We start from the raw sequence: 63771 nt of genomic DNA on the forward strand, positions 1-63771 counted from the left end.
CAATAATCGACAAGATGTGTCGAAACCTTCGGTTGTTACATGTTGTACGAAAAATAGTTCTTAGACTACGACTGAAAATATTAAAATTTAAAATTGTTAAGTATGTTACTTAATGATGTATTTAATAAAGATTTAATACTCTCTCATCATCTTCCATAATCTAAGTTTCTTATTCAAAGAAAGTACTACTAAATAAAACGTTATAATTGTCATTCTAGTAAAATACCTTCTTCCATTCATTGCACTTTCGTTGGTACTACATTCGTATTTTAAATTTCCTTATAGGAATTTTGATGTTCTATATATATCATATATCTACATATATAACTAGCTGTCACCAGTTTCACAACACGTGTAACAAAACCTAATGAATGATTTCCTCCTTCAAAGACAAACTTTATACGTATTACGATTTCTTGACAATGTTGTCGTTGCTTCTATAATCCCGAAATACAACTAGCTAAAAGTTTTTGGTTTAATAGTTGAAAATTGAAACTGTAAATCTTATAATGATAGTTCAGTTTCTCTGTTTTTTGTTTGTTTTGTGTTTTCTTTATAATGTCGTTTTGAAACTGAGTGTGCTTTTGAACAATAGAATAAGTTCAAACCTGAGCCGATCTACGTCATTCAGTGAAACTGATTTCACTTTTAAGTACTATATTGTCTTCATGTTCCATTTATTAAACATGTTCAAAGCCAAAACAAAATTTAATATAATAAATACGTTTTAATTAAATAAATTAAACATTATTCTTTCTTGGATTTAAAGAAGTAAATATATCACTGATATAAAGTTTCATAAGTGACACAAACTAAAACGTGAAAAAAGTTGAACTAGTAAACGTCTAAAAGTCAGCTACCGATTTTGTCATTTCTAACTCTATATTTGTTCATAAACATTAAGGTCGACTGACTTGTGGACTGCTGCACGATTGAATTAACGAAAAGTGTCTTATACACGTCAAGAATTATGTGACACCTTTACCAACGGCGTCTATATTCCTTAAATACAATAATTACTTAATCCTTCAAAGTTGTAGTCGCGAAATTACAACAACATGTGAATACCATTATAGATAATGTTTAAAACTTTGTCACTAGAGGTCGATGCAATAATTTTAATGCCACTTTATTTTTGTAAAAACGGCTCGTTTGGGTTGAGAAAATTTTTTACTTAAAATAATTTTTAATATCATGTATTATACTAAGTTACACTGCACATTAAAAAAAACTTGCATGAGTGAATTGCTGGTGTTAAGTTAACCATTTAATAAAATAACAAATATTAATCCAGAATGATTAATGTTATAAGCTACAAAACTACTGCGTCTTCCCTCTGGTACTCTAAGTCTATGGAATTACAACGCTAAAATCAGTGGTTTGATTCCCCTTGGTGGACTCAGTAGATAGCCCCGTGAGTCTTTGCTATAAGAAAATACACACACACAATACAAGTATTTCTGAATAATACAGAATTTTTATTGAAATTTTTTGTTTCACACGACGTGTGACATAAACGAATCAAAAAGTTTCTCACTTGAAATGAGTAATTGTGACTGTTATAATCACTGAATTAATTCAGAAATTCAAGCATTCAGTACATGAAGATTTACTTTCAAACAATTAGAACAACTTATTAGAATCCTTCTGGCCAGTAATACTTAAAAAATTAGATCATTTTAATACATTTAAGTGTAAACTGATCAACATCATTCGTCTTTAAACGTTATGTTGTGTTCGTATTTCATTCAACAAAAGAAATTTAAAGCTGAAAATAGATACAACGATAAATGTTTTATGAAGGCAGTTGTTCGTTAAAGTTTACTTTTGCAAAAATGACATATTTGAAAGTATTTTACATATAAGATATAAGATTTCACATATGGAATTAATTTAACCATGTAAAAGTTGAATTTGATAAAAATTATCAATAGAATTTAAAAGCTGATATCTCTTAAATTAATTTATTATTGTATGCTCTGAACGACTCACATGAAATGAAATACATTATTTTTCAAATTCATGGTTGGTTGATTTATTAAAATTGTTCCATGTATGATCAGGAATTTTGTATTTTTCTTGATGTTAAAACTAAAATGTTTATAAAATATTATTATTATGTAATACATCAAATGCTTTACTTTTAACATATACAGGGTGGACCGTAAATTCCTACCCATCCATATATCTTATGTATAGAGTGTATCTGCGCGCTGTCCCTCATTCTCGCTGCATAATATTATGCACAATACGCTCTTCAAGTGTAAATAGACTTACATCGGTCATATGTCTCTGAAATAAAGAACCAAATTTATATTACATGCGTAATTGAGTATAACATATTAACATATGGATTGGTAGGGACTTACGAGCCACTTTGTGCAACAATATTTTAGCTTTCATAATTAAACATGTTAGATCATTTGACACTAGATGTCGCGCCAATAGTTCAGCATTTGTTGCAAAATGCTTTCGCACAAATACAATAGAGTTAAGTGGTTTAGAATGTTACTGAAAAAAAAAAAAAGACAACTAGTCTAAAAGCACGAATTGCCAATTTGTGGAGTATTTTTATTTGATAAGTAGCTGGAATTTGGCAATCACTCTTTTTGCTTACCCAACACCCCAAAGAACAAAGTTCGTTTCTGTGGTAACTAAATATAAACCATAAATTCTCAGGTTCAAGGAATGGAAATACCACAGTTATTTTCAAATGGGAGTTATCTAAAATTAACTATTTACTCGGTAGACAAACCAATATGACATCGCCTGCAGTTATCACTCTCCGTATCTGTGTGCATATTTCAACATTATTCTTCGCAATTTTTAAATTTAATTACGATCAATATTGATACAACGGTTTAGTGCCACTCAAGAATCAATTGCTTAACTGTTAGTCAAGGAAGATCAAAGTTCGAGGTCATATTGTATGTCAACAATTTAATTGGAAATGTTTCTCATGCGCTTTTGATCGAATTTGATTCAAATTTTGAGTATCCCGCAAAACTAATTGGTTAACTATTGTGAATGTAGCTCAAAGGTCACAGAGAATAATTGAAAAAAAAATGTACATTTAACCATAATTTGAGTTAAACAGCAAAGAGAAACAGTTTATGTCGACAATCCGTATAGAGTTGTTACTAAGTTGTTGAATTATAATGTAAGGGATTGAGAGAAAGTTTTTTAAAAAAAGAATAAAGTTTAAATTCCCAAAAAAATACATCTGAGTTCGTGATTAATTCATTCTTTGCTAATACAACTTAATGTTTCATGAGTGGTAAAACCATCAATTGTAAAAGAAACTCGCATCAATAGCATTGGCCTCTTAAGGTAAAAGGAACAAAGATGCCTTGTAAGAATTAAATCTAGATCTAAGTAAGGATAACAGTGTTTAAATCTTAGATTAAGGAAACTAGCTGCATTTCTTCTAATTTTAAACTGCTAAATTCGTAACGGCTAGCACAAATAGCCTTAGTGTGGCTTAGTGCAAAAATTCTAAACAAACAAGCACATGTCTTATAAATATTTCAATTAAATCACAAAGCAGTTGCATATTAGCAGAGAATATGATGTGAGTGAATATTTGTTTAGATGCAAGAGCATGAATAATGGTTATTAAATATGATATTACGTGTCACAAATAAAAACCTAATTAATTTATTAACATTTATTTTTACTCTCTATGTGATGTGTGATTTTGACTTTTTGTTAATATAGTTTCAATTTGTTTTGTTTTTTGCGACATAGTTGTAAGAAAATCATTTTCAGTGAAGTTCTAAGAAAGTTGTTTCTAAAGGCAATTACTCTCTATCGCCCAGCAATTTTCAACAAAATATATCTATGGTATAAATATCTCTTGACGGCTCGTATGGGTATTATAATTTTTAATAATAAAGCAGAGAAGAACGTTCCGACCTTCTCAGGTCATCTTCAGGTTAACTGTCTTTATTAATGCATAAAGGAAATTCAGAATACAGTTTGTTCAGATATAAATAACTTTATGATTCATTATATCAGCGACACTCAAAATAATAAATAAATTCGTTATCATAGTGTAATTTGTAAAGCACTTTGATTCTTTTTCTTCACTGGTTAAAGGCTGTGGGGTAAATGAAGTATCTTGACTATTACTTTCAGTTATTTTGTTGAAGAATGTGCTGTCTTTATTTATAACACTTGCTCGATTGCTAAGTTTTATCGTATTTTAACTGGCGAGGAAAGTAGTGTTCGAAAATGATATTCTTTCTGAAGTTGTTTCTTAAAAAATAGTTTTTTACATACACGCATAAAACATATAAAGTTGAGTAGCTTTTAGCGTATTTTAATTTGCCAGTAAAGTAGTTTTAGAACGAAGATATTTAGTTAGTCCAATATAACAATCTTCTATCACTATTTCTAATTATTTCTTTTGTGTCTTTCCACATTTTAAATGTTTTGGAACATATGTTACTTAAAACAGATTCTTAAATACTTTGATAAACCTCTCTTGAAAACTTTTGAGATTATTAAATGCTTGATGAAAAGAATATTTTCTGTATTATCTCTTTTCCTGAAAGTACGTTAGTCTAATGTATTTTGAAATATATCTGAAATTCATCAGTTCCTTTCAAGTCATTGTCATTTGTTTAAAACAGTCCTTTACTCTACCACCCAGCATGGCCAAGCGTGTTAAGGCGTGCGACTCGTAAACATGCTCGCCATTTCAGCTGTGAGGGCGTTATAGTCATTTGTTTAAAATAGTCCTATCTCCCAAACATCATGTTTCAATATTATGACGATAGTGTTGGCCATATACTTTAAGACGGTGAAACAAAATTACATGATTTATTTCAGAATGAATAATATACGAATGATTATATGTAATTTCAATATGTAAAACAAATTTAGAAACATTTCATTGTGTTCTTCCAAACCTGTTATCCATTGTATTGTTATACTTTTAAATATGTATGCACATAAACGTCCCAGCATTCAAAGCAAATGTTCTTTGGAACTTTGTGTCTTTTTTAAATGTATAATAACATCTAATAAAGCCTCCACTGGCCAATGAAGTGAGAATATTTATACCGTGGCCCTTTATTAACAAATTCAACGCAATGTTTACAACGTACTACATTTTTTAATGTAAAATTTTGATAAAATTAAAATTAACAGGTACAACATAAGTACATCCCAGGATTGTATTTCTAAAGCAGATGTTTTAACATTTCTATGGGAGGCACATTATTCACTTTAAGAGTTTGATTATCAGCCTTTTAAATATAAATAGATACAAACGTTTGATTTGTAAGTTAATATTTAAGTATTAAAATAACCTTAATATCATACTTGTATTTTTTTCAATTTGTTCATAGTTTCAACTTTTAACACTTCATAACACTCCTCATTTCTAATTAACCCGAATCATTTGCAATACCATGCACTAGTGCGTTATCAGTCAGTAGACTCTAAAATGACATTAATAGGGAAAGCTAAAAGTTATAGGTTGATGCTGTTGCGACGTCAGATAAAAGTACATATGCCATGAAATACGAAAATACTTACAAACTTTGTAAGTTACTAGTGTGAGATGAGAATTTCAAAAACTAGATATATATATTTGTTACTATTCATTTTGGTCTAATTTATTTTAAAACAGACTGATTCAGATGTCGCTGCAAATGTACATTTATTTTTTAAAATATATCTTAATCTTTCACTGACGTTTTTATAACATTAAAATAAACAAAAAAGCAAAATAACAAAGTTCCTAACAAATGCTCTGGGGTAACAGATGACATGTAATAAACTTCAAAAGGTTCTCAGTTGTATTAACATATTGCTAAATTAATGTCAACACTACGCAAATGTAAAAGTATCTAGATTCGTAAAGTTAACTAATACACGTTGTTGATTTTCAAAATATTTAGAAAATATTGTTATATGAGATAACGTTTGGTTTTTTTCAAACTTACCTTTGCTGATTTTCAAATAGAGTAACTAGAAAAATATTTAGTTTCTTGTAAAATATAAATAATCAAACAAATTGCGATAAAAACAGTTGAGGTAGCAGGTATCTTTATTTTGCAAACTAATCTTATCACATCTTACGAAAGCTATAAACAGAATAATAAACACTGTAATCCGTATTGTATATCATTAAACGCCACGCTCAGAACCTGAAAGCATCAAAAACTAACAATTAACTCCTAAATTTGTAAAGGTAAAACTATCAAAAAAAATTAATCAATGCGCAGTCATTATCCAAAATTTCCAGAAAAAATTACTTAAAGCGTTGTTGAACACGCAATTCAAAGAACTAAATAACTTAGAGAAACAAAAATTGAACTTAGCCCATCAACTGACATGCTGCATTAAACCAGAGATTTAAACAAGCAAAAAAATTAAAACCAGATTCAAATAACACAAAAAGTCACCATCATACGCCCTCGAACACTGCAACTCAAATAAACACAACATAACTATAGAAAACACCCACACTAAATAAAGAAACAAACGTAAAATTAAAGTAGCCTTACTTGTACAACAACTCAAGCCCAAAATAAACCAATACAAAAAAACGCCTTTGTACCAATATTTATAAATATAATCCAACATCTAAGCACGCCCTCTACATTCCTACCCTCAGTTACAAAACTTAAAACATGTGGTCAGCTATCAGTCAGTTACCTCTTCCTTTCTTTGTGAATCTGATGATGACCGAAGAAAGTCGAAACGTTTTTCGCTCTTCTACATTGCAGTTCTCTATCCATACCAACTGTTTTTACATATATATTTTTCTGTACAAGTGAGTTTTCTCGTCTTCACAAACAAACAAATTATTTGTAGTCTTGTTCATAATATTTAGATGTACTACTACGCATTCATTCTTTTAAACTTGCAAAACCTGTTTTTCATGTTCTTGAATCAACGTTCTTTACAGAGTTGATCTTTTGTACATTTTTGATTTCATCGAAATACAGGCGTAGTTTTCAGATGAATTGGTAAGATAATTTTAAGCGAGATTTGAAAGTATAATAATTATATCAAGGGTATTTGTGTAAATAATCCATGAAGATTTTTTTTCGTATATTTCAATTAAAATTAAACATCCAATAATACTTAACATGATTCACGTGATGTTCGTAAAATGCTATTCTAATCATTTTAAATTACGAAAACAAAGTTAGAAATAAACATTCAAATTATCTATAAAATCTTATTGGTTCATGCCAGGAATATACACCGAATAAAATTATGCACATAAGTCTTAGTAATGTTGATAAAACCCACTTGTAGAGAAAAATATATATGTAAAAACGGCTCGTTTGGGTTGAGAAAATATTTTACGTACAGGAGCGAACAACGTTTCGACCTTCATCGGTCATCGTCAGGTTCACAAAGAAAGGAAGAGGAAACTGACCGGAAGCTGACCACATGTTTGAAAGGGGTTGTGTAACCGAGTACCGGAATGTAGATGGCGGTGTTAGATATTTGAATGTATCAGGTCGAAACGTTGTTCGCTCCTCCACAAAATAATTTTCTCAACCCAAACGAGCCGTTTTTACATATATACGTAAGTCTCGTTTTTTAACAGCCTTGCAATGTTGTATAACACACATAGTGTTATGGTTTAATATTAAAAATAAATGTGTTTGTTTGTATAAATAAATAAAACTTTATAGACATACCTTCAATTCAAAAGCCGGATTATCATGTTCCATGCTTTGGAAATATTTTCTGAACGATTTCAGAAGTAATAAATATAGATACTGACAGGATACGTTGACAACAGCTGTCGAACTGTGTACAAAAGTTTTAACCAATCTTCGCGCTGTTCTTCACTGAACCAGGTGTAATGTGTGTGTTTCTATTACTACGTTCGTGAATCGCTACGAGGTAGGAGGAGCTAAAAAAACGTAACATCATAAGATGTGACAAAACTCACAAAATTTAAATTTTGTTTAACTTATAAACAATTGTACGTTGTGGTGATAATTAGAGATTGTATTTTTTATTGATTTATTTTTATATATTTATTTTAATATCGATGTTTATTTCAGTTGAACATAGATTTAAAAATGTATTTTACTTGTATTGTTAAATGTGTAATGGAAATTTTAACTTTCTCTCTAAGTTTTTAAAAGATTCTCGACTGTAAGAATAAATAATGTACTGTAAATACTAGTGACTGCCAGTTTTGTTGCCAACTTAAATAAACTTCTCTGAACATTTAACGTCACGTGAATCTTGTTAAGTAATATGGGTTGTTTAGCATTAATTAAACATTGAAATAGAGGGTAATAATCTTCAAAGATTATTTACACAAATATTACCCTTGATATAATTATTATACTTTCAAATATGTTTTGAATTTCGCGCAAAGTTGCACGAGAGTGATCTGTGCTAGCCATCCCTAATTTATTAGTGTAACACGAGAGAAAGGCAGTTCGTCATCACCGTCTACCGCCAACTCTTGGGCAACTCTTTTATCAACGAACAAAAAAAATAACATAATCAAATTATGCAAATAGTAGTAGATGAAGATACGTAATATCATCAGATGTGACGAAACTCTTTCTCTCAGAATGGAAATTTATAAACTTAAAATAGATTTAGTTTTTACTGAGCATTAAAAATTGTATTTTTTAGTATTTACTGTTATATATTTATTTTCAAATTTACATTTGCTTTAGTTAAACATATACCTGAAAATGTTGTAAATTATATTATAAAATGTGTATTTCGAAATGTCCGCCTTTTCTCTAAATCTGTAAAAGATTCTCGAGTGTAAGAATCATCGATGTACTGTGTACCAGTATCGTTGGCAAATGTGCCTTTGAGAATATCTCCCGTAGTTTACAAATCCACACGTAAAAAACAGTTGGAAATTGTTGGTTTAATAAAGCTAGTGTACTATGAACCTCAAAAGGTATGAGTGTGATAAACGCTCATCATTTAGAACCCTGCAGATATTTGAGCATGAACATTTATAAAATTCGGACATCGCAAACAGTCTAACTTTATTGAATTAACTTTGAACGTTAGTATTTTACGAGAACATTGTATAACATTGATTGTTAATAAATCACGTGAAAGCAGGCAAGAACAGAGAGCTAGCTTCTACCCGTTTATTTAGTGTACTGATATGACTCGAAATTAATTCGTTCATCATAAACCATCGATAAAATATTTAGTTTCAGACTAGAGCGGAGAGTCTTTATTCTTTGCAACTTGGTAAAAATATTATATATAAATTATCATTTCTAATTAATATTTGTAATAACTGATATTATGAATTGTGTTATTGTTTTTATATTGAAGTATTATGTGTTGAGAAAGAAATATGTGTCGGTTACACTTCCTGTAATATATCATAAATTTGACATATATCTACATTTAATTAATACCTAAAATTTAATTACAATTTGACACGGGTTCTACATGTATGCTCCCCAGTGGTTCAGCGGCATGTCTGCGGACTTACAACACTAAAAAACGCGTTTCTATACTTGTGGTGGGCAGAGCACAAAGGGACCAACAACAACTGTATATATGAAATTGTAATACTTAAAATAATAAATTAGATACTCATTCGACATAAATGATAATGCATAACTCAAAATATTTCCTTTACACGCAATCAATTCGAAATCTCTAACAGACAAAGTAAGAAACATTACAGAAAAATTGTTTCTTTTAAAATTGTAGATTTAAAATTTAATATTGCCTTTAAAAGTAGGATTTTGAACACTTTTTTTCTGCTTACCACATTGTCATTCTCTGAATTAAGTTATTCAAGGTATATATGTAGTAGTTACAAAAACCCATTTCACACTGTGGGATCTTGGGTATGATAGTACAGCGATTATCAAAGCGTACTATTTTAGTAATGGAAAATACCTCAAGAGTTGGTCGTGAGTTCTGCTCTCTGCTTATATGTTAGTTAAAAAGTAGTGACGGCTAGCAGAGATAGTAATTCTGTAGAAATACAAAAAATTTGTAAAATAAATTACATGGCCCGGTATGGCCAAGCGCGTAATCTGAGGGTCCCGGGTTTGCATCCCCGTCGCGCCAAACATGCTCGCCCTTTCGGCTGTGGGGCGTTATAATGTGACGGTGAATCCCACTATTCGTTGGTAAAGAGTAGCCCAAGAGTTGGCGGTGGGTGGTGATGACTAGCTACCTTCCCTCTAGTCTTACACTGCTAAATTAGGGCGAGCACAGATAGCCCTCGAGTAGCTTTGTGCGAAATTCAAAAACAAACAAACAATAAATTGCAGCGACATCTAGTGATTAATAATCGAGTATATCATTAAGTATTGACAATTTGCTGTTTTATTTCAGAACTTTTGATGTATTAAATAATGATTACACTTTGTGAATTCTCCTTCCTTTACTTTATTAACAATAACATAATATTTATTTTCATACATAAAACACTTACTTTCAGAAATAACAAGTTTGAAACTTTTTTTTATAATTTCTATTAATACGGCAGAGATAGTTGAAGCCTGAAAATGTCTCAAACACGAAGTCTTCTATCAACCACATAGCCCTCCATTGAAAGTAAATTATCTAAAATATTTTATGTTTCCAAAAGCTTAGATTATTGAGTGAATTACATTTAAAATTGTTTATCTTGGTATATTTCTTAAGTTACTCTTTTACCAACGCAATGTGGAATTGAAGATTATTGAGCGAATTACATTTAAAATTGTTTATCTTGGTATATTTCTTAAGTTACTCTTTTACCAACGCAATGTCGGATTGACCGTAACATTACAACGCCCCTACGGCTGAAAGGAGCAAGTATGTTTGGCGTGACGGAGAGTCTAACCTCCGACCCTCAGATCACGAGTCGAGTGCCTTAACCGGTTGTGCCATTTTGTAAAAGAAATAAATTCTAAGTACAACTTCTGCTAAGTGATAAATTTATTTGCTGAGATCATGCGTTTATGTTGTTTCTTTCTTTGTCTTGCATATGTTATTATGTTTTCGCATTAACTATCTCAAACATGTAGTTTATTCATGAATGTTTATTCCCTCTAATATTGTCAATTTTTTAACTTAGGTATTACGTTGCCAACTCAAAAAGTTTCTACAAAATAATCGTAATATTAATTAGACGCAGAGTTCAAATTATGGTTTTCTAGGAGTAAACATGATTAGTTTATAAAATAAACATCTGTTTTGTCGCATTTTGTTCGAGTGATTTATATTTTCCGAGAAACTAAATACCCTTTTGTAAATTATGAGGAAACTGAAAGGTATTGTGTACACTAATAGTTTATATTTAGTTTAAAAATAGCACAGAACAGTTAACTTTGCGAATGTTCATACTTTTTTTTGGCATAGCGTTGGAATGATTATATTCAGCAGCGTTTTCGAATGGTGAACCTTCTTTCTTCATTGGCAAATTGAAGAAGAAAGGTCAACCTTTCAAAATCTATTGGACTTAAGGGTTTCTTTCCATTGTTAGCAAAACTTCTTGAACATCATATGATCATATGTTACTCCAGGGCATTTGTTTGGTAGTTTGTTATTTTCTTTCTCTTTGTTTTTATATCAGAAAACCTTCAACAAAAGTTCAAGGTGTATTTTAAAAATTAGATGTAATTTTGGAGCATCCTCGGAATTGATCTGTTTTAAGATAAAATTATTTTTATTTCATGCTCTGGAAGTTCACACCAAATGCTGTATAGTAACTTAAGAGTTTAAAATTAAAAGAAAGACTGGAAGTTCACACCAACTGCTGTGTAGTAACTTAAGAGTTTAAAATTAAAAAGAAAGACTGGAAGTTCACACCAAATGCTGTGTAGTAACTTAAGAGTTTAAAACTAAAAGAAAGGCTGGAAGTTCACACCAAATGCTGTATAGTAACTTAAGAGTTTAAAACTAAAAAAAAAGACTGGAAGTTCACACCAACTGCTATGTAGTAACTTAAGAGTTTAAAACTAAAAAGAAAGACTGGAAGTTCACACTAACTGCTGTGTAGTAACTTAAGAGTTTAAAACTAAAAAGAAAGACTGGAAGTTCACACCAACTGCTGTGTAGTAACTTAAGAGTTTAAAACTAAAAAGAAAGACTGGAAGTTCACACCAAATGCTGTGTAGTAACTTAAGAGTTTAAAACTAAAAAGAAAGATAGAGACTTTCTTCGATTCTATATCAGGGGTCAATAAAACCATGATATAATACATGAAAAATAGAAATATGAAAGAAAATTAGTTTCTTATATGAAGAGGTTATTTAAACTTTTAATTTTATTTATTGTTATGTACAACGTTATACAATGAACTATCAACACTGTGTCTACTAAACATATTGAAACTTGATTTTATCTCTGTAAATTATCAGACTTGGCGTTGAGTCTCTGGGACTTTTAAGTTCCACTTTATTGTAACATAAAATGAATACCATGTAAGGCCCGGCTTGGCCAAGCGTGCGACTCGTAATCTGAGGGTGTTTGGTTCGCATCCCCGTCGCGCCAAACATGCTCGCCCTTTCAGCCGTGGTGGCGTTATGATGTTACGGTCAATCTCACTATTCGTTGGTAAAAGAGTAGTCCAAGAGTTGGCGGTAGGTGGTGATAACTAGTTGCCTTCTTACACTTCTAAATTAGGGACGGCTAGCACAGGTAGCCCTCGAGTAGCTTTGTGCAAAATTCAAAAAACAAACATACAAACAAACAAACAATATTATGTGAAACAAAGGTGAGGAGGATTCGAAAAGATTTTATAACCATACTTTTGTTGATGTTTTCAAAATATATATGTTTAATGAAAAAATATAAGAAGCAAAATTATTGTTAGTGAAGAACTACTAATACACAACAATATATTAAACAATACAAAACAGCAACTAGAACACCGAGAATTCCATTGTACAAACTTTTATAAAACAAATGTTTCTAAATTATATTATGTCAAATTAAAGAAGAAATCAGTTATAGCTTATCGTTTTATTTTCGTATTATTCTTGTGATGTTAACATTTGTATTCTACCAGTAAATACTTCATTCTTATTCTGGGCCATTAATACAGGATACAGTAGAACCGTCATTCAATACTGACATGTATTTTATTTCCAAGTATTTGTGTCAATTGATCTGACTAACAATAATTTTTTTGATATTTTTGCTTGTGCCTTCTCAATTTAGTCACGAGTGTTGGAGTTTGTTCGATGTTATTTCCCGAGTAAACATCTTATTATATAGCCACCTAGTGGCTTACACATAAACGCCAAAAATCTTGATTTGAGACCCATAACGACAGTGCTAATCTTTTTCAAATTACGAAAAGTTGGATATAAACATTTAAATTATTTGTAACGATCTTATTTGTTCATCTAGGAATACAGATCGAATAAAACTTTATAGAACAGACTCGTTCGTTGACGCTCTTAAAACGTTGTATAACATTCATAGTGTAATGGTTTAATAGAAATGTGTTTTGGTATAAATAAATTAAACTTACCTTACGTTCAAAAGCTGTATTGTCCTTCTTCAAGATGAAGAAATATTTTATCAATAATTTTAAAAGTAAAAGATACAGCTACTGATGGGATATGTTAACAACAGCAATGGAACAGTTTACAAATGGTCCTACGAAACTTAACGCAATTGTTGACGGAACTGATTGTACTGCGTGTTTTTCTCAAACTGTGTGCGTTTTTTGAGCAGTAAGGAGAAAACAAGAAGTAAAAAAATTGAATATCAACATGTGTGACAAAACTATATCTCATAAAATTTAAATTTTGTTTCCCTTAAAAACATATTTATGTCTTGGTGATGATTGAAGATTGTATTTTTTTTTCACTGATTAATTCTTATATATTTACTTTATTGTCGATGGTTGCTTTAGCTAAACATATATTTAAATATGTATGTAACTTGTATTGTTAAATGTGTATTTCTAATTTCCGCCTCTTCTTTAAGTCGTCAAAATATTCTCGAGTGTTAGAATAAACAACGTACTGTGTATGTATGTAAATACTAGAGACTGCCAGTATTGTTGTTAACTTAACTATACATCTCTGAAGTTTCAATTTCACGTGAATTTTGTTAAGAAAAAAGAGTTTTTAAGCATTAATTAAACATCAAAATAGAGGTAAACACATTCAAGAATTATTTATACATATTGCATCCTTGATATAATTACTTTCAAATTTGATACTTTCAAATCTCGCTTAATATTATATCAGTAATAAAACTGAAAACTACGCATAAATGTCGATTATATCAAAAATGAGCAAAAAATACAAGGTAGTTCTGTAAATCAGGTTTGGTTTTGAATTTCCCACAAAGTTACATAAGGGCTATCTGCGTTAGCCGTTCCTAATTTAGTAGTGTAAGACTAGAGGGAAGGCAGCTAATCACACCACCCAAACCAGCTCTTGGTTTAATCTTTTATCAATGAATAATAGTATTGACCGTCACATAACCGCCCACACAGCTGTAAGGGCGAGCATGTTTGGTGTGACAGATTACGCAGATTACGAGCCGAGTTCCATAACCACCTGGCCATGCCGGGCAGGTAGTTCTGGAAAGAACGTCAATTAAAGAACCTGAGAAAAAGGCTTAAATCAATTAATACATCGTAGTACATCTAAATATTAGAAGCAAGACTGCAAAGAATTTCTTTGTTTGTTGTTACTGGTGATTTAGTTGTTTTCAAATGTAAAATTAATGGATTTATTCGTGTCAGAAATAGATTTCAAAGAACATTTTAAGACTACTTTTGATTAAATTTTTTGAGACATCTACGAGCCGCCAGAACATACGAAAACTCGTTTCACTTGAAAGTTTTTTATCATATTTGTGATCAGATCTGTATTCAAGATGTCACAAATGATTTCGTAGCAGACTCACCACTTTGATTTATCTGAAGGTATTAAATGTTTACTTTGGTGTTTTCAGGTCCTGGGCGTGGCGTTTTATAAAATACAATACGATTCGCATTGTTTATATATATTTATAAGTAAAACACAATTAAAAAAGTTTTCACAGAGTATTAAAAGATAAAACAATGAACAAATTCAGAAAAATGCAAGTATTATATTAAGCGTATTTTAATATTTAAATATGAACTTATAAATTTAAAGTTTGTATAGATATGGGCTTAAAGGGCTGAAAACCAAAGCACTTGTACTGAATAATATGCCTCTAAAATAAATGTTAAAAAAACACTTCCTTACAAATATAAGCCTGCAATGTACCTGTGCTGTAAACTTTTAATTTTAATTTAATGAAACATTTTAATTAAAGAAATGGAATACATACTAAACATAGAGTAGCATCTGAGTAGCAGTCAGAACATTTATATCGGGACAATAGATATTTGTTGAATGCTATTATGCATTTTAAAAACCATAACATTTGAAGAACATTTGCTTTGAATGTTGGAATGTTTACGTGTATATATATTTAAAAGCACAACAACACAAGTGGATACGAGGTTTAGCAGAAGACAATGAAAATTTTCTAACTTTGTTCTACGTATTGAAATGTATATATATTTAAACTTAGGACGAAACAAACAGTGCAGAAAAGGAATTTCAAACAACAGTCGATGAACGAAAGGTAAGAAACAATCTTATATTAACATATCGCAAACACATCAGTTAGATGTTGTTACTTTATTTAATGAAAATTTTATGCGTAGGAAGCAAAAAACTGATAAAAATTACAAAATCAAAAGTGTATGGAGTAGTAAAAATATGACATAAGATTAAAATATTGCAAAAATATTTTCAGAAATGGTATTGTTTTTCATACAATTAGTTTATATATCTTTGCTATAACGGATATCATCAACTATAATAACTCCAGGGTAATGTTTGTTTTAATTTTTCTGACAGTTTAACTATTCTTTTAGAAATTAATGTAAAAAAAATAACTAAATTAGCTTTTAGCCAATGTATGTTTTATTCGTACCGAAACGAAATGACACGCATGTTCATATTTTCCTCATTGTAACGGTAGTTATTAGTTAATGTATGCTTTACATGTAAAAAACAAAAAAGAAAGAAAGAAAAAATTATATTAGAAAACATATTCGTAGATAGACACTTTCATTTATAATATTATAGAATACTTACATATATTCAATTTGTGAGATAAAATTTTTAAACAAACTTTGAAAACTAAGAAAAGAGTTACATATGCTCATAAACATTATTTTGTTTCCAAAATGTACAACAAAAGTTTTTTAGTAATAAATCCTGCCAACTTGTCATAAATTATTCAACAAGAAGTACACATCTTGCAACTTACAACGTGACTTTAAGGAGATTCCATTATATTGTAGAACTTATTCTGGCATTATTTTTTCAAGGATCTTATCGAAAAACCTTGAACATTGCAAGTTGAAATAGCCTAAAGCAAGTTAAAAGATTATTTAAAATTATAACAATACATTTAAAGTAATTGCTATTACAAATAATGATTTATGAACATTAACCTTGTCCTTATTTACACACAGAGTTTGAAACCAACTTTATTTTCAAAAGCCACTTTCTCCGTGTATTCTTACAACTATTCTCCATATCTTAGTTTTCTGTTTCATAGCTTTACCATCAAATTAGAGACTTTAGTGAGAAGTTCAGTGATTATTTTTTATGATAAAGAAGTCAAACATCATACCTTCTACTGTTTCCCAACACTAGAGAGCTTATTTTGATCTTTGGTTTATTCCTTTTCACGATTACTAGATTTCACACCAATAATTGTTCAATATGAAACGTTTTACTTTGTGTTTTAATATGAGTCATGGACTGAAACATCTATTCTTAATTGAAGACATAATAATATTTTGATTTGATCGTGTATCTGACGGTATCTGGTTGAATAATTGTCCTTTGTCAGATTGAAGGATATCATTAATTCTTTCATTTATCGAAATAAAGACTCGCGTAGATGTGATTATTATGAACAATACTTGTTACAAAACATTATCTCAGTATGGGTCTTATTCTTCATTGTTCTGAGTTTCTTTGTTTCAACTCGTAAAAGCGTGTCATACACTGAGCTCTCTCAAGTATTACATATTATGTGCACTATTATAAGTACAATTACTATACTTTATTTATTTGTAATGTATTTTTATTAAACGAAGTTTTATCTACACGAATTTGTTTGTTTGCTCGCGCAAATATTTAAAATAGTGCAGGATTTGTCTATCTAACATATAAAGTCTGTAAGAAAACTTAATTTAAACGCTAAGTTTCAAATGAGAAAAAAAGGTAAAATTCAAGAAAAGTGTACAGAATGTACTGCAAATGTTTTATTGGTTGTGGCTATTGTATAAAAATAGAATTTCAACTTAGCTATTTTCGTCATATCTGTTCAAGACGACTCATTTTGTTCAATCAAATCATCGTTCGCTATGGATACTGGATTAAAATAATATTCTTATACAGTCACCTAGTTTGAAAAATCCCTAAGGGACTATATTAAGAACGCAGCTTAGAAAAAAATATAATAGGCCGAACGTAATATATTATATCAAGTATAACTGATTATTATCTTGCTTCTCGAGCTGATTAAAGGTGTTTAAGTTGTAGCAGTTAATATTATAATATACATACCTACGAAAACAGTACCATTTTAATGTATAAGGTTTTAAGTGAAAACTGCATTTATATCAGGTTACATTAACAAAAGTTAAAACGTAATGAATACAAATAACACTTTTAAATATTTAGATCTTAATTGTTTTGTGTAAATCTACAAAACTTAAAACATATACTTTTATTTTAAACAATAAATTTACGCGCACAGCTGCTTGTCTATAGACTTACAACGCTAGAATCCGAATATGAATACGGTGGTGATCAGAGCACAGACAGATCATTGTCTTTCTATGTGCTTAATTTCTAACAGCTAAAACCATATATAAAGACAAATCAACGTTTTCCGTTTTTTGAACAGTGCCAATAAGTCATGAAACATAATAATTTTGAAAACCTATATCACATTTGAACACATCTTTCTGACCCCTGTGTATGTATATCCTGCGTTACGTACATTTCTTAAACAAATAAACTTTTAGTTCCATCACACTACCTACGATATGACAAGCAACATAAATATGTAGTTCATAAAAGGAGTATTTTACCGCTCCTTTGTATGAACTGTAGTTGTCTTGTTACTTCGTGATTTTTATATTTAATATTGTTATAGTATAACGTACTATATTTTTATTATACATCAAGTAAATTGATTTTAAATATTTGGTTTTCTTGGATTTTTATCACCAGATATCAATTAAAAAATAGATAGATATATTTCTTAACTTACGTTCAAATATCTAAATAAGAGCAACACGGACAATAGTTTATATAGAAATACAGTTATTTTAGATAACTGAAAGTGTTAGGCTAAAATTTGGTTTTGTTAAATTTGTTTTAACCCTGTGGCACATCTGCTGAAAACGTCCCTGATTTATTACAGCCAGTTTTGTTTGGTTTGTTTCTAATTTCGCGCAAAGCTACACGATGGCTATCTGCGCTAGCCGTCCCTAGTTTAGTGGGCACAAAACAGACTTATTATGTATAATTTCCTTGTAAGTTGTTTATAATACAGCTCCTTATAGCTTTCACTGGATATTAGGCGCTATCATTGTGACATCCATCTTTGAAATGGTTGTTGGATTTTCAGGCGTTATAGGAATAATACTCTAATCGCCATACATAAAAAAGACAAAAAAAAACGTTGTTTCCAAAACCAACAAATGTTACTTTCCACACTCACACGAATCACGAAAAATTATGATGCATATTGGATAAACAGTAACATTTTTCCATTTTAATAATTTCATGTAATGTTGAGGTGTTTCCTTCCCGATGTGTGAAAAATCAATGTGTTATAAAATAAGATTGAATATTATATTCGAAACCTGCGTAGCTTAATCCTTTTTCAAAAGCAAGACATTTTTCATCAAGCTTAAATTCCGAGGCCTGTGTAATAACTTTATTCCGGAAAATTGATATTAAAAAGTCGTTGTGGAATTTATTATTTTTAAGTTATCAGTGAATTCCGCAGATGGCCCAATATAGATTTGTTACAAGAAACACCCACACGCTTACATTCCTTTGTTATAAAAAATAATTATAAATTTCTTTTAAAAAATGAAAACCATAAAAAGTCATCGTTTTCGGAAAGTAATTTTTGGTCACTTATTTTAAATAAATAATCCATGACTTTAATTCTGGGAGATAAGTGAAAAACGTTTTTTTATTGAATTTTATCTGCTTAAGTTGCTGAATGAAGTGTCTAATACACTTTTTTAAGGTTTTAAAATATCTACAACAATTATTTGATCCAAGCGATTATATTCATTATTTTCTTGAAATCACTTACAAAATGGTTTACGCGATATTTGTAGCCTGTTGCTATCAGTTACGTAATTTATTTGTCTTATTAATTCTGGAAACTTATTTGGATAAATTTCAGGTTTCTTCAACATTCAATGATTTGATTTGTTTGTATCAACAGAAACCTTATTAATATGGTTCATCCTGTTTTAATTTTGATGTTTAATAGAACAGACATTAATACACAACTGATGATGTAGAGTACATAAGATAAGTACCAAGATATGCAGTAGTTACACGACTTTCTTATACTATCTAAGGAATATCGTTGTTCTATCATCACTAGAAAACTACAAAATTTTCTCTGAAAGCAATTTATGTACAATCAAGTAAAATACTATTTTGAGGTAATACGGAGGAAGAAATGTACTGCCTAATATTATAAATAATCATATGGTAGCCCTTCACGTAACACTGTAAACAGGTTAACCTTGAGAATATTACATGCTAAAATAAAATTTCTGTCAATTATCACCCTTTAACAATCACATAAAATCCTTGTAATAAGTAGTTTTTTTTCAGTTTAGTATTCAGTGTTCTAACAACACAGCATTAAGATAGCTGTTTCTTGTTGTTTGTTTTTCACAACAATTTTCCTTCTTGTGCTCTTCTCCCAATACCTTGCAAATTATTGTTGGCTGTAGCTACAGTGGAGAAAGATGATGAAAGATAATAAAACTTTCGTTTTTTCAAGCTTTATCCAGTGAGTATCCATTTAAAACACAGTTCAAATACATTTCACTTTTTAATAAACACACACAAAAGTTTAGTGCTAAAAATATTGTCCAAATAATTGAGTGTTAGCGAGAAATATTATGCTAGAAGATTAGAAAAGAACCCCTCAGAAATGAAATTAAATAGAGCCAACTATTACTGTGGTAACTAATGAGATAAAACAAAGTTTTATCTTCAACAAAGATGTATTATGAAACAAGTACTACCAAGGAATGATATACATATTTGTGTTTAATATACGAAGTAAATATTACACTATATGTCAAAATAATAAACTTTAAATTTGTTTTATTTTTATGTATCCCGTATTTGTAATAATACAAAGCTAATGTTTAATTTATTTTTTACTAATTAACTAAAGAGTTAATATCTACCTCAAACTAACTGTTAACTTTTATGGTTTGTAACATTCTCAGTAAGCACCATTACATCAATAATAAAAGTGAAAAATAACAAATGTATAATAATTAGAAAATTGGTTTTAATGTTGCATAACAAAAAAACTCCAAGGCTACTTACAGTTGTTACTTACCACAGTTACTGTGTGGGTTACTTGCTTCATACTAACTGCTGCGGGTTCTTTGAGATAAATCAACTCAGAACTGATCTTCCTGTACAGACGAAGTACTCCAGTCCCTGGCTTAGGTTTCCTTATCCACCGAAGTAGTTATAAAAATATACAATAAAGTTTAGATTTTTTTGTGAGGAATTTTGAAATTATCTGTTGATCAGTTCTTTTAATATACAACCTAGTTATCCGTTCAGTTATAATGGAACTAATTAGTTTAAATCACTTTTAAACATATATTACGTTGATATAAAAAATATACTAAAACTATTCTATAGCTTTATGTTCTATTTTACATGTGTTTTGTTAAATCTGTCGATGCGTATTTTAAAAATGTCAAGTTTGAAAATAACGCTAGACAATTACATCTTGATTTTGGTCTTTTAGGACAGTGTTGTTTTCCAACAGTCAGTAGTGTTGCTGTTTTAGAATGTTTACAGGTATATTAGGATCGGTATTGGAATCAGTAGGAGTTTACCATTTATGCGCACGACGAGCTAGAGCAGCTACCTAGCGCTATAAATCGTGCAATATTTGCAGAAGGAATTTCCTGTATCGTCTCTAGATGTGAAATGACTTCTTACAGTCAAAACATTGGAGAATGGGAATCACAGGGTATACTCATGTGCTGCCATTCTAAAATAGATAAGGAACATTTCTTTTTCAATTTTGAATATTATTGTAAATTCCTTTAATTTATTATGTTATTTACGTAACTGCTGATACTTTAGAATGTTAAATTTATGTAAATATGGTGACCGCTGATATTGCAGAAACGTAAAACTCAATTCACTTTTTCATTTGCTTGATTTACATACCAATGGGTGACTAGTTGGCAAGTTTTTCAGTATGGTGCTGTTACCATGATGATTTTTGCAGTTCTGGAGAAGTTTGGAGCCTTTTCAAACATTATTCCTGAACCAATTGTTGAAAGGAATAATACATGTACTGTTTGCAGTTGTAACGGGAGTTGGACTGTCCAATGTCCAATTTATCGACCTTCTCTCATCGAAAAATATTTTTATCTTTGGATTATCTTTATTTTTGGGAATTACCATTCCACAGTGGTTTAATGGCCACCAAGGTACTATTGATGTAGGTACGTACATTTCTTAGGGTGATTGAAGGGTGAGAAAGGAAATTTGTTGAAGGTTTCGAAACAGTTTCTGAAAGTACCTGTTAGATAAAAAGGACGTTTCAATGCTACACAATTTTCAAAACATACAGAGTACTTAATGTGGAAAAATATATGGTAGATGTTAACCTCACACAAAATAAAAGATTCTTATAACATTATAAAATCGTTGAGACTTATCTATTTACCAGAGAACGAGATCTTCAAATTGTAAAATGTTTTTATGTTACAATGGGCTGGTAAACCTTAATGTATCTTATTATTAAAGTATTTATTTTGTGTTATTTTGGGAATGACGTAGCAAAACAACTCCTTACAGTTGTTTTGAACACCAGTGTATTTGTTGGTGGACTCATTGTGTTTGTGTTCCATACCAGGTCATGAAACATTCTTTCGAGAAATCGTAAATAAACCGAATACCTTGCAATGTGATATGCAACTTCGTTGAAGTATTGTTATTGGTGTTTTAATAACTTTTTAGCCTCAAAATATTAAGTTACTTTTATACTTTATTGTAGGCGTACAAAACATTGCAATTTATTTCTACATAACTTCTTCCCCCAATAATCACTAGAATTACGATTAAGCCCGAAATAAAGCGTACACTCGAAGCATTTAAATGAAAAATTTTCGTTAATTAAGGTGTATGTTTATATCTCCTTTAAAAGATTCTTTTGGCAGAATATTTGTGATGTGTACATTGGAATTGGCAGTAACTGCCTGTTGAAGAAGACATCGTATTCTAAAATTATGTTCTTTTTTTCTACTTCAGGCAGTTGGTGCCCATTCCACTGTACTCATCAATGTGATTTTACCCAAAATACAAGATATAAAAAGTATATTGAATTTTTACCAATTATTTTGACTCAATGGCTGAGAGTTTTATTTGTTTGTTTTGAATTTTCCACAAAGCTACACAAGGGTCATTTGAGCTACCCGTCCCTAATTTTATAACCCGGCATGGCCACATGGTTAAGGCACTCAAGTCGTAATCTGGGGTCACGGGCTTGAATCATCGTCATACCAAACATCCTCGCCCTATCAACCGTGGGGGCGTTATAATATGACGACCAATCTTATTATTTGTGAGTAAAATAGTAGCCCAACAGTTAGTGTTGGTGATGATTAATTGTCTTCCCTCTAGTTTTACATTGCTTAATGTAACGGTTAACGCAAATAGCTCTCGTGTAGCTTTGCTTGAAATTCAAAACAAACCAAAATTAAAACCTAATTTACCAGTGTAAGAGCTGGCAGTTAGTTATCATTATCCACTCACTGTCATCTCTTGGGATACTCCTTTACCACAAAATAGTGGGAATGACCGTCACTTTAAAACGAACCTCACGAAAAAAATGCACTTATATTAGTTCGTTAAAATACTTTACAAATGTTTATTTTTAAGATTATTCGACAATATTCTAAAGACTTAAAATTAGGGTAACCTCTATGTCCAAACTGAAAACTATTATAACCTCTATGTACAGAATGAAAATTACTATAACCTCTACCATTTTGCTTGTTTTGAATAAGTGAATTATAGGAAAAGATAATAGTAATATTATCCATTTCCTACCCTTGTATGATACGTGTCTCAGTAAAAAAAGGAGTTTGATTGTTACTCCTTTAATGCATAGATTGTCACAAATTTAGTTGCGCGTTTTTACGAAAGCGAGACGTGAACCATGGATCATTGTTGCACACTCTGGGAACACTAGCGAGATCGAGTAAGAAACGGAAATTTGTTTCACATCAGAATGATTAATTTTTATCGACACAAAGGTTTATATGTTCAGTGATATGCTTTTGTAAATTAAAAATAACATTATATAAGAAAAACATTTCTTTCAAAATACGCATATACGAGACTTAGAAACAAATGGTTTGCTTTGAATGTATGTGTTTTCTTATAGCAAAGTCACATCGGACTATCTTCTGAGTCCATTGAGGAGAATCGAACCCCTGGTTTTAGCGTTGTAAATCCCTAGATATGCTGCTGTGCTAGAAGGGTTTGCTTGAATTTCCTAATGTGGCAATGATAGGCTAGAGGAAAGGCAGATAGTCAAAACCACTCACCGCCAACTCTCGGGCTACTCTTTTTAGTTCCGGATAGTGTTTGTTTGTTTAGATTAAAGCACAAAGTTACACAATGGGTTATCTGTGCTCTGCCCACCACGATTATCGAAAATTGGTTTTTTGCAGTGTGAGTTCTTAGACATTCCATTGTTCCACTTGGGTGTAAATAGAGTGTGTTTGTGTTTTTATATCAAAACCACATTGGGCTGTTTGTTGTGTCCCCTGCAGTGGAATCGAGCCTTTGATTGCAGCGTTGTAAATCCGTGGACTTATCGTTGTATTATTGGGGCCCCCGGATAGTGAGATTGACCGTGACGTTCTAACGCCTCTCCCACTGAAATGGCGAGCATATTTGATAAAAGGTAATTGAACCAATAATCGTTAGATTGTAAGTTAAACTAGGCGAATCGGTAAAGTTACCAAAACATGTGTTAAAGTGCAATTCAAATCATATTATTCCTGTGAAAGGAGCCGAAGACCACTTGGATGGATCCCCTGTTTTATCACTCGTATTACTCCACTGTATTGTATTGTTTGTCAATAAGTCAATAGACACTGAAATTACTTTAAGTAAGGGGCATTTAAAGTTTTAATTTGTTATTTCTTGGCGTGAGTAAGATGTGCGCATGCCACGAATCATGAAAAGAATTATACACTCTGTAGGTTACAACAGAGCATGATGTATGAATTTGAAAATTGATAAATGAACATATTTGTTACTCTTAATTTTTGTTTTAGTTACACTTTAAACAGAAGAGTTTCAGTGACCCTGCGCAGGTTCATGGCACCACATCAAAACTTAGTATGTATAATGTTAAACTTTGTTTCTGTGAAGGTTTATATGTAGACTGGTGTTACATTGATTTCTTCTAAAATATATTGGTACCCTATGCTAGCTACTTCTCAGCTTCTTTCTATATACTTAAGACAGTTATTTCAGACCTGAACTGAACAGCATGTTAATTCAAACAGAAACTTTATGACATGCCCTTGGTACAAGTGTATGGGAATTCTAAATAATGATAAGTTCTCTCAACCTGGAACATTCAAATATCAACAGCAACCTGTGAAACTTTATCATCATGTTGAAATTTAGATTCTCTAATGGTATGAAAGAATTGGCCTTATAAAACGGAAGGAAGGAGAAAATATTGTTTTATCTTAATATTTTTGCACATTACTGTATTTTTTATTAATGTGGATTGTTTATTTTTAATTATATTTTAGCGTTTTAATTATATATTATTATTTCTTTACCTTATATATTTATTATACACATATGTAATATTTTATATTATTGTATTATATTATTATTATTACTTAACAAGATTTACGTGACGTTGGAAGAATGTTGGTGTGCTCTTGTCAAATTACGAAAAACAAAAGTTGAAATAAGCATTCATATTATTTTAATGATTTCATTTATTCATGGGAGTAATAGTGAAATTGTTTAATAGGAAAGTATTTTCGTATAAATAAATACAACTTTCTAAAGTAACCTAAATTTTGAACTCCATGATGACGAAATATTTTATGAACAATTTCAAAAGTAACAGACATAGCTCTGGATGGTACATGTAGAAAACAGCTACAGAACTGTATACTTTCTATACCAATATAATACTATTATACTTTCTACCAGTATTAGCAGCTCTTACCAGACGTCACTGAACTACTTATACTGAGAGCTCGATGTGTATGTTTCATGCATTACATTTTAAAACTAAAACTAAAACGGAGAAACTAGAAAAATGTAATATCATCGGTAGTGACGAAACTATCTCAAAGTTTTGAATATTACGCAAAGCAACACGAGGTCAATCTTTGCTAGTCGTCCCTAATTTAGCAGTGTAAGACTAGGGGAAATGCAGACAGTCATGACCACCCACCGCCAATTCATGGGCTGCTCTTTCACCAACGAATAGTGAGACTGACCGCCACATTATATCACCCTTCATGGGTGAAAGAACGAGCATGTGTGGTGTGAGTGGGATTCGAACTCTCGACCCTCAGATTGTGTGTCGAGCACATGGCCAATCTAGCCTGATTGTAACACCTACATCTCGTCTTCTTCAACCTTTCAATAGTAAGTATAAACAATAGAAGACTGCTGGTGTTTTATTGTTTGGTAAAAAATTGGTACAAAATTAACGTGTATATTTAACCGTTTTATAATTTTTGTTGTTTAAATGGTAAGATGTTTGAATATTGCATCACGTTTTAAAATCTAATCTCATTCTTCGACCGACAATTTTGTTGTTATTAACTAAAGTATCAGTGACGTGTCAGGTACCTTTAGTTTTTCAGTGTAATTAATTCTATTCTCAATGTCTACAGTAAGAATCGGACACGTTACAATAACAAAAGCTTTGCATTTAATGAATAACGCATTGATGATGATCTTCCTATAGAGAAATAAAAAGTTTTGGAACGTTTAGTAATTTTTATTTATTAGATTTATATATTTCTTAGTGATCAAATTACTTTCATTGAATTACAGATCAGTTTATATTTAAAATTATTCAAATATTCATTGTACGCTACATTTAAAACAATTTTATAAAGCAAATATTCTTTAATTATAATTTTTTAAAAGTATTGTTCCAATTTTCAAGTATTAAGCCAATGACTTTTAGCGAGTTATTAGTTCAAAAGCTTGCTGTAATTCGGGATTATACTAACAACGATCACAAAGTCAAGGAATCATAATAGGTATAAAGTTTGTCTTTGAAGTAGGAAATCATTCATTACATTTCGTTACAGATGTAGTGAAACTGGTAACAGTTAATTAAACCTTCTAAAGGTTTTATAGAAGACAGTATTAGGTATATATGGAATGCTGTGAATTATGTGTTTTCTCTTTGCTTTTGGTATAATTTTATAACATAGTATAACTGTTTAAATATTATAAAAATAATTGTTAATCAAACTAATGCATGTAAAATGAAAGTCGTGTCTATTCAGTAGAAGTTACCAAGTAATTATTGCGTTTTCTTTGAGTCTTGTCTTCGAACAACATATCAAATTATGGAAGATTTTCAAACTAATATACACTTATAGTGACATTTCCTCAAATTTTGTAAGTGAAGAGACGATCACAGCATGTTTTTACTTTCAACTGCTCATGTTATAAAGGATAATAACTTTTTTGTACTTTCGACAATCAGTCGATGTTACGATTATTATCCTTTTGAGGTTTAATTTTTTAAGTAATGATCTTACATTACCATAGAAAATATTCTGATCATATGTTGGACTGATAGGAATGTACTTAAAAATTTTATATCTTTTAATTACATTCATGCCAAACGAAAGGTCATAGGTTGAAGGTGACGACAGTGTCCACTGATCGCCTTCAGACCCATTATGTTCAAGGCCTTGCTCTCTCCATTTCATAAGTCCTCTTTCTTCGTCTATTTCTGAAATTCATAAATTCTTATTATACATCTTTAGCTTTGAGAGTAATTTAAAAGTGTTATTGTTTTAATTGATCGACTTGATAACTTGTTTACTGATTTATATCTAATATCACATTTATTGTTAAAATACATAATATTTTCTCCTGTGTAGGTTGTGAATGTTATACACAGGATAGATAGATAGTTGTATAGATTTGGCATTTGGTAACAAAAAATAAACGAATCAGACTTTTTTATTCTACACCTGTGTATAATATGTAAATGATAAAATATATGAAAAACAGAAATATGAAGGAAAATAAGTTTCTTATGTGAAAGATGTTAAGTTTTAATTTTGTTTGTTGTCATGTACAAGGTTGTACGCTATATTTACTACACATAATGAAACCTGTTTTTATCACTATAGACCATCAGACTGATAATTGAGTCTCTGGGACTTTTAGGTTTTACTTTATGTAAAATAAAATGAATATTTGGTAGACCGAGGATGAATAGAAGTGGTAAAGTAAAACACATAGTATCACATGTGAAGGGATCAGTTATAACTTATCCTTTTATTTTCGTGATCGTCTTGTGATGTTCAGATTTGTGTTCTACTAGTAAGGATTTCATTGCTATTCTGGACCATTAACACAGGATACAATAGAACCTTCATTCAGTTTTGGTATGTATTTTACTTCAAATTATTCCTATCATGAGGTCTGACTAAGAATCAACATTTTTGTTGATGTCTTCTCAAGGTCTTTACGAATGTAAGAAGTTGTTTCATGTTTTTCGCCATGTAAACATATATTTATATAAAGTCCCTCAGGTGCTTGTACATAAATCTGAGACACTAAATATGGTGGTATGATACCCATAAAAATTATAGCATAAATGACCCATTGCGTACCTTAGTGATTAGCAATAGCTGCAGAAAGAAACGACCAGACAAATGTTTATGTATATTTTATCGTTGTGGATTCGTAGCTGTTGTTTATTCTTTATATTTTATTGAAATATTTCCGAGACATTTTATGTTTATGGCCATTTTGGTCGTTGTTATTGTAATATTAAAAGTCATTCAAATACTCCTAAGTTTATCTAGTTTGTCTACTTTTTTCCTATAGAATTAAGCACCAAGCTATACCACGATTACCGAAACCAGGTTAAAATAGTGTGAATCCGCAGACATACCACATTGTCACCAGGGGTCTTTTGAAAGAGTAATTATAATTTGAAATATTATGATAATTAAATTTTTGTTTTAAAAGCACATTTTAATTGAGGTATAAAAAATTACCACTTTGTAAATTATCATAATAAATACAACACCATTACATCATAACTTGATTTAAACAGCCCAAAGACAGTAATCTGAAATTACTAGGTTAAAATAGAAATAGGTAAATGAATTATCCTAAATGTCATGTAAGTAGTGCAAGTTTTTTTTTGTTTTGAATATTATGTAGAAAAAAAATTGTAATGTTTTGTACAGCTACAATAGTGTATAAAAGTAACTCGATATTTTTAGGTTGAGAAGCAAAAAAACACAAAACATAACAATATACTTTGAAGGAGTTACGTATCACATCGCAATGTATTTGGTTTATTCACGATGTCTCGAAAGAATTATCTCTTACCTGGTATGGAATTGTCCAACACAAGCGAAATGAGTCGACCAACAAATACACTGGTGCTCAAAATAACTGTTATGAGTTGGTTTGCTACGTCATTCCCTAAATAGAACAAAATAAATAATTTAATAACAAGATACATTAAGGTTTACTAACCCATTGTAATATAAAGAACGTTTTAAAAACTGATGATCTGGTTCATTATTAACTAGATAAGTCTCAACCATCTTTTAATGTTATAAGAATCTTCCATTTTGTGTGAGACAAACCGCTGTGAAATATTGTAACACTTTTGGAACTTTGCATGTTTTCTAACTTGTGGAGCATTGAACCGTCTGTATTATTTGACAGGTGATTCAGAAACTGTTTTGAAACTTTCAGAAAATTACCTTCCTCAAACTTCAATCATTCTGATAAGTGTACGTACCTATATCAATAGTACCTGGGTGGCCATTAAACCACTTTGGAATGGTGATCCCCATAGATTAAGATAATCCAAGGATAAAAATATTTCTTGATGAATGAAGGTCGATAAATTGGACATTCCATAATCCAGCTCCTGTTACCATTGCAAGCATAACGCATATGATTTCTCCAATAATGGACTCAGGAATAGTGTTTAAAAAAGGCTCCAAACTTCCCCAGAACTGCAAAATTCATCATGGTAACAGCGCTATACTGAATAACTCGTCGACTAGCCACCTATTGGTGTAGAAACCAAGCAAATGAAAAAGTGAAGTAAGTTTCAAGTTTCTGCAATATCAGCGGTTACAATATTTACACAACTTTAAATTTCTAAAATATCAGTAGTTATGTATCATAAGATAATAAATTTAAGTAGTTCATAATATTATGAAAAACGAAATACAAATGGTATTTAGCTATTTTATAAGGGAACCCTTGATTATACTTTTGTTATTCCGATTCCTCCAATGTTTTGACTGTAAGAAGTCATTCCACATCCAGATCCCCACATTTCAGAGATGATATAGAAAATTCCTTCTGCAAATATTCCACGATTTATTGCGCTAGGTAGAGGAGTAGGTGCACAAGCTAGTCGTGCGCATGCGTAGTAATCTCCTACTGATTCCAATACCGATGCTAATGTCCCTACAAACATACCCAAAACAGCACCGATTCTGACCGTTGGTAAACCCACTGTCCTGAAAAACCAAAATCAAAATGTAATTGTCTTTTTTTTTTTTTCAAACGCAACGTTTTTAAAATACGTATCGACAGATTTAACAAAACAATGTATAGTAGATCTTAAAACTCTTCTATATCTTTCACACTATTACTTTTTATCACTATAATTTTTATTTCAACATAATATATATTTATAAAAGATATAAACAAATTAGTTTTACTATAACTGAACGGATAACAAAGTTGTATAAAAAATAACTGATCAAAAGATAAATTCATAAATTCATAACGTAAATAAAAAAATCTAGATTTTAATGTATATTTTTATAACTCCTTTTCTGGATAAGGAAACCTAAACCAGGAACTGGAGTACATCGTCTGTACATGAAGATCAGTTCTGGCTGGGTTGGTTGATCTCAAAGCTCCTGCAGCAGTTAGTATGAAGCAAATAACCCACGCAGTAACTATGCTGAATAACACCTGGAAGTAGGCTTACAGTTATTTGTTATTCAATATTCAAATGAATTTTCTAATTATTATATATTTGTTCTTTTTCACTTTTGTTATTAATGTTGCAGATAAACCTAAAAGCATTTGTATATTTGCTGTGAGTGTGATGTAGCTGAATTTGGTTTAGTCCTTCGCGCAGTAATAATGCTTACTGAATATATTACAAAGCAAAAAGTTAACAGTTAGTGTGAGGTGGACATTACCTCTTCGGTTAACTAGTAAAAATAATTTAAACATTACAGTTGTAATAATACAAATGCGTGATACCTAAAAATAAAACAAAATTAAAGTTATTCATTTTGAATTGTTGCTGTGATATTTATTTCGTACATTAAACAGAAATATTTATATCATTACTTGGTAGTACTTGTTTCATAATAATTTCGTTGAAGTTTCACTTTGTTTTATCTCATTACTACTAAAGTAACAGTTGGTCATATTTAAATTCATTTTAAGGTTTTTTTTTCTTATCCTACAGCAAAATTTCTCACTAACACTCAATTATTTCGATAATGTTTTTTAACATTAATCTTTGGTGTGTATTTATTTAAACGCGAAATGTACTTGAACTGTGGTTTAAGTCTTTACTCACTGGAAAAAGCTTGAAAAACGGAATTTGTTTGAACTTCTATCCGCTTTCTCTACTGTAGCTACAACCAGGAATATTAATATTTCCAAGGTATTGGGAAAATAGCACAAGAAGGAAAATTGTTCTGAAAAACAAACAAAAAGATACAGCTATCTTAATACTGTGTTGTAAGAACACTAAATACTGAACTGAGAAAAATCTTTTTACAAGGATTTTACATGTGTTTTAAAGGGTGATAATTAACAGAAATTTGATTTTAGCATTTAGTATTCTCAAGGTTAACCTGTTTACAGTGTTACGTGAAGGGCGACTGTATGATTATTTATAACATTGGGCAGTAAATTTCTTTCGCTGTATTTCCTCAAAATCGTATTTTACTTGATTGTACATAAGTCGCTTTCAGAGAAAATTTAGAAGTTTTCTAGTGATGACAGAACTACGATATTTCTTAGGTAATATAAGAAAGTCGTGTAACTACTGCATATCTTGGTACTTCTCTGACGTACTCTACATCATCAGTTTTGTATTAATGTTGGTTCTATTAAACATCAAAACTAAAACAGGATGAACCATATTAATACTTTTCTCAAACGTTTCTGTTTATACAAACAAATCAAATCATTGAATGTCGAAGAAGTATGAAATTTATTCCAAATAAGTTTCCACAATTAATAAGATAAATAAATTACATTATTGACAGCAACAATCTCATAAATATCACGTAAACCATTTTGTAAGTGATTTGAAGGGTTTGTTTGTTTTTGGAATTTCGCACAAAGCTACTCGAGGGCTATCTGTGCTAACCGTCCCTAATTTAGCAGTGTAAGACTAGAGGGAAGGCAGCTAGTCATCACCACCCACCGCCAACTCTTGGGCTACTCTTTTACCAACGAATAGTGGGATTGACCGTCACATTATACGTCCCCACGGCTGGGAGGGCGAGCATGTTTAGCGCGACGCGGGCGCGAACCCGCGACCGTCGGATTACGAGTCGCACGCCTTACGCGCTTGGCCATGCCAGGCCGATTTGAAGGGAATAATGAATGTGATCGCATGGATCAAATAATTATTGTAGATATTTTTTAAAAAACCTTAATAGAAATGTATCAGACACTTCATTCAGCAACGTAAACAGATTAAGTTCGAGAAAAACGTTTTCTACTTATCTTCCAAAATAAATTAACCTCCAAAAAAGACCCTTTTTTACTTATTTCCAGAATAATCTCATGATTTATTTATTTAATTTTAGTTTTAGAACACTTCATGTTTCATTTGTTTGCTAAGTCTTAAATAAACAATACAGATCAAATAAAATAAAAAAACACGTAAACTATCAATAAGAAAAAAAAAGACTATTATACAACAAGACTTACATAATTGCTATTCCTCAGTTCTTACTAGCTGTAGAAGCTGCTTCTTCAAAGAGTGAAAGTCCTATCAACGCGATGGTAGGGACGATAACTAAAGGTGTTAACCACGGAAGCATTATTCCAATAACACCTGTGAGTTCAATAACCATTTCAGACATGAAATTTTTAGGTTAATTTTTAAGTATGAAAATATCCTTAACCATATACGTGTATTTTCTCCAGTTTATTTATTGTAGGACTAACCTATTTTAAACAATTGCACCATTGTACAGTTATCTGTTGTCTGCTTACCCTCGTTCCTACTTATCTCTTTGTCTTTTAAAGATTTGTTCAAATATAAATATCTCTCTATTCAAAGTAAGACACATCCAAAATATCTGATTAGACTTAGCTCATCCGATTTCGTAAGTGAACGAATTTCTGGGTAAAATGATGGGGTGATTATTATATCCTCAAATTTCACTCCGGCCAATTAAAGTGCATTGAACAGTTTAAAAGACTCACACTAGGCATTAAAGTCGCACAAGAAATTACCATAAGGAGAGTAGCTGGATACTGTTTCGCCTATTAAGAAACGGAATTCAACGTAATTGTTTAATAAGAAATATATATTTAAATAGTTTGTATTTGAATTTTGCGCAAAGATACACGAGGGCTATATGTAAGACCAGAGGGAAGTTAGCTAGTCATCACCACTCATCGACAACCTTTGGGCTACTCTTTTACCAACGAATTGTTAAATTAACCGTCACATTATAACGCTCCCCATAGCTAAAATGGCGAGCATGATTGGTGTGACGAGAATTTCAACATTACGAGACGAGTATCTTAATCAAGTGGTCATTCCGGGCCTGGATATTTAATTAAGGAAGCACCAATTTTCGGTAAAATTTGTGATGAAGTTGAAATGAAATATCACAACAGAAAAATATTGTACGCTTGTATTTCTAAACCGTTAAACTCTTAAGTTACAATACAACATTTCATAACAACTTCCAGAGCAAGAAATAAAAATAATTTTCTTTTCACAGAGATCAATTCCGAGGATGCTACGAAATTACATCAAATTTTTAAAATACACCTTTTACTTTTCTTGAATGTTTTCTGATATTAAAACAAAGAAAAAGAATATAACAAACTACCAAACAAATGCCCTGGAGTGACATATGATCACATTATGTTCAAGAACTTTTGATAACAGTGAAATAGAAACTCTTTAACACAAGAGATTTTAAAAGGTGGACCTTTCTTCTTCAATTCGCCCATGAAGAAAGAAGGTCCACCATTCTAAAACGTTCGGGTTATAGGGTTTTCGTTTCATCAATATTAATAGACTTCTGAATACAATAATTCTAACGTTATGGCAAAAAAAAGTATGTAAATTCTCAAAGTTAACTGTTCTGTGTTATTTTTAATACAAGTATAAACTATTGATATACAAAATACTTTTCAGTTTCCTAATAATTTACATTCGCTATTTTCTTTTTTTAATAATATATATCCCAAAGGGTATTTAGTTTCTTGGAAAATATAAATCACTCAAACGAAACAAGACAAAACAAATGAGGTAGTTGACACGTTTATTTTATAAACTGGCCCGACATGGCCAGGTGGGTTAAGGCATGCGAGTCGTAATCTGATGGTCGCGGGTTCGCATCCCCGTCGCGCCAAACATGCTCAACCCTTTCAGCCGTGGGGGCGATAAATTGTTATGGTCAATCCCACTATTTTTTTGCTAAAAGAGTATCTCAAGAGTTGGCGGTGGGTAGTAATGACTAGCTGCCTTCCCTCTAGTTTCACACTACAAATTTAGGGACGGCTAGCGCAAATAGCCCTCGAGTAGCCCGCAAAATTGAAAAAAATAATTTTATAATCTAACCATGTTTACTCCCAGAAAAACTTTAATTTGAACTTTGTGATTAATTACTAAATATGATGATTCCTTTGTAGAAACTCTTTAGAAAGCTACATGAGTTGGCAACGTTATCCCTAAGTTAAGAAATTAACAATATTAGAGGGAATAAACATTCATATATAAACTGTATCTTTGAGATACCTAATTAATGCGAAAACATGATATCATATGTAAGACAAAGAAAGAAACAACATAAACGCATGATCTCAGCAAATAAATTTATCACTAAGAAGAAGTTGTACTTAGAATTTATTTATTTTTCAAAACAGCACGACATGACCAGCTGGTTAAGGGTCTCGACACGTGATCTGAGGGTCCCGGGTTAGACTCTCCGTCACACCAAACAGGCTCGCTCTTTTAGCCGTAGGGGCGTTATAATTTGTAATCAATCCCACTATGCGTTGGTAAAGGAGCAGCTTAAGAAATATACCAAGATAAACAATTTTAAATGTAATTCATTGAATAATCTGAAGTTTTGGAAACATAAAATATTTTAGACTGTTTATCTTCGGTAGAAGGTCATGTCGTTGATGGAAGATTTAGTGTTTGAAACACTTTCAGGCTTCAACCATCTTTACCGTATTAATAGAAATTATAAAAAGTTTGAAACTTGTTATTTCTGAAATTAAGTGTTTTCTGTTTAAATATAAATATCATGTTATTGTTAATAACGTAAAGGAAGGAGAATTCACAAACTGTAATCATAATTTAATACATCAAATGTTCTACAAAAAAATAGCAACAGGAAATAGTCAATACTTAATGCAATGATCGATTATTAATCACTAGATGTCGCTGCAATTTATTTTTCAAGTTTCTTGTATTTCTACAGAATTACCATCTATGCTAGCCACATCACTACTTTTTAACTAACATATAAGTAGATGGCAGAACTCACAACCAACTTTTGAGGTATTTTCCATTAATCAAATAGTACACTTTAATAATCGCTGTTCTATCACACCAAAGATCCCATTGTGTGGAATGCGTTTCTGTAACTACCACATACATACCTTGAATAACTTCAGAGAAGGACAATGTTATATATTAACATTTCTATTGGGAATTACAAGGTAGTAAAATCAGCACATGGAATCATCTTTGGTATAGTACAACTCTGTAGTTATTTTCGTTATTTTGTTTACGTGTGTGTGTGTGTTTCTGACCTTATTTTCTAAGCTGCTCTACACTGATTCCAGTTCTGCTACACTACCTAAAGTGTTTGTTATCGTCTAGGTAAGGTAATGTTAAGCAGAAAAAAAAGTATTCAAAATCCTACTTTTATAGGCAATATTAAATTTTAAATCTACAATTTTAACAGTAACAACAAAACTAATAAAACTAATTATGATGATAAAAAACACAGTAGACTGCACATTTGTCTGTCATGTTTCTTACTTTGTTTAATTAGATATTTCGAATTGAGCGCGTGTAAATGGAATATTTTGAGTTATGCATTATCATTTATCTCGAATGAGTATCTGATTTATTATTTTAAGTATTACGATTTCATATATACAGTTGTTGTTGGTCTCTTTGTGCTCTGTCTACCACGGGTATTGAAACACGGTTTTTTAGCGTTGTAAGTCCGCAAACATGCCGCTGAACCACGAGGGAGCATACATGTAGAACCCATGTCAAATTGTAATTAAATTTTAAGTATTAATTAAATGTAGATATATGTCAAATTTATGATATTTTACAGGAAGAGTAAACGACACATACATACTTCAATATACAAACAATAACACAATTCATAATATCAGTTATTACAAATATTAATTAGAAATGATAATTTATATATAATATTTTTACCAAGTTGCAAAGAATAAAGACTCTCCGCTCTAGTCTGAAACTAAATATTTTATCGATGGTTTATGATGAACGAATTAATTTCGAGTCATATCAGTACACTAAATAAACGGGTAGAAGCTAGCTCTCTGTTCTTGGCTGCTTTCACGTGATTTATTAACAGCCGAAGTTATAAAATGTCCTCGTAGAAATACTAACGTCCAAAGTTAATTCAATAAAGTTAGACTGTTTGCGATGTCCGAATTTTATAAATGTTCATGCTCAAATATCTGCAAGGCCCTATTGATAAGCGTTTATCACACTCATACCTTTTGAGGTTCATAGTATACTAGCTTTATTAAACCAACAATTTCCAATTGTTTTAAACGTGAGGATTTATAAACTACGGAAGATATTCTCAAAGGAACATTTGCCAACGATACTGGTAGTGACGAGAACATTAAATTCGCACACAGTACATCGATGATTCTTACACTCAAGAATCTTTTACAGATTTGGAGAAAAGGCGGACATTTCGAAATACACATTTTATGGTATAAGTTACGTGCATTTTCAAAAATATGTTTAACTACAACAAAGGTAAATTTGAAAATAAATATATAACAGTAAATAAGTAAAAATACAATTTTTTACGCTCATCAAAACTAAATCTATTTTAGGTTTAAAATTTCCATTCTGAGAGAAAGAGTTTCGTCACTTCTAATGATATAACGTTTATCCATCTACTACTATTTACATAATTTGATTATGTTAATTTCATTATTTGTTGGTAAAGAGTTGCCAAGAGTTGGCGGTGGGCGGTGATGATGACAAACTGCCTTTCTCTCGTGTTACACTACTAAATTAGGGATGGCTAGCACAGATCGCTCTCGTGCAACTTTGCGCGAAATTCAAAAATATTTGAAAGTATAATAATTATATCAAAGGAAATACTTGTGTAAATAATCGTTGAAGATTTTTATCCTTTATTTGAATGTTTAATTAATGCTAAACAATTCATATTACTAAACAAGATTCACATGACGTTAAATGTTCAGAGATATTTATTCCAGTTGGCAACGATACTGGCAGTCACTAGTATTTACAATGCATTGTTTATTCTTACAGTCGAGAATCTTTTCAAGACTTAGAAAAGAGACGTAATTTAACAATACAAGTTAAATACATTTTCAAATATATTTAACTAAAACAACCATCGTTATTAAAATAAATATATAAAAATAAATCAATAAAAAATACACTCTTTAATTATCACCACAAGATACATTTGTTTCTAGGTTAAACGAAATTTAAATTTTGTCACATCTGATGATATTACGTTTTTATAGCTCCTCCTACCTCGTAGCGATACACGAACGTAGCATATGAAACACACGTAGTACACTTCATTCAGTAAACAACTGCGTGAAGATTGGTGGAAACTTTTGTACACAGTTCGACAGTTGTTGTCAACGTATCCTGAGAGTATCTGTATTTATTACTTCAGAAATCCTTCATAAAATATTTAGTAAGCATGGAACAGGATAATCCGGCTTCCGAATTGAAGGTACGTTGATAAAGTTTTATTTATTTATACAAACAAACATATTTATTTCGAATATTAAACCATTACACTATGTGTGTATACAACGTTATAAGGCTGTTAAAAAACGAGTCTTACGTATATAATTTTATTCGGTGTATATTCTTGGCAAGAACTAATAAGATGTTATAGATAACTTGAATGTTTATTTCAAACTTTGTTTTCGTTATTTTAAAATGAATAGCATTTTACGAACATCATGTGAATCTTGTTAAGTATTATTGGATGTTTAGTTTTAATTGAAAATTGAAATATACGAAAAACATATTCATGGATTATTTACACAAATGTTACCCTTGACATAATTATTATACTTTCAAATCTCGCTTAAAATTATTTTAGCAATTCAACTAATCTATTAAGGCACACTTAAATGAACTTAAAAATCCAAACGTGAACAAGCCACAAACAAACAAAATCCAAGAACAATCAAAATCAACTACTATTCAAACACCACAAAACACAAACACACAAACAAACTTATATGCTGCAGTAGTCAAGAAAACATCATTCATGCAGGAATAACCATCAACAAGTGATGAAGACATACCTGAAACAACTGAAAACATGCACAAAACCACACCTATGAATATCGAAAACACACTAACCAATGCCATTACTTCGACGTTTTCTGAAATATTGACAAAATACACAAATCCAAATAATGAAAACAACCTAACAGACATAATCATTAAAATAGTTATGAAAAACATCGAGAAATACCTACCACAAATGTTAACATACATCATGAACTCTGTTAATCATGGATAAATTCATAATAATACACATCAACATCCAGGGTGATATTGCTTTCAACACCTCTTCCTGTTAAATTTGTACATCTGATCTTTGGATAAAATCAAATTTAAATAATAATAATTAATAAAATAGTGCTAAATTAAAACAGCCACCTACGTACTAGACTTAAAAAAATAATAGAAAAATATAAATGGACATGGCCATTAAAAACACCAATGTAAAGTTAATATTACTACATATTCATCAGTCAATTCCAACAATGTAAGGGTAGGAGAAAAAGGTCTGGTGTACTTGACCCTCCTGAGTATAAACATATACCCAAACACCAGAGAGAGAGAGCAAGTCAACTGAAAACTACGCCTGTATTTCGATGAAATCAAAAAAGTACAAAAATGACGAGCTATAACTCTGTAAAGAACGTTGATTCAAGAACCGGAAAAAAACAGGTTTTGAAAATTTAAAAGTATGAATGCGTAGTAGTACATCTAAATATTATGAACAAGACTATAAATAATTTGTTTGTTTGTTTGTGAAGACGAGAAAAACTTACTTGTACAGAAAAACATATATGTAAAAACGGTTGGTATGGATAGAGAAAGCACTAGAGAGCGAACAACGTTTCGACCTTCTTCGGTCATCACCAGGTTCACAAAAAAAGAAAGAGCTGACCACATGTTTTAAGGCGATTGTGTAACTGAGGGTAGGAATGTAGAGGGCGTGCTTAGATGTTGGATTGTATTTATAAATATTGGTATAAAGGCGTTCCTTTGCATTGGTTTATTTTGGGCTTGAGTTGTTGTACAAGTAAGGCTTCTTTAATTTTATGTTTGTTCATGTTCGTTTCTTTATTAAATGTGTGAGTGTTTTCTGTGGTTATGTTGTGTTTATTTGAGTTGCAGTGTTCGAGGACGTGTGATGGTGACTTTTTGTGTTATTTGAATCTGGTTTCCATTTTCTACTTTTTAAATCTCTTGTTTAATACAGATATTAAGAATGCAATTTTATAAAATATTATAGGCTTAACATAATATCTTATACCAGTGTAACTGATTATTATTATATTTCATGAGCTAGTGAAAGATGGTTAAATTGTATCAGTTAACATTATAAAACAAACAACCAACGCAACAGTTGCTATTTTAATTATAATGTATATAAATTAATATGTTTATTGTTGCATGATGTTGAAACACCAACGTAAAAATAGTTTAGTTCCCTTTATTAGAGTTTAATTAAAGTACCTTACACTTTTTTATTGCTAAGAACGGTTATGAAGTAGTATTTGATTGAAATATGAATAAGAAACGGTGTTTATTGGTTTGTAATAATAGCAATATCTGATGATGTTCGGGTCGACTGTGGCATATTCTTACTTAGTCACACCAAAGCTCTGCATCCAAGAATCTGACCCCGCTAGAGGCTACATAACATCAACATTATTTTTTGTGTCAGGTTTAGGTCCCTAATCCAGTCAACATTCGGTACAAGGTAAGAGCCTAAGTCATATGTCTAACTTTATAGGCATGGGGTGTGAGACATTTGAAATATCATAAAACTGTAGTTTTCGGAATGATGTCCTTGTTTTGTACTTACACTGACGTATTGAATCGCGAAATTATACAACAACTCTATTTATTAACTTATGTTCAAATATGAAAATGAGAGAAATCCGGCCAATACTTTCTAAAGAAATATAGTTATTTTATGCTACAGAATGTGTTATGTTACAATAAAGTTTTATTAAATTTACTTTAACATTTATGCGCAGTCCTCTGGCAAAGTCCGTTGTTTATCACAGACATTTACAATGCAGATATTTATACGTTTAGTTTATTCAACTATTTTCGGTTTAAGGATCTAGAATTAATACGATCGTGATATCCTCGTGAGTTGATGACCTAGATAAAGTTTTTTTGTTTGTTTATTTGGAATATCTCGCAAATCTCGCACGAGGGCTATCTTCGCTAAGGTTCCCTATTTCGTAAGTGTAAGAGAAAGCACCTAGTCATCTCCACCATTTGCAGATTATTGAGCTATTTTTTATCAACGAATAGTGGAATTGACCGTTACCTTATAGCGCACCTATAGCTGAATAGGGGAGTATATTTGATGTGACGAAGACTCGAACCCGCGACCCTCAGACTGCCAGAGGAGCTCAATATCTAACTGGAAATTCAGTTAACAACAAAAAATAGACATTTCAAATGTTGAAAGTGGAGCAGTGGTCTTTTCCAATAATTAAAATTTTTTCAGTCAAAATCTCCAAGTGGCACAGCAGGAAATATATGTATTCGCACCACTAGAAATGAAGTTTCGATACCCGTGGCACGTACAGCACAGATAACCTATTGTGTAACTTTGAACTTCATTCCAAATAAAAAAACAAAATTATTGAAAATGTATTGACGAGAAGGTTACTAATTAGGAACAAACACAATAATGGTGTGAAAAATGCTATGAAATATAACAGATGCTTACACAAGCACCTTATTTAACATTTAATTTCCACTACCACGTGCAATAGAAAATTAAAAATGCGTTAAAGATATTCGTTGCGAAGACATATATATAAAGACGAGCGTACCGTTTATGAATTTCCACGTTTTGATTGCTTAAAGAAACGTTAAGATCCTACCATCTACTCTAGATGAAGTATGGTGAGAAACAAAGAAGAATAGAGAGCTTTGAACACGGAATCTTTGAAAACATTGAGAGAAATTCAAACAAAACAAACAAAGCAACATGTAAAGCTCTAAATTCTTCACATTCTTTAAATTACGCTACATGGTTACTGACAAAATCCAATGTCATCTGATAAGACATAATTAGATTAAACTGGTGAAATTCGAAAACCTTTTGATGTAACGTTTACAAACTGTGTATATGAAAGAAGCTGTCTGGTGAAAGGTTAATAGACAAAAAATATAGTTTTATATAGAACCCTGAACCTGTTTCAAATCTTTTTCTGTAAATATACTTATGTTAAAGATAGTTTTGATATTGTTTACGGTCGATTTAACTCTCTGTGTAATTATAATCAGAACTGATTTAGTATTTACACGCAAAAACTTATTCAGTGTTTTTTAATAGACTTCCGATAATTCAGGGTCCGTCATTTGTCTTTCTGGCTGATATTTGCTATTTTGAGTTCAACTCAGTGGAAGTGTCCTAGTGAAGAAGAAATGTTGTCGGCTACTGAAGAAGAGCTACAAGAAATCTGGCAAACTGAATGAGAGAGGTGAGAAATTATATCAAAACAGGTTTTTTGAAATATTTTGTATCCGACATAAGAAATAAGGAGTTTATTAATTACGGAAACGTAAAAATAATTACTGTCTTGAAATCCTAAATTATTTATTGCTGATCTGCTACTGAATGAGTATATATGCCAAAACGGCTTGTTTGGTTGAGAAAATATTTTGCATTCTGCTCTTCTACGTAAAATATTTTCAACCCAAACGAGCCGTTTTGCATATATATATTTCTTTACAAGTGGGTTTTCTCGACATCACTTAATGAGTATACCTGGAAATTAATAAGAATGTTAGTGTTAACGACGGAGATTTGGAGAAACTAGTACAATTCATTATTGTTGTAATAAGAAGTAGTTCAGCATCACAGACTTTATATTCATCAGAGTCGCAGGTTTTACGCTATGTTAACGTAATATAACTTATCACTAAAATAATATATTATTATATTCATTTTTTTTACTCATTAGGCGATACTATCAATAATTCGGTGGGCAGTAATATTGGCAATCACTTCTATTTTAAATTTACATGTCGTACAGTGTTGATTCTTATGATCGAGAATCTTCTAAAAAATTAGTGACAATACAGGTTATTCGCATTACATATTTAGAAATATATGTTACATGCACTGAAGTGAAAAGTCATAAATGTAAAAGTAAATGTATACCAGTATTTCCTTTATTCGCTTTAAATGCAATAAGTAATGGCCTGGCATGGATACGTGGTTAGGGAGCGTGACTCGCAATCTGAGGGTTGCAGGTTTGAATTCTCATTTCACCAAACATGCTGTTCCTTCAGCTGTTTGATTATTATAATGTTGCAATGAATCCCACTATTCGTAGATAAAAGAGTATCCCAAGGGTTTTCAGTGGGTGGTGATGAATATCGGCCTTCCTTCTTGTCTTTCAAAATTAAATTTATGAAAGCTAGTGCACATAACTTTGGTAGAAATTCAAACGAAACAAACAAAGCAAAATGTAAAGCTCTAAATTCGTCACATTCTGTATTTTTTATATATATTTTTTATATATCAGCGAAAAAATTAAGCAGTCTATTAAATACTGAAATAAAAATCCTGTTTAAGTCTCTGTGACGGATTTAAACCCAGATTTAAATATGCATTTCAGATATTTTTTTACTAAATGAAGTTGTTATAAACACTTCATTAGAAAACAAGAAAATTAATCACGTTGATCATGCAGTTATTTTCTAATAAAATTAGGATTTCCTTTTCAGAGAGAGAGAACGTCTAATTACTTTTTTTTTACATTTTCGAATACTTCCTAAAATAAATGTGAGAGACACTTAACTAATTATTTATCTGAAATAAACTATAATATATATTTGCAGATATTAAAATATCGTTTTTCTTATATTTTTCTAGATACAAGGCGCTATCATTGTGGCATCAATCTTTGAAATAGTTATTGGACTTTCAGGGGTAATAGGAATAATACTTCAGTGGTTAACACCATTAGTTATCGTCCCTACCATCTCGTTGATAGGACTTTCACTTTTTGAAGAAGCAGCTTCTTCAGCTAGTAAGAACTGGGAATAGCATTTATGTAAGTCTTGTACTGCAATGGACTTTTTTTCTTATTGATAGTTTACGAATATTAATTTTATTTTATCTGTTATTGTCTATGTAAGACTTCGTAAACACATTAAACATGAAATGTGATAACATTAATTTGTAATAAGTAAATCATGAGAGTATTCTAGTAATAAGTATAAATGGTCGATCTTTTTGGAAGCTTATTTGTTTTCTATACTTTGCAATACAGCAAATTCTTGGATAGTTTTGTTTTGAATTTCGCGCAAAGCTACTCGAAAGCTATTTGCGCTAGCCGTCCCTAATTTAGCAGTGTAAGACTAGAGGGAAAGCAGCTAGTCATCACCACCCACCGCCAACTCTTGGGCTACTCTTTTACCAACGAAAAGTGGTATTGACCGTCACATTATACCGCCGCCACGGCTGAAAGGGCAAGCATATTTGGGGCGACCGGGATTCGAACCCGCGACCCTCAGATTACGAGTCGAACGCCTTAACACACTTGGCCATGCCGGGCCCTTCTTGATTGGTTTCTTGAAATTTTTACATTGATTGACTTATTCTGAATACCAGTGGTTCAGCGGTATGTCTGCGGACTTACAACGCTATAAACCGGGTTTATATACCCGTGGCGGGGCAGAGCCCAGATAGCCCATTGTGTAGCTTTGTACTTAATTCAAAACAACAGCAACATTATTTTTAATTTTGAATATTACTTATCCGTCTCTGTGGAAACAAGAGGTTGCGTAAATCACTCAAAGATATTTGTGGTAAAGGTGTAGGAAAGACACTAAGAAGAAACATCACAGGATTCGTCAAAGAGGCATTTTACGACAAATAATGGGTCTTAAGAGAAATTTGTGCTATTTGCGTCGAAGAGGTGAGATAATGAATTAAAAGTAAGAGAAAGTCTTAACCTTTCGGAATTCCAGTGGTCTGGTGTAAGCCTAAAAAACCACAGTAATGACTGCTATTTTTATCATTGGTCGTACAAGTCTACAACTCTCGAAACGTAAAGGATATTCTCATCCGAACCTTCATTCTGCTTTAAGGCCAACAGGCGATGTTCATGAACCTGTTCGTCCAACATCAGAGACTCTTCATACAGTTTCATGTTATTCTGTATCTGATGTTAATAGAAATTATGATAGAGACGCTATTCAACCTGAAATATCTGGTTATGTCAGTGATTTCACGAGGGATTTGGATATTCATAGATTCTGGAGTCCAAACTTTCGGCTAAGAACTTATTTTCTCTAAAGATGTACTTTTGCAGGTACAGAATTCGTGAGAAACCGATTATACCATTCTTTTCGCAAAAAGGCTTATTTCTTGATTGCAACAATATTGCTGAATTGACACCAATGTTAGGAGCTGCACTTTATGATCTAAGTGAGTGGCGACTGTTAATTAATTCCACCAAAAGACATCTACAAGGTGTTCTCCTATACAATGGTAATATGTGTTTCTGTTCTTATTTCTGATTCAGTTGATGGAAACATATGAAAATGTCGAACTTTTTTATAAGGTGAAGTACAAAGAACATGGTTGAAAACATTGTGGATAATAAAAAAATATTTGAATGTTGCTGGGTGAAGAAACCGTTCAACAAAGTTCCCATACTTTTTGGGTTAATGGTACAGCAAAGCATGATATCAGCATTGTATAAAGAAGCAATGCTCAATCTATCTGATTCCAAGACCGAAAAACATCAGGGAAAGTGGAATATCAGTATGAAGGCTGATCGTTGAAATGAGATGCTTTAGACGCCTTACATACAAAATACCACAAATCATATTTCACGTATGAATTACTGTTGTTTTATAATCACTAGAAAAATAATCTCTCTGAAAACGATATACAGATCAAGGCAAAATACTGTTTTGAAGGGATACAGAAGAAAGACGATTTCTCCCTAACATTATAGATAACACTGGGGAACACTTTTTCAGTAGCTTTGAGTTGCATTGGATATTTTAACTGATTCTGAAGGAATTTTAGGCGCTGATTTCAAATCTGAAATTAGTTTTTCTCTACAAGCTCTAGTTTGTATGCAATTTGAAGTTAATGAAATTGTACAAATGTGAACTTGCGTAAACCATGTATAAGCATTTTCACGTCCATTTTTTGAACAGCCACCTTGATAAGTTCCTTGACAACCTGGGGGCTATGAGTGACGAACAAGGAGAACGATTCCACCAAGACCTAAAGGTCATGGAAGAACGCTACCAAGGGCGCTGGGACAAAAGTATGATGGCTGACTACTGCTGGAGCATCAAACGAGATTGTCCAGATGAAGTGTACAAACGCAAAAGTTACAAACGCAAATTCCTACCTGAATAAAATACACAAACAAATTGATAAGCTATTCCTATAATTTCCTATAATAACGAAACATTAAAAATAAATAAAAATGTCAAATTGCATAAAATCTGTAGCTTGCAGACAAAAACCGACTTCACATTTGAAATCAACACACTCAAATTGACTATAGAAAGGTCTTTTTTTAAATGCAACAAAATGAGTGTTCCCCAGTGTAATCATTAACTTACCCTACGCTTAACACTATGAAAGGGTTAATAATCACAATATTAACTGCTAAAATCAAACTTATATTAATTATTGCTGTTAAACAATCATACAAAATACGTTACAGTAAGTAGTTTTTCCAGTTTAGTATTCAGTCTTCTAACAACACTGTATTGAGATAACTGTATCTTGTTATTGTTTGTTTTCAGAACAATTTTACTTCTTGTTCTTTTTTCAGTACCTCCAAAATATTAATATTCCTGGATGTAGCTGCAGTAGAGAGGATGGAAGATCGAAAACTCCCAGTTTTCAAGCTTTTCCAGTGAGTAAAGGCTTAAAATACTGTTCACACACATATCAGCTTTTCTAAAACACACAAAAGCCTCAATTATAAATAGTTTTGTCAAAAATGAAACATTATCCAAACAACTAAGAGTTACTTAACAATGTTTTATTGTAACTTTCATCCCACCCACAAAAAAGCTTTTAAGAAAATGAACCTAAACATAGATGGCTGTTACTGTTCTTAGGTAGCGCGATAAAAGAAGTAGAAAACACAACAAACGTATTATGAAACAAGTACCACAAAAGAAAGATACACAAATTTGTATTTGCTGTACGACATAAATATTAAAGCAACATTTGAAGATAAAGAACTTTAAATTTGTTTAATTTTTATGTATCACGTGTTTGTATTATAAAAAACTGTATTTTCATATTATTTTATTTCGTACAAAAGAGTTCATGTCAACTACATATTAAATGTCAAGTATTTCATTTTTTACATATTCAGAAGGTATTGTTCCTAGTCTTCTATCTAAACCAATATCCACTGGAATAAATTTAAATGCTAATTTATTGCTTTATGGTTTATTTGAGAGATTAATACTAAAAAAGTAAAAAGTACAACAAATGTATAATGGTGAGCGATGTAATCTTAATGATGAATAAGAAGTAACTCCAAGACTACTTGCAGGTCATACTTACAGTAGTTACTGCGTGGGTTATTTGCTTCATACTAACTGCTGCAGATGCTCTGGGACCAACTAACTCAGCCAGAACTGATCTTCGTGTACAGACGATGTATTCCAGTCCTTGGTTTAGATTTCCTTATCCTGGTAAGTAGTTATAAATATAACCATTGAAATTTATATATTTTTATTTATTTACGTGGGGAATTTACAAAGTTATCCGTTGCTCAATTCTTTTAATATACAACCGTGTTATTCGTTCAGTTATAATGAAACTAATTTGTTTAAATCCCTTCTAAACATATATTACGTTTAAATCAATATTATACTTATAAAAAGTAACAATGTGAAAGATGTATCAGTTTTATGTTCTACTGTACATGTGTTTTATTAAAGCAGTCGATACGTATTTTAAGAATGTTACATTTCAAAAAGGGTAGATAATTTATATTTTATTTTGGTCTTTCAGGACAGTGGGGTTTACCAACAGTCACCATCAGTTCTGTTTTGGGAATGTTTGCAGGAATATTAGCATCTGTATTAGAATCAATAGGAGATTACTTCGCATGCGTCCGACTAGCTTGTGCACTTCCTCCTCCACCTAGCGCAATAAATCGTGGAATATTTGCAGAAGGAATTTCCTGTATCATCTCTGGAATTTGGGGATCTGGATGTGGAATGACTTCTTATAGTCAAAACATTGGAGCAATCGGGATAACAAAAGTATACCCATGTGCTGCCCTTACAAAGTAGATTTGCATTTCAATTTTGTTTATTACTGTTAATTGCTTAAACTTGTTGTATTATTGTGATATATGTATGTATAACATAACTGCTGATATTTTGGAAATTTAAACACGTGTATATGTAGTAACGGGAGATATTTTAGAATCGTAAAACTCAGTACACTTTTTCATTTGCTTGACTTTCATACTGATAGGTGGCTAGTCGACGGGTTATTCAGTATAGTGCTGTCACCATGATGATTTTTGCAGTTCTGGGGAAGTTTGGAGCCTTCTTAAACTTAATTCCTGAGCCCATTATTGGTGGAAACATATGTGTTATGTTTGCATTGGTTACGGGAGCTGGACTATCCAATGTACAATTTATCGATCTTCACTCATCGAGAAATATTTTTATCCTTGGATTTTCTTTATTTATGGGGATTACCATTCCAAAGTGGTTTAGTGGTCATCCAGGTACTATTGATGTAGGTACGTACATTTATTAAGGTGATTGAAGTTTGGGGAAGGAAATTTGTTGAGCGTTATAAAACTATGTCTGAAATCATCTGTTAGATTATATAGACTGTTGAATGTTGCAAATATTACAAAACATAGAGTATTTAAAAATATATAATAGTGGTTTGTTTAACATTAAATGAAAATTCTTATAACATTAAAAGATGGTTGAGAGTTATCTAATTATCAGAGAACCAGATCACCAGTTTATAAAATATTCTTTAAGTTACAACAGATTGATAAACCTTAATGTAAGTTATTTTTAAATTATTTATTTTGTTTCGTTTAGGGAATGACGTAGCAAACCAACTCATTACAGTTCTTTTGAACACCAGTGTATTTGTTGGTGGACTCATTGCGTTTGTGTTAGACAATTCCATACCAGGTAAGGGATCATTTCGTCGAGAGTTCATGAATAAACCAAACATATGGCAATGTGATATGTTACCCGTTAAAATATTATTTTAGCGATTTATGTTATATTAAGACTCGAAAAATTTAGTTATTTTTGTAGCTTACAGTATCTGCATAAAACATTACAATGTTATTCTGCGTAACTTTCAAAACAAAAAAAAAAGCTTCCATTTGTAGCATAACTTTCCTGACAATTGATTAACCTATTTCCATATTAACCGGTTCTCCATCTAATACAGCGGTAGGCTTACGAACTTACAACGTTAAAATCAGGGGTTCGATTCTCCTGGGTGGACTCAGCAGATAGCTCGAAGCAGCTTTGCGAAAAGTAAAACACACTCCCTCCATTTTAGCCTGCTAACTTCAGAATACAGTCTCCGGGCTGTTTAAATCAAGTTATGATGTAATGATATAATATTTAGTATAACGATAGACAATGTGATAATTATATATACCTTAGTTAACTTGCTCTGAAAATAAAAATGAAATTCTCAAAATATTTTGAAGGTTAATATTTGAAAGCACCCAAGAGTGTGGCTGCGGACTCATTGCGTTTCTGATAGACAATTCCATACCAGATAAGGGATCATTCTGTCGAGAGTACGAGAATAAACCAAACAAATGGCAATGAGATGTGTAACTCCGTTAAAATATTATGTTAGGGGTTTATATTATATTCAGCCTTAAAATATTCAGTTACTTTTCAGTTGCTTGCTAGAAACTGGGTATCGATGTCAGTGGTGTAGCATTGTGCTTAGTTCCAAACAAACTATTTCAAAGTCCCACAGAGGAGATTAATGCCTTTAATATTATAATAAGAACGACCACAATGGCTGCAGAAACGAAACGTCTTGGAAACGATAAAAAATTTCTGCAATCTAGAAAGCCTAAACATAAAACACATCAATTAAGAATCCACTATGATAAAGTATATATAAACATATTACCATTGTCTAAAAATTTGTTTCTGATGCTGATATTAATCACTAAGGTACACAATGGGCCTTCTATGCAGTAGTTGTTATGAGTATCAAATCAGGAGTTTTAGCAACTTGGATTTCTATAAGCCTCTTGGAGGGCTTTATATAAATTGATGTTAACACGGCGTAAAACGTCGATCATACTCCATCTTGTAAAGACATCAACCAAATGGAGGGATTTTAACACATGAACAAAAAGATAATGATAGGAATACACATCAGTACTGATTGAAGGTTCTTCTGTAATTTGAATTTATGGTCCAGAATAAGAATGAAAATTTTACTGGTGGAATACAGATATGAACATCACAAGACGATCACTAAAATAAAACAATAAGTTATAACTGATTCCATCATTAATTTGACATTAGACGATTTAGAAACTTTCCTTATGAAGTTCGTACAATGGAATACTGTGTGTTTTACTCGTTGTTTCGTGTTGTTTAATATATTGTTCTGTATTTGTAGTTCTTTGCTAACAGTAATTTTGATTCTTAATTTTTTCATTGAAAATATATCCTTTGAAAACATCAACAAAAGTATTTATAAAATGTTTACGAAATTTCTTCAGCGTTGTTTCACATAATATTCATTTTATGTTACAGTAAAATAGAACTTGAAAGGCCCAAAGGCACTAAGTCTGATTGTTAAAAGCTAAAAATCAGGTTTCAATATGTTTAGTAGACACAGTGTAGATAGTTCATTGTATAGCAGCCTTGTACATAATAATAAAAAAATGAAAAGTTAAAATAACTTCTTTCATATAAGACACTAATTTTATCCATATTTCTGTTTTTCGTGTATTATGTCGTATTTGTACTGAACACAGATATAGAATCGAAGAAAGTCTGTTTCGTTCTTTTTTGTTACCAAGTGTCAAGTCTATAGAACGACCTGTATATCATGTGTTTAATATTTACAACCTACAGATGAGAAACAGGAGAAAATATATTATGTCTTTTAAAAATAAATGTAATATTAGATATAAATCAATAAACATCTTTCCAAATACATCAGTAAAAAAAACAACATTGAAGTTACTCTCAAAGCTAAAAATATATAATAAAAATGTATGAATTTCAGGAACAGACGAAGAAAGAGGACTTATCAAATGGAGAAAGCAAGGCCTTGAACTTAATGGATCTGAGGGTGATCAAGTGACATTGTTGTCACCTCCAACCTATGACCTCCCATTCGGCATGAACCTAATTAAAAGATATAAAATTTTGAAGTACATTCCTATCAGTCCAACATACAATCAGAATAGTTTATTTGGTAGTGTAAGATCATTGTTTAAAAAAATTATACCTCAAATCAATTGTAATCGTAACATCGACTGATTGTCGAAAGTACAAAAAAAATGTTATCATCCTTTTATAAGTTATAACAGTTGCAACAAGAACTGTTGAAAGTAAAAACATGCCGTGATCGTCTTTTCACATACGACATTTGCAGAAATGTCACCATAAGTGTTTATCAGTTTGTACATCATCCGTGATTTGATATATTGTTGACAGACAAGACTGAAACAAAACGCAACAGTAGCTCAGTAAATATCTTCTACTGAATAAAGACGATTTTCATTTTACCTTCATTAGTTTGATTAACAGTTATTTTAATGATAGTTAAATAGGTATGCTTTGTAACACAACTACACGAAAAGCAAAATGAAAAGACATATTTAAGGCTAATTCATATTATTTGATATATACCTATGAAACCTTTGGAAGGTTTAACTCTCTGTCACCAGTTTCACACCACGTAACAAAACCTAATGAATGATTTCCTGCTTCCAAGACAAACTTTATATGTTACTATTTTATGACATTTTGATCGTTGTTAGTATAATCACAATGTACAGCTATCTTTTAAACTCTAACAACTCTTTATAAAATTTTGGTTTAATACTTGAAAATCGGAACTATAAATCTAATCATTTTACTTAGAAAGTTTTGCTTTATAATATTGTTTTGAATGTAGTGAACTTTGATCATATTACTAAGTTTAAATATAAACTGATCTACGCGATTAAATATAACTAATTTGATCATTAAGTATTATACATGTCTTCATGTTTCGTTAAATAAAGGGATTTTGATTTTAAAGAAATGTTGAAACTTTGTCAGCATTTGTCGCTGCAATCATGGGAGTGACCGTGTAGTTCATTATCTTACGTTAGTTTAAATAGAAAAACATTTGAAACCATTTGCACTTATTTTAATGTCATTTAAAGTGAAAATTGGAGATCATTTAAAGCAATAAAGAAGGTAGAAGTGGTTCATGTGAATAACTACCTGACTACGGTCGTTAATATATGGATATTTAGTACCAACATCAAGAGTGCTTCATTTTAGTGATATCAGGCAGCAATAATGGTGCTATGATGTAAGAACTAAATAGATGAAAAAATACTGAAATAAACAAATTTAAATAATTTATTCAATAAATTACACTTTTGCAAAAAATAAAATATTTTAGTTCAATTAAGGATTATGTCGTTCAATAATATCTCATGTTTAAGATATATTCAGGCATCTACAAACTTGACCTAATTAACAAAATTATAAAATGTTTCAAAACTTATTGTTTCTATATTAATAAGTATATTATTTACAAACATAAATATCAAAGTGTTAGTCATAAAACATCATAACCAAACTGAACTCACAACTATGCCTGCAAGATTTTCTAATAATTCATACGTTTTATAGTGCAATAATTCTTCTGAAATAAATCATGTAATTTTATTTTACCGTTTAGAAATAAATGGCCAACACTATTGTCACAATAGTAAAATATCACATTTAGGTGAAAGGACTCTTTTAAACAAATGACTATGATTTTAAAAAAAAACTGATGAATTTCAGATATATTTCAACATACATTAGGGTTATATACTTTCCGAAATTAGATAATACAGACAATGTTCTTTTATCAAACATTTATTCATCTCAAAACACTTCAATGATGTATTTTTTGTTGTTTGTTTGTTGTTTTTTTTCTATTCACAAGCAAGCAAGAGAGGTTTAACAAAGTATTTAAAATTCTGTTTTAAGTTAGTTCCGTTCTAAAACGTTTAAAATGTAGTAAAACTCAATTGAAATATTTAGAAATAGTGATAGAAGATTGTTATATTGGACTAACTAAAAAACTTTATTGGCAAATTAAAACACAATGAAAACTACGCAATTGTAAATGTTTTATGCGTGTATGTAGAAATTATTTTTAAGGAACAATTTTAGAGAAAATATCATTTTCCAATACTACTTTACTTGCCAATTAAAATACAATAAAACTAAGCACTCGAGCAATTGTTACAAGTAATGACAGCACATTCTCCAAAAAATAACTGAAAACAATAGTCAAGATTCTTCATTTGCCACAGAGCTTTTAACATGTGAAGAAAGAAATCAAAGTGTTTTACAAATACACTATGATAACGAATGGATTTATTAATTTCAAACGTAATTGACATATTTGATCCATAACGTTATTTATATCTGAATAAACTGTATTCTCAATTACCTTTATGCATTACCAAAGACAGTTAACCTGAAGATGACCTATGAAGGTTGAAACGTTGTTATCTGCTTTATTAGTATAAAAGTTAATACCCATACCAACCGTCAAGAGATATTTATACCACAGATATTTTGTTGAAAATTGCTGGGCGATAGTTAGTAAATGCTTTTAGAAACAACTTTTTAGAACTTCACTGAAAATGCTTTTCTTAAAAGTATTTCGCAAAAAAAACAACAAATTGCAACTCTATTGAATAGAAGTCGAGATTATACATCACATATAAAGTAAAAATAAATGTTAATAAGTTAATTGCGTCTTTATATTTCAGTCACGCAATATCAAACATGAGGTTTATCATCTTTTGAAAGAAAAAGAAATTTCTAAGTAGAACTTCTACGTTGCGAGAAATTTATTTACTGAGATCAAACGTTTTTGTTGTTTTCTTCTTTGTCTAACATAAGGTTTGATGTTTTAACATTAAGTAGGTATCTCATACATGCAGTTTATATATGAATTTTATTCCCTTAATATTGTTAATTTTTTAACTCACGGACTGCGTTGCTATCTCACGTAGCTTTCTAAAGAGTTTCTACAAATTAATTGTGATATTAAATAATTGGACACAGAGTTCAAGTTAAAAGTTTTGTAGCAATAAATATGATTAGTTCATAAAAATACGTTAACTACCTCATCTGTTTTGTCTCATTTCGTTCGAGTAAGTTATATTTTCGATCAAACAAAATACGACTGTGGATGTCTTATTTAAAGACCAGCGAATGTTAGTTATTAGAAAAGTGAAAATTATTATATCTACGAATATTTTCTAGATATATTAAAAACAACACGTATCAGTTAACTTTGCGAATCCAGATACTTTTGTTTGCATAGTGTCGATATTACTAACTTAACAGTCTCTTAATATAGCTGAGAACCTTGTGAAATATATTACATGTCATCATTAGTTATTCTAGAACATTTGTTTGTTGATTTATTATTTGCTTTTTCTTTGTTTTAATACCATAAAGCCTTCAACAAAAGTTTGAGGCATATTTTAAAATTAGATGTACTTTCGCAGGGTCATCGGAATAAAATTATTTTTTATTTCTTGCTTTTGAAGTTCATATGACACGCTGTATGGTAACTTACATATTGTGATAATTATTCTCGTGATTTGTGGCATGTGCATATTTATTGTCCTCACGACAGTTGCACACTGCAAATTTAAGTGTCGTTTAGTTGGTGTCATTTTAGAGTGTACTTACTGATTTACAGACAACACACTATTATATAGTAGTGCAAATGGTACTTCTTACTTTTCTGGTAAATTAAAACTTAAAGGTTTTCATAAATCATTGAATATTGATACAATGAACAAACTGATAAAATAGAATTACGTGATCAGGGTTATTTTGATACTGATAAATTAACTAATAAATCTAAGGTTTACCTAGACATCGGTTTACAAAAGTGAAGAGCAAGATATTTGTATTGAATATCATGTCTCCAAAAAGAATTGCATAGAACCCTGCCTTATAAATACAAGTGTGGGATATACTTGTTACAAATTATAATTTTAATATAATCACAAATTTTATATAAACTTGCTTATGTATATATATTCATATATAGAACAAACCAAACAAAAGAGTAAAAGAAAATCCAGAAAAATTTATGAACCAAAAGTGAAAAGCGACAAATGAACTTGTTTTTAGTTTACACATACCCCTCGCGTACAAATTAAAACTCATACAAATTATAGGAGTATAAAATATTGAATTATATGATACGAATAAAATGTACAAATATTTCTTTAGAAATGCTTTCGTCTCTCAGACAATTTGTTGAGATACCTCACTTACAACAGCCATCACAAACGTATATTTTAAGGGATATCCGTACAGAGTAATGTTTGCTTAATTTTTTCTCATATTTTATCTGTGTTTTCTAGGTTCGGTATGGCCAGGTGGTTAAGGTGCTCGACTCTTAATCTGAGTGGCGGATTCGAATCCCATCACACCGAACATGCTCGCGCGTTTACCCGTTGGGGAGCTATAATGTGACGGTGAATCCCACTATTCATTCGTATAAAGTAGCACAAGAGTTGGCGGTGGTTGGTGATGACTAGCTGCCTTACCTCTAGTCTTCCACTGCTAAATTAGGGACGGCTAGCTTAGCTAGCCCTCGTATAGCATTGCGTGAAATTCAAAAACATACAAACAATCGGCATGACCAGGCTGCTTGGGCGCTCGACTTGTTATCTCAAGATCGCGGTTTCGAATCCCGTCACAACAAACATGCTTGCCTTTTTTCATCCGTGGGGACGTTATAATGTGCAGTCAATCCTACTATTCGTTGGTAAAACAGTAGCCCAAGAGTTGGCGGTGAGTGGTGAAGACTAGTTGGTGTTCTTTTACAAATATACCTCTAAGTTAGGAACGGCGAGTGTAGATAACTCCCATGTAGCTATTCAGAAATTTCTTAGCAAAGAAAGAAGCTACTGGAGTCATTTAAATGATGCAATGGCCCCCACAGAGCAGATTTGAATTTCATATATCAAAACTTGACAAATCAAAAATTACTTCCAAATTAAGTTTATGGGAATGTAACAGTAACATTTAGTTCAATGTCTGCAGTTAGGAAAGCAAAAAGGGGACCCACAAAATATTAACTGTTTCTTAAACTCAAGCACTTCCACTTATTATCTGTTGTTCTAAATATAAAAATTAATAACATTCTGTGATTTACCTTCAATTTGTCTTTGAAAGGAACCTGAAATCTAATTTTTAGTTTTGTTCTAACACTTCTTCATAGAACTTAATATATCAGGAAGTTGCATGAAACATTCAACCACTGGATCATCATTCCCTTCACGTATCATACAAGTGTATTAAAAAATTTTAAATTAAATTGAAACTGACTTCAGAAATTAATGAAACATGAATTTAAACCATAATTACACTTATGTACACTTAACTCTGACGGGCAAGGTACACATATCGTTTGTTTCAAAGTATGTTTTATACAACGCTATGCAGTTGTGGTATGATACGTGTATTCTGCTCGGCCGACGTAATAGAAAGGATCTTTGCTTCTTCTCTTTATGATATTAACAATTCTGCAACTTGGAAATTACGTTACTTTAGTTATTTTGTTTACTGAGCAGTAACGAAGAATAAATAAGTTACGTTATAGCGTTAGTGTCTCATATTCTTCGAATGCTTGTACAAAAATAGTTTAGTTTTGTTTAATAAAATCTACATACACACCATAAACGTAAATCTTTATCACGATAAGAACTTACGATGTTTGGAAAGTCTATGGCATATCCTTACTTGGTCACATCATAGCTCTGAATCAAAGACTCTGACTCGTCTCGAGACGACATGACATCAACAATACTTTTTTTTCAAGTTGAGGGACCCTAAGGTAGTTAACATTTGATGCAAAATAAGATTCTATACTGTTCATCTAAATTTAATTGACATAGAAATGTGAGCACTTCAACTCTCCTAGAACTGTGATATCCTTAGATTACTTTAACCACAAGGAACAAATTGAACTCATTATTTTACACTATTATAAATTACTCTATTTCAATAGTTTCGTTAATTTTATGGCTTTTTTCCTACTTTTTCATAAATCACAGAATTCTATACGCAATATTCAACACATCCATATATTTCATAAATAGGTGTAATGTTCCAAACAATGTGGGAAAGTTTTTCTTTAACTTAAGTCCTTTGTCGAATGATAACTTCTTACGTGAATAGTGATACAAATTCAATATTTAAATGAAATATTAGTTCTGTTCATATGATATTTCTACAAAAGTAATATGGTTTTGGTTTGTTTGATTTTAATTTCGCACAAATATGCATGAGGGCTAACTATTCTTTGCCCACAATGGGTATCGAAACTCGAATTCAAGCGTTGTAAGTTTGCAGACATACCACTGTGCCACTGGTGTCATTTTGAAGTCTCAACGAAAAGCTTGTGGCTGGTGTTGTTTTTTGTAATGAAATGTAAAATAACTAACTATAGTGAAAAGAAAAGCAAGTTTGAAGGGAAACTATCCTTTCTCTACATGTTATTAATGAACTAAAGAATATGAATAAACATGGGGCTCGAAGGACATCTTCAGAAAGATCTGTAACGAGCCGTACCTTTGCTGTTGTAAGAAAGGTGGAGCATCTTGTAACAGACAACAATCCCGAAAACAAAGCTTCTTCGTGTAGAAACGTTGTGAAAAGAAACACGTTACGCTTTACACAAGCAGGTTATGTGACCTACCCTATTAACTATCATATGCAGCTTGACATTACAATCTGTGTGCTTTGGATATGTAATCCTTTCGAGGAATCCTTTTAAAACGAACACTACGTTCCAGGACTTTTGTCAAAGTGCACAATCATCAAATAAAGCCAGGCTAGAGGTGGCGACATGAATGATAACGACATAGGAGAGGCTCCAACATCACATGTATAAGACTCAACTTTTTTTTTTTTTAGAGATCTGGTTTTAAATTTATATTAGTATTTCCTGAAATATCGAAAAAACTGTCTTTTGCAATGGACCGTTGTATAAATCAGCCAGACTTATATCTACAGCTAATTTCTGCGTGAGAAAGAAATGTGCTGTGTACCAAACTCATGGTTCGTGGCCCTTTACAACAAGTCGTTTACAAAATGATCAGTCTAAACCCATGCTTAAAAGGTGCAATAAAATAAGAACATCCGCTTTACCTGCTATTATGGATTTTAAATTTCTGTTTGTCAAACTTTATGAAGATGAGTCTAGTTTAAACTTAGGAACTCCAGAAATAAAAGATTCCAAATATTTAAGGAAGATTAGACCTCATTAGATCATCCGAAATAGCATAATTTCATTGCAAGTATAGTAATTACATTGCATTGTGAATGCAAGGTTTAATATATAGTAACGTTTTCATACTCTTACTGAAACAAAGTGAATCTATTTAATGTCATTGATAAATAATCAATATTTATAATATGTATAAATACATTAAAACCATTTTAGTTTCATGAAAAATGTAATTGTTTGAAGTTAAGCACAAAGCTATGCACTAGGCTATCTGTGCTCTTCCCATCACAGGTATTGAAACTGGATTTTAGTATTTTCACACTGATGTGCCACCAAAACTGAAAAATACACCTGATTTGCAAGTGACATATTTTAATTATTTATTTTCAAGCTTAAAGCTACACAACGGGACTAACTGTGCTGTGCTGCTCATCATGTGTAGCCCTCCGCTAGTACAGCGGTATGTCTCCGGATTTACAACGCTAAAATAAGGGGTCCGATTCCACTCGGTGGGCTGAGCAGATAGCCGTTTGTGGCTTTGCTATGAGAAAACACACACACACACACAAATCATGTGTAAAGATTGTTATATAATGTAACTAGATAACTGGATTTGCAAAATTCTGAAATGTTACACTATTCTGACTAGACTACCCAGTATGTGGGTCATTATCTCGATTGAATTTAGTCACAATCGGTTAATTTATTTTTTTTTCACAGGTTTTCCGGAGGCGAAGCGGAAAACAACGTTTCGTCTTTTAAACTGAGGCTATTCACGTGACGAGCCTTTGAAAACTTTATCAAAGCTACACCTTAAATTTGTTTGTTTGTTTGTTTTGAATTTCGCGCAAAACTACTCAAGAGCTATCTGCGCTAGCCGTCACTAATTTAGAAGTGTAAGACTAGAGGGATGGCAGCTAGTCATTGCCACCCACCGCCAACTTTTTTGCTACTCTTCCTTACCAACGAACAGTTGGATTGACCGTCACATTAACAACACCCTACGGCTGAAAGGGCGAACACGTTTGTGTGCGACCTGTATTCGAACTCGCGACACTTGGATTACGAGTCGAACGCCTTAACACGCTTTGCTATGCCGGGCCTACATGCGTAGATGCAATAAAATAACTGCGAGTTACTTCTACTCTTTCAGAGCGTGAATTGAACATATTTGGTTTAAGAAAACGATGAGAGTTAACACTACAGACTTCGATGTGTAAAAGTTATAAGTCCATGTTTCTGAAAACTTACTACTTAACGTAAATAGAAAGTAATTAATTTATTCCTCATTCTGTACTATTCTGAAACCTAATAATGACAGAAGGCAGATATTTATTATTACATTAATCTGAATTACTTTATTACGATTATTAAATTGTAGGAGAGTAAAATAATACTTTTAACACTTATTTGTTTTTCGTGTACCAAATGCTAATCCATAAAATATCTTTCTTTGAATGTCTGACTTGCCATCTGTACAAGCTCACTCGAGAAAAGGTGTGCTCAAAATTCCATTTCAAATGTTACAATTAATGTTACAGTTTTAAAGGTAAAGCGCTAAAGAAACAATAAAACCAATATATTTAATAATAGTGACAAAATTGACGTAAGACAGTATATACTTCATCAGATTTCTCCTAATCATATTTATTATAAGATTCGTGGGAGAGGAATGTGGTCAGTTTTCTGGACAGACGGTGGTAAATCTCCGAATTCACAACAATAAGATTAGGGGTTTGAGTCTTCTCTCATTAGACAGAGCAGATAGCTACAAGAAAACACCTACTTAAAAAACAGTCCTGGTATTGCCAGGTGGTTAGGTAACTCGACTCAACAAACATACTTTGCCCTTTCAGCCATGTGGGTGTTGCAACATTACAGGCGTTGCGTGTACATGACTAACTTTCTTACCACTGTTAAAGTAGAGACAGCCGTCATAGATATCCGTGGTGTAACTTTGCATAAAATTCACAACAAATAACTGACCGTAAGATTAAATAAAAACTTTAATATCCCTGACTTAATAATTTGTTTAAGAATAACTCTTCTTTCATCAAACTTTATTATTATTTCGTTGCCGCTTAGTGCAAGTTAACACTGTATGAGGTTTCAAAGTCATTTTTACAGAATTTAACATCCGCGAATGACGCATTTACAACAATAGAAACTGTCAAGACGTAAAATTATGAAAATAAAATTGAAATACATCTGAAGAGACATAAGTTTGAGATATTTCAAATAATATTCACCTCAAACTTCCAGACATTTCAGCTTTACAAATTTATGGTATGACCTGATTCATCAATAAATTTGAATATAAACTATAAGATATTTTGCAGGATTCTATTTTCAAAGAATACTAATACAATTCTAAAAATTTCATCATTGTTTAGTTTAATAAAGCCTTGTGAATTATACTTTTTTTATTTTTGTATATCTCTGTATGTTACTGTTTGAACGTTTTGTGGGTATCTGGGTGAGGGTCCGGCATGGCCAGGTTAGTTAAGGCGTTCGACTCGTAATCCGAGGGTCGCAGGTCGAATCAGTGTCACACCAAGCACGCTCGCCCTATCAGACGTGTGTGGGGTTATAATGTTACCGTCAATCCCACTATTGGTAAAAGAGTAGCACAAGAGTTGGCGGTGGGTGGTGATTACTAGCCCTTCCTCTAGTTTTACACTGCTAAATTAGGGACGGCTAGCGAAGATAGCCCTTGAGTAGCTTTGCGAAAATTCAAAACAAACAAATAATCTATGGTGTGAGCTTAAGTTTTCTGTAACGCTTTCGTGTGTTTGTTTTCACAGCAAACCACATCGGCTATCTGCTGATTCCACCGAGGGAATCGAACTTCCTGATTTTAATGTCGTAAATTGTGACTTACCGCTGTACTAGCGGAGAATTTTCTGTAACTCACTTTTAAAAGCTTTCAGTTGCTGACTTGTAACCTGAAACTTCAATGAGATAATAGTTATGGAGAAGTAATTTTAATTTAATATAAGCAATATTCGTAGAATAATGATATGTAATTACTTCCAAAACTGTCTATCTGGATATTTTTTCCGTCTTTCCTGTCCCCAGTCCGCAGCAGTATTTCTGTGGACTTACAACATTGAAACTGCATTTCGATACCCATGCAGGCATAGTACAAATAGCCCACTCCGCAGCTTTGAGCTCAACAAGAAACAAACAATCATCGTTACTATTTACTTTTAATGAAGATTAATTCTTCAAGTCATTAAAGGGCTGTTAAGGGCTACGTTCCAAATATTGCGATCTTAATTTAACAGAGATCAATATCTTGTGATATTTCAACGTTATTTTACACCCAATCCTTAAATCTTGCTTGTAAATGGCAAATATTTTTAGAACAAACCAGTTTCCTTTTCTTTTTTTTTTTAAATTACTTCATATATTAGGCGTGACGAAAAGTTGGAAGATAGGTGTTACTAAAGCTACTTTATGTTTATTTTTACAGACCGACTATTTAAAGTCTTCTCCGTACAAAAAACATATGAACAAGGGATTTTTGAGAAGTTGTCATACATAACCAGATTTATCTTCATACTGTTACTCTGAAGTGCTGCGGGTACAACATGAGCACCAAAGTGACGTCAATATAGGCTATTTTCTAAAAACGACACATTACTCAGTACTTAACATTTAATTCTGTTTTGATGACTGTATTTAATATATTTGTCTGTGGTAAAGTTTATATGTATAAGAAAAGACAAACATAGTAATAAATTAACAACCCAAAACTTCAGTCCACACAGCAAGCAAGCAAGAACGCCTGAGCTCAAAAAAGACCATTACATTAAAATAATTCATACATTAATTTGTTTATTATATCTATTATCAAATTATTTTCTGTATCATGATTCTTTTACGTGTTTAGAAGATTATTCGTGATTGTTCTTAATTTTTATTCCAAGAGTTTAAAATGTTAATACATTGTAATGTGTAAGAAAATATAAAGATTTACTTCTAACAATTATTTTCTCAATAGTGTTGCAATAAGAAAATTATGTTAACATTAAATCACTTAAACAGGGCCATTTTGTCAATGTCTTTCACCCCACTTAATACAAAGGGTATTAAGGATGTGTGATGTAATTCAAAACTATTGACCCTGTAAATTTGTTTTTCAGTCTTCATGAGTAAAGATAAACATGTGCTGTCTACACTCACATAATTTTAAATTGATATGATATAGTATAATCAGTCTGATGCTATACCTACCAATAAATTCCAGTAGTAATGAAATGAGAATTTTTTGCTCGCATTTGATAAGAGAATTACATATTGAAAGTCAACCAAAATAAAAGTAATAAAACATTGTAAAATCTGTTATTCCTAGCATGCAAATTTCATCTAGATATGCATTTATTGATTTTAAGGATAAGATTTGGTTTGTTTTCTTTTGAATTCGCAAAGCTACACAATGGTATCTGCGCTAGCCGTCCCAAATTTAGTAGTGTACGACTAGAGGCAAGGTAGGTAGTCATCACAACTCACCAACTCTTGGGCTACTATTTTACCAACGAATAGTGGGATAGACCCTAACATTATAACTCCCCAAGACTGAGAGGGCGAGCATGTTTGTTATGACGGGGATTCGAATTTATCTAAATTTTTTAATAAAATGACGATTACGACAAATCAATTCAAATTTATTAGTTTTTATATATATATATTTTCCTGAATGATACAAAACGAGTTTATTATATAAAAGCTAAAATATAATAAGTGATCAATATGCCTAGATTTTCGGGTACGGTTGCCCCCCAATGACACACCTGGTCGCCAACCAGTTTGAAGATTAACCTTACAAGAATGTTTATATTTTAAGGTTCCTGCTTATCTGCTTTCATTTTGCAACTTATTCGTTAAATAACAAGCAGATAAAGATGAATGTATCTTGACATATTAATATAGAACTGAAATAATTATACACTTTGGCAGACCAGAGCACAAGAGACATGATATACAGTTTCAAATCCTAACTCCCACCTGAGAACTAAGAATTTACGTTGTGTGTGTGTTGTGTGTGTTATTTTATAGCAAAGATACATCACGCTTTCTCATGAGTCCACCAAGGAAGTTGAAACCATTTTAGCGTTGTAAATCCATAGACATATCGCTCTACCACTGGGAGACATTACGTTGTGTTTACTGGCAGTCAGATTTACGATTTACCAAGTAAGAAGACAAACACACATACAGACTTTGATTAGTAACGATTTAATATTCAATTCTTAGAGTGTTTGATTTTATCTTGTTTATATATATATCATTCGTTTTATGTTTATTATATGTTTTATCAATCACAAGTTTGTAACCTCTTTGTTTTTTTCTATCTGATGAACTACAGTAATGCTTCAAAGTGATGTGACATACCAAACTACAAAAAAACAAAGATTTAGAACTTACTATATTGTAGTACTTACTATGTAACATGGTAGCCTTTAATATAAACAAACTAACATGCACAAAAAAGAAATACAAATTTATCTCGTTTGAGGAATGACGTAGCAAACCAACTCATCACAGTTCTCTTGAATACTATTATGTTTATTGGTGTACTCATTGCGGTTTTGCTAGACAATTAGAATTGTTTCTCTAAATTCAAGCATATACTACACAATGGACTATCTATGTCTCCTCACCACGTGTATCGAAACCCGGTTTCTAGCAGTGTGAGTCCGCTCTCATGTCACTGTGCCACTGGTTGGCACATATCAGGAAGGAGACATCCCTTGAGAGCTTGTAATCAAAGAAAATACATTTCAACATTACGAGTAATTCCGATAAAGTAAAATGTTAGATATTCAACTCCGGATATTCTGAAATAGATACGTGATATATTATAATTCTATTCTCTGATGAGTTCACAAAACACCTTG

The 63771-nt window shown here is 31.5% G+C and overlaps 1 protein-coding gene across 1 annotated transcript; it reads left to right on the plus strand.

Annotated features, from left to right (window-relative positions):
* The first annotated feature begins 46901 nt into the window (after positions 1–46901).
* Positions 46902–51113, plus strand: LOC143246030 (solute carrier family 23 member 1-like). Its single transcript, XM_076492273.1, has 5 exons — positions 46902–47037; positions 47360–47613; positions 47831–48104; positions 48421–48516; positions 50609–51113. The coding sequence occupies exons 1-5, from the start codon at positions 47001–47003 to the stop codon at positions 50863–50865; spliced, it is 918 nt and encodes a 305-aa protein (XP_076348388.1). The 5' UTR covers positions 46902–47000; the 3' UTR covers positions 50866–51113.
* The last annotated feature ends 12658 nt before the right edge of the window (positions 51114–63771 follow it).

Source organism: Tachypleus tridentatus, chromosome 3 (genome assembly GCF_004210375.1).
Source record: "Tachypleus tridentatus isolate NWPU-2018 chromosome 3, ASM421037v1, whole genome shotgun sequence".
Classification (NCBI taxonomy): domain Eukaryota; kingdom Metazoa; phylum Arthropoda; class Merostomata; order Xiphosura; family Limulidae; genus Tachypleus; species Tachypleus tridentatus.

Coding starts and splice junctions, on each gene's coding strand:
- LOC143246030 (XM_076492273.1), top strand. CDS start 47,001: ATGTATTCCAGTCCTTGGTTTAGATTTCCTTATCCTG. Junction 47,038..47,359: donor GTTTAGATTTCCTTATCCTG/GTAAGTAGTTAT, acceptor TTGGTCTTTCAG/GACAGTGGGGTTTACCAACA. Junction 48,517..50,608: donor GTTAGACAATTCCATACCAG/GTAAGGGATCAT, acceptor TATGAATTTCAG/GAACAGACGAAGAAAGAGGA.